This window comes from Populus euphratica, unplaced genomic scaffold, assembly GCF_000495115.2.
Source record: "Populus euphratica unplaced genomic scaffold, PopEup_1.0 scaffold46.1, whole genome shotgun sequence".
Taxonomy (NCBI): Eukaryota; Viridiplantae; Streptophyta; class Magnoliopsida; order Malpighiales; family Salicaceae; genus Populus; species Populus euphratica.
Window position 1 is genome coordinate 1,238,874 of NW_011499852.1, and position 72,089 is coordinate 1,310,962.

The 72,089-nt window shown below is 32.1% G+C and overlaps 5 protein-coding genes across 7 annotated transcripts; 2 read left to right on the forward strand and 3 right to left on the reverse strand.

Moving 5' to 3' along the window:
* The first annotated feature begins 5,517 nt into the window (after positions 1–5,517).
* Positions 5,518–7,353, forward strand: LOC105121793 (ankyrin repeat domain-containing protein 30A-like). Of its 2 annotated transcripts, none has more exons than XM_011020590.1 (4): positions 5,518–5,963; positions 6,427–6,537; positions 6,735–6,815; positions 6,938–7,353. In XM_011020590.1, the coding sequence occupies exons 1-4, from the start codon at positions 5,724–5,726 to the stop codon at positions 7,019–7,021; spliced, it is 516 nt and encodes a 171-aa protein (XP_011018892.1). In that variant the 5' UTR covers positions 5,518–5,723; the 3' UTR covers positions 7,022–7,353. The 2 variants fall into 2 exon arrangements, with proteins under 2 accessions (XP_011018892.1, XP_011018893.1); XM_011020591.1 differs by having other exon boundaries at positions 5,520–5,963; positions 6,947–7,349.
* Positions 7,354–13,083: 5,730 nt separating this feature from the next.
* On the reverse strand, positions 13,084–16,782 carry LOC105121794 (uncharacterized). The gene is made up of 3 exons (XM_011020592.1): positions 15,607–16,782; positions 14,844–15,045; positions 13,084–13,696 (listed from the first exon to the last, which is right to left on the reverse strand). Exons 1-3 carry the CDS (start codon positions 16,507–16,509, stop codon positions 13,170–13,172), a joined length of 1,632 nt encoding a protein of 543 aa, XP_011018894.1. The 5' UTR covers positions 16,510–16,782; the 3' UTR covers positions 13,084–13,169.
* Positions 16,783–37,011: 20,229 nt separating this feature from the next.
* Positions 37,012–39,232, forward strand: GRF3 (growth-regulating factor 3). 2 transcript variants are annotated; one of them, XM_011020594.1, is made up of 4 exons: positions 37,012–37,501; positions 37,672–37,863; positions 37,992–38,319; positions 38,591–39,232. In XM_011020594.1, the coding sequence occupies exons 1-4, from the start codon at positions 37,279–37,281 to the stop codon at positions 39,033–39,035; spliced, it is 1,188 nt and encodes a 395-aa protein (XP_011018896.1). In that variant the 5' UTR covers positions 37,012–37,278; the 3' UTR covers positions 39,036–39,232. The 2 variants fall into 2 exon arrangements, with proteins under 2 accessions (XP_011018896.1, XP_011018895.1); XM_011020593.1 differs by having other exon boundaries at positions 37,016–37,501; positions 37,980–38,319.
* Positions 39,233–39,810: 578 nt separating this feature from the next.
* Positions 39,811–57,356, reverse strand: LOC105121796 (1,4-alpha-glucan-branching enzyme 2-2, chloroplastic/amyloplastic). The gene is made up of 22 exons (XM_011020597.1): positions 57,061–57,356; positions 56,812–56,954; positions 55,159–55,367; positions 53,915–54,013; positions 52,991–53,033; positions 52,585–52,644; positions 51,822–51,902; positions 51,146–51,262; positions 46,936–47,019; positions 46,138–46,259; positions 45,869–45,988; positions 45,091–45,220; positions 44,872–44,982; positions 44,455–44,583; positions 44,253–44,356; positions 43,991–44,135; positions 42,379–42,526; positions 42,139–42,239; positions 41,835–41,912; positions 40,792–40,947; positions 40,430–40,504; positions 39,811–40,310 (listed from the first exon to the last, which is right to left on the reverse strand). Exons 1-22 carry the CDS (start codon positions 57,197–57,199, stop codon positions 40,182–40,184), a joined length of 2,523 nt encoding a protein of 840 aa, XP_011018899.1. The 5' UTR covers positions 57,200–57,356; the 3' UTR covers positions 39,811–40,181.
* A 2,436-nt stretch (positions 57,357–59,792) lies between these two features.
* LOC105121797 (pleiotropic drug resistance protein 2-like) lies at positions 59,793–68,771 on the reverse strand. Its single transcript, XM_011020598.1, has 20 exons — positions 67,771–68,771; positions 67,577–67,697; positions 67,162–67,250; positions 66,862–66,946; positions 66,452–66,742; positions 66,242–66,332; positions 65,054–65,954; positions 64,658–64,818; positions 64,401–64,504; positions 64,091–64,256; positions 63,921–64,004; positions 63,428–63,564; positions 62,643–62,975; positions 62,222–62,512; positions 62,021–62,104; positions 61,542–61,675; positions 61,229–61,456; positions 60,839–61,010; positions 60,447–60,701; positions 59,793–60,296 (listed from the first exon to the last, which is right to left on the reverse strand). The coding sequence occupies exons 1-20, from the start codon at positions 68,157–68,159 to the stop codon at positions 60,024–60,026; spliced, it is 4,389 nt and encodes a 1,462-aa protein (XP_011018900.1). The 5' UTR covers positions 68,160–68,771; the 3' UTR covers positions 59,793–60,023.
* Positions 68,772–72,089: the final 3,318 nt, after the last annotated feature.

The following is a 72,089-nucleotide window of genomic DNA, read 5'->3' on the forward strand; positions in this document are numbered from 1 at the left end:
GTGGGATGGTGACTACACATGGCGTAGGGTGTAATTCGCTTGAGTTATTTCTTGAACAAAATGCTCTCTCTTTTTCTTTCTTTATTTCTCTTTTTGGTTTTTTACGCACCATCATGTATTGCATAAATAATCCTCTTTTTCATGTAATTTGATTTTAAGGAACAACTATTTGGCTTCTTTAATGAATATGTCACTCTCATTTCTATAGTGTTGTATTTTCTAATGTTACACATGCAGTTTTTAAAATACTTCAAATTTAGTTTTTTTGTGTTTGATAATGCAATAGAAGATACTTTTGAAAAATTATTTTTAATGGAAAATATATTAAAATAATTTTTTATATTTTTTTAATATTAGCATATCAAAATTATCAAAAAACACTTAAAAACATCAATTTAATATTTTTCAGGCAAAAAAACTATTTAAAAACACTTTAAAAAGCATGTTAAACAAAAAAAACAAACATTAAATAACTAACAAAAACTAACTTTTGTAATATTTATTGTAACAAAAAATGACAGTTATCTATCAATTGTTGCTAGCATTGGTGTCTATAGTTCACCACAAGGCCAGGCTATGCTTTTTTTAACAAAATATAATATTTAAATGTTGGAACGAGATAAAGAAAGACAAAACAAAAATCGATCATAACAAATCTATAGCCACGATAATTAGGGTCGAGTTAACCCGAGATATCAAGCCAAACATGTAACTCAGGTTATGAAATTGAAATAACCCGATAAAAAATTAAAGAGAATTATAAAGCTTTTTTTTTTAAAAAAAATAATCTTCTTAACTTTTCAAACTTAAAAACCGGATCATTAAACCTGTAACATGTAATCTAGAAAAACTATAAAGTCCAATTCTCATTTAATCGAATATTGAAGGATAGAATTGAAGAAAGAATTTTAATTATAGATAAAGATTAAAAAAATAGTAATTAAAAGAATGAGGATCAAGATTAAAATTCAAAATAAATTTTATATTTGATTAAAGGGTGAAATTGAAAGAAAAATCAATTTAGTAAAAGGAAAAAAAATCAAGAGAATGAGGGTTAAAATTGATATAAAAATATAAATAATATTTTGATTGAAGAGTGAAATTGAAAAGAATAATAAATTTTACAAAACGACCAAGAAAAAATTATAAATCAAAAGAATAAGGATCGAATAGGAAAATATAATACCATCAATTTAAATTGAAAGATGAAATTGAAAACTAATAAAACTTTCACAAAAAGGACAAGGCAAAAAATTAGAAATTCAAAGAATGAGGATAAAAATTATAAATCAAAAGAATAAGGATCGAATAGGAAAATATAATACCATCAATTTAAATTGAAAGATGAAATTGAAAACTAATAAAACTTTCACAAAAAGGACAAGGCAAAAAATTAGAAATTCAAAGAATGAGGATCAAATTGAAGAATATAATATTTGATAAATATGGATTCAATGATGAAATTAAAAAAAAATAAAACTTATACAAAAGATCCAAAATAAAAAATGAGAAATTAAAAGAATAGAGACTAAAATTAAAATACTAATAACCAAGTGGGTTAACCTATAATTTTCAGTGAAGAGAGAAAAAAAGAAAAAGAAAAAGAAAAGAAAGGCTATAAAAAAATATACCGCACCAATAAAAAAATAATACAATGATGCTTCCAATAACAAGACAAAAGAGAACTTTTAGATGACAAGAGGTGCCCCATGCTTACTTGATGTACCACACAGGTGCATCTATTTTTTTAAATTTAGTTAAATGTCAAAGTATAATGAGAAAACTTTCTAATTAAAAAAAAACTATTGTGAAAAAACAGAAATATCCTTTGACCTCAAACTTAGTTTCTTTTAAGGTATTTTCATCATTTTATTATATATCTTAATTATTTATTATTTATCATATTTAGTCAAATATCAAATTGCCTCTAAATTTAAATTGTAATAACAAAAACATTATTATAAAAATACTCAATGTTAGGTTTAATTTTTTTTTTACTTCCAAGAATAGTTTAATTGTTTTACTTTATAATCAAGATGAGAAAAATTATTTGTCTCCAGTCAATTTGCAAATAGACCTTATAAAAATACATCAATACCTTGGAAACCAGTGTAAAGTTTTTTGAAAATATCATGAAACTATTCTAGTGAACAGTGCTTCTTCTCATGGATATAGAGTTGCAGTGTTTTTCAAAGAAGCTTTAAGTTGTTCTGATATAAAAAATATTGGTTATACGTGTAACATGATAATAAAAAATACTTTAACAAACAAAATAAAACTTTAGTTCTTTCTTTTGTCTTGAAAAAACTGGATGGGCTCAAAATCATCACTAATAATCATGCTTTTTTAGGTTATATCTAGTTTTATTATAATAATTGTTTTTTAAAATATTTTTAGTTTGAAAATATATTTAAATGATATATTTTTATTTTTTAAAATTTATTTTTTACTCCAACACATCAAATATCAAATGAACACACTAAAAAAATAATTTTAAAAAAATATTATTTTTTAAATATTTTTAAATTATAAAAACAAGGTTGTTCTTAATTTGATCACGTCAGCAGTTCAACGTATAAATGGCTCAAACTGACCCCGTCCGTTCCTTTCTCCATATGGATCGAAAACTCAATACAGACAAAAGCACAAGATACAAGTTTTAACATAAATGAGGAAAAAGGAAACACTTAAAATGACATTATTTTTGTCATAAATTTAAATGGTACGGATACTTGTCTTAATTATTGAGCTGGGATTCAATTGAGGATTTTTTTTTTGACTCACTCAAGTGATATTATATTCGATTTGTTTTTGTTTTTATATTTTAAAATTATATTTAAAAAAATAAGTTTTTAATTTTTTTAATTATTTTTAATTAATTTTTTATATTTTTATATTATTTTAATATGCTAATATCAAAAATAATTTTTTAAAAATAAAAATCATTTTAAAAGATATCTATAATTATTCATTACTATTCCACACATCCTCGAATAAAATATTTTTTTGACAAATGACAATGAATATTATAAAAAAAAGGTGATTTTTGTCATTTAGATGAGAGTGTTTTTTAAAAAAAAAATTGAAAAAATTTTATTTTTTAATTAATATATTTTTAATGTTTTTAAATTATTTTAATATACTAATTTCAAAAATAATTTTTTAAAAATAAAAAAATATTATTAATATATTTTTTTAAATAAAAAATATTTTAAAAAACAATTATAATCATACTTTCAAATACGTATTTCCAAACACGCAGTTAAACCCACAAAATTTTAAAACAATAAGTGCTAATAAATAGGCAAATTAGTGGTCTTGTCTCGTGTCAATAACGCTGGACCATGTGCATATATAGATTTGAGTTTTCCATCCACGAGCGCCCGTCTATACGGCAGCCCTCGGTGGATTCCATTTCGTATGGTAAAAACAAGACAGAAACCGGTGGACTGCGGTGATATTACATGACAGTGACAATAAAAACAATGAATTGTTAATTCACGCACAAAGCATTATGGACGGCATTCCATCCTACAGCTTTTTTATTTTAGTTATTTAACTTTATTTCTTCTCAGTCAAATCTTTCTAGGTTATGTTAATGTTTTTATTTTCAATTGCTTTTTTTTACTTTGCATCCTCTTCCGCGTTTGAAGGATCAAAAAATATTTTTGCATTGTATTAAAGATATATCTTGCGAATTATGATTTTCAATTGTAGTTAAAAAATAATTTAAAAATATAAGGACAAAAAACCAATGTTTAAAAGGATGTGTAAAGCTACCTTTTAATCCCTGAATTCTTAGTTTATGCAATAGTTGATCCTTTAAGTTTATGAACTTTTAAAATTTCAATACTAAACTTTTTTTTTTTACTTTTACTTTTCAATTTTTAAATGTTAAAAAATAAAATAAAAAATCATTGATAAAAAATAAATAAATAATGTTAGTCGGACACATTCTAGTCCAAAAAAAAAATCAATGTCAATTTATTCATCTTGGATATAGAATTTCTTGAAGATCAGCACTTAAGAAACATTTTATATTTATTTTAATTTTGGGTTTTTCAACTAATTGAAGGGAGTCTTTTTGGTTTAAAATGGGTTTAATGGAGCTCATGATATTTTTTTAAGTGTTTTATGTCAAAGAAAATTAAGTTTTTTGCATTCAAAATTTTAAACCATTGCAAATGAACAAAATCTAGGATAGAATATGACTCATTAAATGAATGACATATCATCTCTCTAATTAAAAACAAAAATAAGTAACAATACGCATTTAAAGGTTTTTTCAGGCTAGGGACGGGCCTTCACTGTAGGCACAAAGGTGCCTAGCCTATTTTTAAGTAGGTATTAATCTGTTTTTTTATGATAAATTTAATAAAATGATATTTAGATAACTATTCAATTATACAATGATTTTCAATAACGTTATAACTTTTTATTGTAATATAAACAATGAGTCTATGTTAAATATATATTAATCTAATATGCACAATTATTTTTAAAAATTTGCTCATTCTAATTGATATTTAATAAGAAAGGAATGTTAATTTTGTTATTTTTTTCATAGTTTTTCTTATATAATTCTCACATATTTTTTATTCATAGAGTTATTCAATAGGTGAATAGAAACGATCAATCTGTAATCTCACCATTAAAGCTTTCTTTGACAATTATAATAATATTTATTTGAAAAATAATATTATAATAAAAAACATGTTTTTATAAAAATAAAAATACCTGAATAAGGACAAGAAGTCTTTTTTTTAAAAAAAATCTTTAATTCAAGTTATTAGAATATTTATTTGAATTGTAATTAGTTTCTATGCTACGAATCATGTTGTTGGTAAGAAAATGACATGTCCTAATCAAAACAAAATAAATAAATAAATATAAATAAGATTGGACAATTTTTACCAAACGAATATATCTTTTTCTTAAATTTTAATCATTACCTTCCTTGCATATTTTTATTTTAATTTCATAAAAATAAATAAAAATAAGATTCGCGAAGTGCCGTGGAGCATCGCTTGCCTTTTCCTGTGTTTTGTACCATAGCTTATAAATTTTCTTTCTCGACATCACCAGCACCGTAGCGGAGCACGACATCAAGCCAGTTAGGTTAATCACAGATCTAGGTTTTTTTTACTCGATCTTTTTATTTATTTATTTATTTATTCATTTATGGTAACAAATAATTAATTCAAAATTTGAAATCTGGAAAGGGTTTCTTAGCTTGGCATGTGGGGTTCAGGTGCATAATTATGTGAGAATGAGACAGACAGCATTTCAAAATTTTCAGGGTCGCATTTGATTCAGTAAAGTTGAAATCCCTAACTTTATGATGCGGCTGTGGCAGTTTGGTCATTTCATCTACTTGCCCTTTTCTTGTAAAATTCTCAATTTTGGTTTATGAAAAACAAAATACAAAAACAGAGAGAATAAGCTGGCTTGCCGCTTTATTAACTTTTTCTAAAGCCAGCCAGCCAGCCAGCCATTTTATCTTTGTTTATATATAACCACTTGCAACAGAAAAAGAAAAGAAAAAAGAAAAGAAAAGAAAGAAAAAGGGCGCAGCTGTGCTAAGCCCATCATATCATAATACCCAAGAAAGCAAAAGCAAAGACACACGCAGAGAGAAAGAGAGAGAGAGAGAGAGAGAGAGAGAGAGGGATTCAAGAGAGAAGAAGGGTTTTTCTTTCTGGGAAGCTTGAATTAATTAGTTGATGCAGAAAATGGAGCAGCAGCCTCAGCAACAGAACCAGTTAACGGTGCAAAACTCAGGCAGCCTTAGCTTTAGCAGCCAAATGTCTAAAGAAGATGAAGAGATGTCAAGGTCTGCTCTCTCTACTTTTAGAGCCAAAGAAGAAGAGATCGAAAAGAAGAAGATGGAGGTCAGGGAGAAGGTTCAAGCTCAGTTGGGCCGTGTTGAGGAGGAGACCAAGCGCTTAGCCATGATTCGTGAGGTACTGCGCGCTTCAATTAATTTGTATATTGCTGCAATTCTCTTGATTTTATTTTTTTAATCTCAAGTTTTGTTGTGACTAATTAAATGATATTTCTCACTGATCTAAACCAGCCAAAAACATTGACATGAATTTCTTAGAAACACCTAGGGTTTTGATGCCAAAAGAACTTTTTTTAACTTCAAAAAGTACAGATGCAATTACTAATTTTGGTTTTTTTTTCCCCATAAATTTACTGCAAGGACTGATGAGATTAACTTTGCCTGATTAATGTTTTTCAAGTCAACGACATGAAGCAGACTGTGAGACTTAAAAGCTCAAAAACCTCTACTATTAGTGCTAATTTATTTTATGGATGTAATTGGGTTTTTGCTTTATAAACTGTCCGTCCTTGACATGAAAGATTTGAATGTTTATCTGGTAAAGCTTCCAGGCTTCAATTAATTTATAAATCTACCTGCAGGAGCTTGAAGCGCTTGCAGATCCCATGAGGAAGGAAGTTGCTGTTGTCCGCAAGAAGATTGATACAGTGAACAAAGAATTGAAGCCACTAGGACATACTGTGCAGAAGAAGGTAAAATTTCATATGTATAAAAATTAATTCAATCATCTGGATTTATTTATATGTGTGATATCACCCCGAATGGCACAGGACAATCCATATAACCTACCCTAACTAGTTAGTTTGCAATTGAGGCTTGGTTGTTCTTGTTGTGTGTGCTGCTCGCTCATGGAGAGGACCATTGAATTGGGATTTATGTTTTGCCGCAGGAGAAAGAATACAAGGATGCCCTTGAGGCCTTCAATGACAAGAACAAGGAGAAAGTACAACTCATAACCAAATTAATGGAGGTGAGTTTCATATTTGGTTCTATTTATACGAGTTCATGAAACTAAAGTAGAAATAATGGAAATTGAAAGCATGTATATGTTCTTCTTTTTTTCTAATTTAAATTCCTTGTTATGTCTTTGAGTTTGAACAGCTCGTGAGTGAAAGCGAGAGGTTGAGGCTGAAAAAGCTGGAGGAGCTGAGTAAGAACATTGACTCCATGCACTGATTATAGAGCAGCAGCCTTAGTGGTGATAACTGATTAGGTTTGTGTGATGTATTTAAGGTAACTTTTTATAATTATATATTGGTGTTCTTTCTGGCTTGGTGAATTCTACTTTGTTTGTTTTAATTAGAAAATATTTGATGAAGTATTAGCTGATTTAGGAGAGGAAATACCTTATAAGCAGGTTTGTAACTAAATGTATCTTGCCTCTGCATTTTGCTTTCTTCCTTTCTTTTTCCTTGTATGTTCAACCTTGTAATGCTGTGTCTTTTAGTTCTACTTTGAGTTTGTTCTGAAGATCAGATGCCAAGACCGTCGTTTTACTATTTTCTACCCCCATGATATGTTAAATAGAAGTTCAACAAGTGTTTTTTTCTTCTTTTTTTGCCCCCTCGTAAGAAATAAATGGAAGTAAACTTATGGTGATCATGAGGCCACTGGAATACGGTGAGAGGGTTTCACTTTTGAAGTTGTTCCGTGACATGGAGCCATAAACATTGCTGTTACTTGCTGAGGCCTGTCAAGAGCGCAAGCTACCTCTGTGGTTTGCCTCAGATGGTGCTAATGGCTGGCAGGATCGCAATTTAATCGAATTCTATTCGTCCCATATTCTCAATTAATTCCCGGAAAAATTGTGTTTGATCATTTGCTCAAATTCCGTTGGTCTCTAGCGTAGCTGGAACCATAGAGATTGGACTCTGCCTTCCTAAATAACAGTAAGCCAAGCAAATTTGATGGACAGATTGGTTGCCTTGAAAATCAGGACAGCTGTGTGTTTTATACATGACAATTATACGTCCAGGAATATATGCAAGCCAAGCAGATTCGTACAGTGCAGTGCTATGCTATTTTTTTCGTGGGAACTGCAAAGGAAAAATAGATGGTTCCCGAGAAAGGCGTCTTTTATAGTTTTATTATACACCGACTCCAAATATGGTAGAAAAGGTACACGAAAGTAAGAGTGTTGATACAAGGATGCTTTATTCAATATTTAGACTCTTATTATTAAAAGAAACTAAAAGAGATATACAACATTTATTGTAGCCGTTTTTGATGCAGCACAATATTCACATGCATTATGGATCTATAATTATTTTTTTTGTTGATTAAGATTTTTTTTTCAATGCGGTCCTTTTAATGCTTGGTCTAAGATCGAACCTTATGGTTTGTATTGGCTAGCTTTGCTTGAGATTCTCAAAATGAAGGCAAAAAAATTGGTGCTAAAAAAAAACAAATTTGATTTCATTGATTTTAGACAATTAAAACTTCAGGAATAAAATTAAAACTTTTTAATCTAGGAACTAATCTGAACAAAAAAAAAAAAAAAGATGTTGGGAAAAGTTGCTTCCACATGTGTAAGGTCTGCATACTTGTGTAATGTGTGTGGTGGCTTCAATGTTTAATTCCACTCGGCCAAGGTGGCTCGAATCGTCTTGTATGTGCGTGGTGGTTTTCAACGTTCAATTCCACTCATGGTGTCTTGAATCATCTTGTTGTGGCTTGCCTCCATGTGGCAATGTGTGTTGATGGTTGTTGTCTGATTCTGCTCTAGCAAATCATTCTTATTTTTTTTCTATCTTATCACCTCAAATTTCACGTCTATACTTTTTAAAAGATCAAAGTGAGCTGTTAATTTTTTAGTTTTTGTTAAATTTTTATTCATGTTAAATTTAATTATTATTATTTTAATTGTTATTTTTATTATTTTTTTTAATTTTATCTTTTAATACATGGCTTATTGATAATTAAGTATAACATTCTTATTTTTCTTAATTAAGTAATGCACAAATTCATTCCTAAATTTAAAAAATCATCATTTTTTTAAATAATAATAATTCATTATCAGTTAAAATGGTTGATCGGTTCACATTGACACAACCAATTAATTAATCGAATACTACTAAATTTCACCGGCATCTTTAACGGTAAAATAAACAGTCTTCTGGTTTGATTGATCAAATTAGATAGTAACCAATTTCATTATTTCTCCTATCAATTAGTTAGCCAGATCATTTAGTGATCTTAAGTGGTCAATTAATTTGTGTAATACTTCAAATATAAGTTTTTTTAAACTAATTATATCTTTACAACAAATATATATCAATCAACACAAAACTTATCCATTTATTTTGGACCAATACTCTAACTTAAATGAGACTTGACTCATTAATTCACTTATCCTTATATCATCTTTTATTTTTCATTGATTTCATGTTGATGACAAATGCAAGTAACATATACTAATAAATGATATACAATGAACTACCTAAAAAGTGTGTGTGTGTGTGTTTTATACCATTACTAAACATTTGAAACTTAGATATTTTAGTTACATAACATAGAATAATAATAAGAGTTTACAATACAAGAGCTTACCTATAAAAAATCAAGAACAATTCCCACCTATCAACTACAACAAAAGAATAATGACTAAATTCAGTCATGGCAATCCAATGAAAAACTTGAAATAAATATCAACATTTTATTATATAAATCTATATTATTACAAAATACTTTATAGCTCCTTATGAACTGCATGACTACAACCTTCCTTTAACTTTAATCTCATTTTTATTTATTAAATAAAAATCATATAAGACCTTAAATGGTTGATCACTCCGACATTCTTATTTGGAAGCCACTATATCAATTAATCCTTATTAGATATCAATAAATTAAGCTAACTCTTATGGTTGTTAATCATTCTGACAAAGCCATTCAACCCGGTAATCTTGAATAGATATCAATCAATCCAGCTAACTCTCATGGTTACCAATCAAGTTAGCATTCCTATTCGGAAGCCATTTAATTCAGTAATCTCAAATGGATACTTGATTAATTTGGTTAACCTTCACAATTGCCAATCATAGTACTTATTTCACTCTTTTCAACTATCTCATCAACTTTCACTATTTATGTCACGTCACGTACACCAACATGAATGAAGCAAAACTAAATGAGAACCTATTAAATTGAGTTGCCTACAAGGAACAAAATACCTAACCTGAAATTTGATTTTGTCAAATTGCTCCTCTTTATTGTCCCACTCCAAAGTTCTCTTCTATATTAACAGGGTATCCAATCAATTATTATCTTATCCATCCAAACATAATTCATTCATATCACATGTATCCATATAAAAATTCAATTCATTTATTCATCCTTACTATAATCATTCATTTCAAGTTTTTTATATTAATTCATTGTAAATACACAATTTAACCTTTAACCAAATATCTATTAAAGGAATTCAATTCATAAGTTAAATGGAAATTCAACATATTATGAAACAACAATTCAATTCATCTAAAACTTATATTCATATATAATTATACACGTACAATAGAATTTCTTGTATAACATAATTTCAAAACTCCCAATCCATCCCTATTATGACGGGCTCTTAGGGCGTCATTGGGTTGTCATAATTTCTTCATGGTTTTACTTCTCTTGTACCCTTTTATAGTCCTAATAAGTCAATTTCATGAGAGTTTATATTATCCCTAGGTTTTCCAATATAAACCCTAGCTTAAATATCACAATTCCCAACTAGAACTAATTGAATAGTAATTAACTTGTTTAAATGTAATTAGGGCACCATACCAAAAATTATTTAAGAATTGAATGCCAACCAAATGAATTTTCTTCCTTCTTTCCTTTCCCTCGAATCAATGTGACTCTTTCTTTAACATCACACACTCTCTTTCCAAAACTCTTTTATAAGTCTTTGGTTTTGTGTGTTTACCCTTCCAATCTCCTTTATCATTTTTAATCATAAAATCACATATTTTGTTATAAAGAAGTTTATAAGGAAATAAGAGAATAAAGAACATTTTTTTCATTTTTGGTTGTCAACCTCCCTTTACAAAGGGAAAGCCAAATTCTTTTCTTTTAATTCCCATTATACCCTTCTCTCATGCCTCTTAATTGATTCCAAATAATTCCTTTGGTTTTTCTGTAAAACAAAGTACAAACCCTAGTTAAAATTACCAATATTCGACCTCTTAGTGAGTGATTCTCTTCCAAATTATATTATTTATTTGATTATCTTGTTTTATTTTCTGTCATAATTTTTCACTTCTAAAAATCATTTCATTGATTTCATAACGTTGGATCCTTTATCTCACTGTCCTTCCAATATACATCTAAACATATTTATACTATGGTTTATATCATTTCCATGAATTCATTTCATTTTAGAATTTCATATAGTTTTGAATTACTCAGGGTTTGCAATGGGCTAGATAATATATTTTTTTATTTTTTTCTATGGTGTAATCACGTTATCATAATTGAATTTCTAGGTTTTTCGAGTTGATCCGAGTTTACTCAGGTTTTTTTTTAATATTTAATCTATTTCATTCTCCACTATTGAGTTGGTCGAGGATTGAGTTTCATAATTTTTTTTATTTTTTTTTATATGGTAATCATTATCTTATGACTTGGATCACGAATCTAGAAGGTTTGTCCTGGTTGACTTGGGTTTTTTTCAGCCTTTTTGTAAATTGATTTGTTTTCTCAATTCCATTATTTTACATTATGTTGATTAATAATTGAGATTTATAATTTCTTTTTATTCCCTTTATATGGAGTTATCTTACTCTCAAGACTCGAGTTACGAGTATAACAAATTAGCTTGGGTCATCTCAAGTATTTTTTTTAGTTTTGTCCTCTAACATTGAGTTGGTTAGTAATTAAGTTTCATGATTTCTTTCAATTTGCTTTCTGTAGGGGTTATCCTATTCTTTTGACTCGTGTAGCGGGTTTGGCCGATTTATCTGACTCGAGCCTTTTTTATTCTTTTTTTAGATTGATTTTTTTTTTAAATATCTTCCTTTAATATTGAGTTATTTTGGGAATTAGGCTTCACTATTATTATTATTATTTTTTATAGGTTTATCAGTGTATCATAACTCAAGTTACGGATTTTGCAAGTTCTTTATGGTTGATTCAAGTCAATCTGATTTGTCATCGTATCAATATTCATAAAAAAAAATGATATCATCCAATATATTACTATCTCATTATTTAAAAAAAATGTATTGTTCAATATATGTAAAATTTTGAATTCATAATTAAGTTGTTTTATTTACTTAAATTGTTTTTTTATATACTAAAAAGCAGGTTAACAACACATTATATATATAATTGATCTAACCGTGGCGTGGTATATACCACTGACCTAGTAAAGATGTACACACCCTAATGGAGAATTAAACACTATCATTAGAATTTACTTTTGTATTTGCACTTTTATTCTTAGTTTTTTTATTTGAACTTTTTTTCATTACACTAGTTATTTTTTTCAAGAATTTTAAGAAGCAAAAAAAAAATCTTAAGAAAGAAAAACAATTATATAAAATAAAATAAAATTTGCAAAAACCATAACACCAAAAATCAGAAGTTTCTTAAAAAAATAAAATGAAAAATTGTGCCTAAGAAAAATTGCCCTTCAATAACCATCAAATATGTTTTATTAACACATACGTCACCTTATTCATCATTAAATATTATTAGATAATTTTTAATTTACATGATCATTATATTATTAGCTAATCAATTGGTGATAATGATTTTTTTATTTTAGAAAAAATTATTAAATTTTAAAAAATAAGTAATGAAGTAGCTAGTATATAAATAAAAGAAAGAAATTAACCAGCGTAAATAAAGAAATTTTTTAAAAAAAAACCCTCAGAATACGTATAACTTACAAAAAGCATGGTGTTTATATATATATATATATATATATATATATATATATAATTTATTTTTTTATAAAATTGGGGCCCGAAAGTTTTTTACAAAAAAAAAAATAGAATACTGGTACCTAACACCTAAATATTAAGCATCAATTATTCAAATAAAAACTATAAAAACAGAGACTTTTAAGTGTCATGAGGCCCCGTGCCTAGCGTGCGTGTGTTAAGCAAAAAGAATACGTGCTCATACATGTACATGACACCAAACAAGCTAACGTCTCACCGCAGTTTTCTTGCGTTGGATCGGTGAGGCCGGGTATTTGCATCCCAGTTCATGTTGGGTGTTGGTTTATATATAATTGAAAATAAATCAAATTAAGTTAATCTAATATTAATTCATTTAAGGAACATCTCAGCTTGAAAATTAATGTTTCCATTAGATCCTGGTCAAATTAAGCAACTAATTCCTCAGACAGTTCCTCCACCAATAAGCCAACTATACCAAGTTCAATCTCCAGCGCTGTCTCTTCTACTTGCTCTCGATTTCCTTTCCACCCATCGAGCTCCCTTCTAAAATCTTGTCCTACCATCATATCAATGGTGTTGGACTCTACCTCTTTCCATGACTCTAACCTCTTACAGATCCTTTTTGCCATTGATTCTCTGTAGAAAAAGTTTCCTCCCCCTTCCTCGACAATGAGGTCCGAGATCAATCTCTTCATGTCTCTTTGTATTTTTCTTGGAAGATAAAAGCTTGATTTACTACGTATTTCTTCTAGGATAAAAGTTTCGATGTTCTTTTCCCTATCTGACGAAATTAACTCATCATCTTCACTGCGTTGCTCTTCTTCCTCAAGGTCACTCACTTCTTCTTCTTCCTCTTCTTCTTGCTCTGCCATTCTTCTCTCCAGTTCAACCGGATCCAAATCTGCCAGTTTCTCAAATCTACGCAGCTTCTGCAATAGCTGTTTCTTTGCTCCTTCAAATGTCAGAAAACAACAGAAATCAATACAGCATACATGTATAGATACAAGGAAAATGGGCATTAAATGCATATGCAAATGAATAGTTTTGCAACTTGGGAAGGAACCAAATATACATGTTCAGTGCTGAAACAAACTACCGAGTACTAATTAATATTATCATCTAACATTTTGGACAGAAACAAAGACTCCAATCTCATCAAATTCATTTATCCTGAATCATGTACGTATAGCAGAATTCAGCTCCCAGTTGAAAAGAAGTATAAAGACCAGAAGCCAAATTGAACAGTTTTGGATCTTTATTTTTCAGTCTTTTCAATCTACAATGGGTTGGGTTAATAGCTATGAAATGGTTGGTATTCGGTGGATGGAGGGTTCCACCACATTTAAGCTACTGTCAAGTGAAAAGATCGGAATATATATATATATATAACGAGAGACAGGCCCGGATCAGATAACAAACACCTGGAAAAGACAAAGGTTTCGCCACTAAAGAAAGGCCAACTTATTAATACAAATGTGATCATGAATCATGTCACCTTCCTTCACCAAGATGCAGGTCACTAGGAAATTTACTGTCAACTTTCTTCCACTGTCATTATTACTAATTATTTAGTGCTAGGCTGCTAGTCTCAATTCCAAGGAAATCCAACCTATCCTGCTCACTCAGATAGGTTTAAACATTTGCAAACAAAGCATGTCGCATCTTAAAACAGTAATACTAACAGATTAATGTGTTATCAGAATACGATCAATCGAGCTAATCATAACTAAAATGGGTTCCACCAGTTTTTAAAGGAGTTCCAGAATGATGCTTGTGGGCCACTTCTGACAACACTGGATTGGATGTAGGGGCTCGGTATCATATTCTTTACAATAAAAAAGATACGGGCACATTAATTGATGTGCACACAACACCTCAAACTGATTTCAATCAACAAAATACGTCTAAAAATGTGATTGGCAAGCAATCTATCCAATGGAACCCACCACAGATCATGATCATCGTCATTGCAACAGAAGCTGGTTAGCAGTACGTGCCTCATTAAAGTAGTTGTAATGGTAAAAGATCAAAAAATAAAATAAAATAAAATAAAATAAAAAAGGCAGTTCGTTAATAATAATTATTGAGGAACAACATACTCTGTACAATTGCGTAGCTGCATTCCAGATCAAAACCGTCGTCCTCGTTGTGATCGTCATTCCCATCGTCATCATCTTCAAAGGGCGGGTCCAAAACAGAAACAGGACTGCATTGTTCCTTATCTTCTTCTTCTTCTTTTTCCTCCTCATCTTGTTCTTTTAATTTCTTTAAGCTTTCTACATCCCCTTTACTGTCTTTGCCCTGATTAAATCACATCACATCACATTGATTAATACTTAGTTAATATAATTGTGACTTGATATACTCCATATGTTAGGTGTGTCGTGTGGGTGTGTGTGTGTGTGTGTGTTGTGTGTAATTGGTGGGTTTGTTTTGACTTTCCTTCTCAAATAAATACAGACAGCCAAATGTGCGTACAGAAATGGGGATCTAACACAGAAAACAAAATAGGGATTTGTCCTTTCTTGCAAAAATTATTTTCTAGGTAGGCAGGCAGAGTCCATTAAGAAAAAAATTATTTCTCGAGTCATGATGAAAGTAGTCCGGGTGCTTCATTTTGAATATTAAAAGGACATCGATACCCCTAGTCTCGGTATGATTCTTGCGAAGTAGTCCAGTAGAGTTGAAAGGCTACACTTGTCATTAACACATTCCGACCAGAATTTGCATAAAACAGACCTTATTGCCGACAATTCAAAACACGCTCAAACTCAGAGTCTCGGACAGATTCGCGAGTTGAATCGTCAGCCAGTGTAATTAATAATAAACCGAAAAAGAAAAATGAAACAAAATTACACAAACCTCAAATATGTGGCGACTAGGCGAAGTGACCGGAGACGAGAAGTCTGGGGTGCGGCAACCGGTGGAAGGGCTTCTTTGAAGCACAAAATGAAAAGGGCTGTCACAGAAACATTGCTTATCATTAGAAGCAAACTCACCATGATCTATGATGTCTTTGTTAACAAAATGATCGATGTTTTGATCCTCCTCGGACTGGCTAGTACTGCTTGAGGTATCAAAATCCAAATCCAAGGATTTCTCTGACCAAACCTCACTGCTAGGCCTACCGATATGACTGCTACAACAAGAATTAAAGCCCATCTCACAACCACATTTCTCATTTATACTAGTATCAACCATTATAATCTCCTGCCCCTGCTCCTGCTTGCGGTGATCTCTCTCATTGGATAAATTTCCCCGCCCAACTGAGGAATTCCACCTTAGAATCTCCTTCACTGAAACTTTGCCCCCATGATTACCAGTACGGATTTCATGATTTCTGGTTTTGTTACGATGAGTTAGTTTCTTTAATAAAGTCCCAAACAAACCAAACCCATTGTTTTGTGACTTGGTTTTGGGAGACGAAGATTGTTTTTGCACCCTAACGGCAGCTTCAAGAAGAAGCGCGGCCGTTCTTGCAGGGATGTGTAGGAAGATAGCATTAGGGCTTTTGCAAGGGCTTTTGGGAGGAGAGCACTGGAAGAGTGGGGATTTTCTCGGGTCTGGAGAGTTTTGAAAAGAGAAAAGGCAAACATTTTTGCAAAAATGTTTTTGAGAGATGGGTTTTCGCTTCTTGACTTGTACCAAGTTTGTTTTCGGGATACTGGGTCTTTTGAGCTGACAACGCCTGTCAGCAATGTAGTTCTTTAGCTGGAATGGCTCTTGATCATCTTGCAAGAGTTCGTGTAATTGCTTTTGAGCCATGAATATTAGGCCCCTTTCTTTTCTTTTCTTTTTTCTTTTCAGGTGGATATGAAATTCAGCACCATGAAAGACGAGCTGATGAGAATTCAACTTTTGAACTAGTGAAAATGAAATGAAATGCAAAAGAAGGAAAGATTGAAGGCGGATTTATTAGATAGCCATAAATATAGCAGAGAGAGAGAGAGAGAGAGAGGAGAGGATGAGGAGAGTTCCTGATTCAAATCTGGGGTTTTAGCATAACCGAGGCAAGGTGTACCGTAACAAATACTTAAAAATAAAAGGCACTAGCAAGGAATGGCTGCAGATTGGTGGTGGTATTTTTGTGTTTTATTTTTTACTTCACGTAAAATGAGGAGTAAATTATTTCTCAGTCCCTCGCTTTTGATTTTCATTACAACATAATCCTTGATGCTTGGAAATTTATTACCTAGGCCCTGTTTGGCATTACAATCCAGCAGCGCTTTTGAAAAAAAAAAAATTTAGCTTCAAGCTATTTTTTGATATTTTTGGATTTTTTTTATGTATTGATATCAAAAATAAATTTTAAAAAATTAAAAATATATATTATTTTGATACATTTTTAAATATAAAATAATTTAAAAAATAATTTTTACTATATTACCAAATAAGGTACTAGTACACGACTATTGACTTGTTAAAACTATTTAATTTTAATTTTTTAATTTTTTATTCTTTTAAATTCTAAATATATTATATTCTCTATCTAAATTATAGATAGAAACAAAATAGATAGCTGCCAATCAAAATAAAGTTAGAGAGTAATTGAAAGTATAATAACAGTTATTTTTTAAAGTGTTTTTTATTTGAAAATATATTAAAGTAATTTTTTTAATTTTTAAAAATTATTTTTAATATAAGTATATTAAAATAATCTAAAAAATTAAAAAATTAAGCAAAAAATAATTGAATTGCTAGGAAATGGGGTTTTAACTGCGTGCCTTACAGATCAAGTTGTAGATATTTTCAAACATGAGGAGTAGGTTATAATTATGTTAAAGACAGGAGGACTAAAGAATAGTATAGTCTTCAATGGACAACACTACAGTATCAGCACGGTGATGGTGGCATGTAAAAGAGTGTGCATATGTTGTCTTTTTGTTTGTTTCTTTAATAATTTACTGCCAATTGGGATGATGCTGACTCACAGGACATGATCGGTGAAACACTCTGCTTTTGGCTGTAACAACTACAGCACTTTTATCGTACCTTACATTATCTGCTATTTATTTATTATTTAAAAAAAACACACGAAAACCTTTCGCTCTTTGAGCTGCTCCCCTGTATAAATAAATGAACAGTACCCACCTTGCCACGTGTACAATATCGCTTGGTTGTTCGTCCTCCTCTTAAGGTGCTGTTGCTTTTCATCACCGCATTAGGCACAGGTGTCATGAAATAAAAAGACCCACTACGGTACACCTGTCTGGGAAGTGATGCATTGCCAGCTGTCCCAGGCAAAACGAGAGAATGTCATTTTAGTACCTATTTCTAACTGCGTCCCATGGTAAAATATTTTGTGTTTGGGTATCAACTGCTTGTTAATATTTTCCGTCTAATATGCGTGCTATAAAAGAATCAAATTGCGAAATATTTAAAGACAAATATGTTGATCCAATCTTACCTCCGTCTAATTTCATGGCTATGTTTTTAAACTAGTCATTGTGGCTCCATGGTATTTTTATTACAATGTTTAGGATATTGTAGAGATCTTCATAAAAATTAAAAATTTTAGTTTATTTTTGCATGCAACTTTATAAGCAACTTGAAATGTTGCATTGTGTTAATTTGATATTAAAATTATTACAAAGAAAATTACTAATTAATAGAATACCATTTTTTTCTATGAACTCTCACTTTTGAACAGATAAAAAAGGTTTAAGGAGATAATTCATCATCTCTAATTTTAGTTAAATATTAAGTTAAGGTGTATATAAATTTAATGAATCGTCAAATCCATAATCCCTGGACTAAACCAAGCATTGAGCTTAGACATATATGAGTCTGGCGAACAGTAAACCTATCATTTCTGGACTCAATTAAGCACTGAGTCTAGTTTTGTGTAGGTCTGACAGGTCGTGAGACACATCACCTTCAAGCTTAGTCAAGTGTCAAGCCTAGATTTATGTAGGCATGGTCAAAGATATTGCACTCTATTGAGTCAGTTATATTTTATCTTGTTAAGGCAAATATATTTGATTAATATGTAAAAAATTTTTCCTTTCAAGAAAGAGAGGATCTCAGGACCTACAAAATGAACCAATGTAACCTCCACTCACCAGGTTTGATTTTCTCTATTAGGAAAGCTCCACACACACACGTATGGTTTTTTTTTTTTAAAAAAAAATTGTTTTTTACATGATATAATATAGGTAATATAGATTTAATTATCAGAAAGTCTCTAAATTCAAATGAGAGGATTTTTTTCAGGTATTGAATACAATTCATCAGTCATTTTGCTAAAAAAAGATAAACCGAATTACTAGAACCATAAGATTCATAATTTTATTTCATGTCTCGCCTTGATCTTCAAGCCCATGTGATAAAATTAGATTTCATTACTAATGAATTTATAAAACTTTTAAAGACTAATAATTTTGAAACAAATAAATACATCATTTAAAAAAATAGATAGAAAACATATAAATCACTTTTCATAATTGTAAAAAAATATTGGTTAAGATCAAATATAATCATTAATTTCACAATTAAATGTACTAAGCTTGTAAATGATGAATTAATTTAGAAAAAATGACATGTTGGAATGTAAACTCAAAAGGCACGTACCAATATATGTTTAAAATTTTCTAAACAAATAGATAGCTCTAGTTTTTAAGTCTTTATGTTATGAAAGCCTGCTTGATTATTATCCTTAACATGTACAAATCTTGTTCAAACTTAAAAAAAATATTTAATTGATACTCACAAAAAATGAATAAAAGATGACTTATCTGGTACTAACAACATAAGACAATTTTATAGGCACAAAACATTATTGATAATGGGATATAAGTTTGGATTTTAAATTAAATTTTCCCTGAATATCAAATAAGAAAGCACTAGAAGACATCAATTAAAACAAAAACTTAAAAAGGTTAGTGTTTTATTGTGGAGATATTTATACTTTATTATAAATTTGTATAGTGAAATGACAGTTTTGTTACCCACGATAAAACCCATAGAACGTGTTTTCTAAATGCAAAATAATCTTTTTTACTAAATTTATCTGTCCTGAAGGGAGACAAATCATCTTTTAATGTTTCATTTGCATAGTGTAATAGCTAAAATACTTTTACAAGTATAATTTGATTCATTATTAACAAGTGATATTTTTTTATTTTAATCTTTAAAAGTATAATAAAATGATTAAATTATCATTAGAAGCAACAAAACTATGACCTCAATCAATGAGTTTTTTTATCTTTTCATCATAGGTTTTTGTTATTATCAAATATGATAAGGACAATTTGATCTTTTAAAAATAAAAAAAAAGAAAAAAATTATTGATGTATATAACACACAAACAAACGAGTGGCAGGATTTCGTGCCTTTTGGATGACACATTCAGGCTCCTTTAAATGCTAAACACCACCTTTCATGGTGGTTTCGTGCGTGAGGTACTGAGATCTACATGGTGAAGGGTCATTTATCAGCAATGGGTTAGCATTGTGGTTTCAATGGACTTTTTTTTTTCTCTATTCTCTTTTGTTAAAATACAAAAGTGTCTTTTCATTTGTTTTTTATATCCAATTTCCTTTTTATTCTTTTTATTACTATTTTTTCTTCAATTTAGTTCATCATCTTCTGGTTTCATTTAGTTTTTATATTAAATTTAGTCATTATTTTTTTAATTGCTATTTTTTTATTGCTTTCCTAATGAATTTTTTTTTCAATTTTATCCCTTAGTATTTGATTTTAATTTATTTTTATCTCAAATTTGATTTTTATTTTTTTCTATTTGTTTTGTTTTAAATTCTTCTTTGGTTTTCTTTTTTTAGATTTTATTCCTTAAAATTTTATGATTTAGAATTTTACTTCATTGTTCTTTAGGGTTTCCTTCTTTAGCGTTAGTCTTAGGCTCATGACAAGGTCATATATTTTAAATATTAACATGAGTTGATTTTGGTCATTTCTTTTTAAATTTGATTTTTTCTAATCTCATCTTTTAATACATGATTTATTGAGAATTATACTTCATATTTTTTTTTCTCACTTTCATGTTATGTACACGAGGTTATCTCAATACTATGTCCATGTTTGCAATGCCATCGAGTTAGTCCATATTGACCTTAATTTTTTTTCTTTGCTTTTTTTAATCATTATTTTTTAGATTATTTGGTAGTTAAGTTTCGCTATTTTATTCAATTTTGCCTTTCAATATTAGATTATTTGATAATTGAGTTTTACTATTTTATTCAATTTGCTTTTAACATAGTTATTTTAGTATCATAACTAAATTATAGATTTGACATGGAAGCTCAAATGAGATTGAATCATGTTATCTCAATACTAAGTTTTTTTTTTGTTTCTTTTTAATATTGGTGGGATTTTCAATCAGACTTTATCTAAAATGATAATATTTAATGCAAAAAAAAATTCAAATTACACTGAAAATTAATGCTCATATGCGGTCTAATGTGCAGAAACTTTATATGCGAGGGACGCAATCGAGAATGGTATATATAGATTTGGGACTGAAATGAGATAGGGACGTGGCAATCTGAGGGTGCACAGCGCTAGGGCCGAAACGGAGAGAAAACGCGCGTGCCAATTAAGAAACAGAAACCGGATCTTGAGTCAGGATCTTTTGGTGCTCCTTCTCAGCCTTTGATCTTGATTACTGTACAGAGGGCATGCACATACGCGTGCGTGTAAGAGTCTCGTACGTTCTTTTCCTTTACACCTGACCGGTCCATTTCGCATATCAACTTTATTTTAAAATTTTAAAATCAACAATCTCACCCCCGCGTCCCCTTTTATTGTTATTTATTTATTTATCTCAGGCGGTATAATATACAATCTTTTCTTTACGCAGAGATGTTCATTCCCACAAAAAAAAAAAAAGGTGTTCTTGAGAAATACGATGCCATGGCCTACTGGAATTAATAAGAAATGAAGCAAAATTGGACAGACGAGTAAAACAAAGACAAGAACATTAAATTCATTAATGTATTTGTTTTCTATTGTTGTGTTTTGTATGGATAATCATTGTCTTATTTAAATTCGTTTTTATTAATGAATTGTATTTTTAAAATTAAATAAGAAGGTGAACTGAAGATAGTTCATTTCTACCTTTGAGTCTGGTAAAAATCATCCGATGTTTTTTTTTTTTTTTTTGCCCCTTTTTAGCCATTTGGCTTGGTTTATTTTCAAGATTGAATTCTACCATTTCCACTGTATTTTTAAACATTTTATTGGTGATCGAATAAAATAAGACAGAGCTTCGATCTTGACAAATACAATGCAGTGGAGTTCCTGTAGTAGTGGTACTGGTCTAGGCAGGTGTACGGTAGCCTATCATGTACCCATGTAGCCATGTTTGCAAGGCAAAATAAAAATATTAAATTTAATTAAGAGATTTCTAAAACCCTATTCAACTTCTTCGTTTTTGGAAGGAGACAGGATATGAATGAAGAGTAGAAGACAGTGACCGACAAATGCACCGTCATTCGGTCTATTGACGTGATTTGAAATTACGTTCAAAACAGTATTTTATAAAAATTATTTTTTAATTTAAAATTATTTTTTAATTATTTTTTAATTATTTTAATATGCTAATTTTTAAAATAATTTTTTAAAATAAAAAATTTATACTATTTTAATATATTTTTAAAGAAAAAATATTTTTAAAATATAACATTTATTATACTTTTAAACACCTTTCTATACAGCCAATTCAATACTTGATTACCCATGAGTGTTTCAGGAATAATTACTTTTTGGACTATCAACCATATATAGGCTCAAAAATACAATATTCTGTATAGTTTTTTTTTTTAAATTAGCATAGTAAAAAATAAAAAGAAAAAAATAACACAACCTAAAAAATATTTTAAAAAAAATAACATAATTTAGTGAGTCATATGCAATATAGAAATTGTAAATCATGAGTTGCATGCTTTATGTGCTTTATCTGCAACTTGCTAAAAAAATATGATCAAAATAGTTTTTCGTAATATTTCAATATCATGAGATATTTTTTTAAAAAAATATAACAAAACCTAAGCCTAGTTTATTTACATTGTAGTGTATAATTTTCATGAAATTTTATTCAATGAAACTCTAAGGATAAACAATAATTTAAATTTATCAATTTTCTTTATAAATAGTAAAATTATCACCTTAATTTATGTATTTTATAACCAAATAACATATTTTATACCTAATTCGATAAAAATCTCTAAATTAACATAGAAAAACCTTATCCAATTTTGCATTTAACAAAAACCTAAAATCATCAATTTTCTTTACAAATAACAAAATCAACAACTCAAATTAATGTATTTTATGACTAATTAACATGATTTAAACTCAATTCATAAGAACCCTATTTTCCCCCTTAAAAAAAATTAATTCTAAACCTTAAAATAATCAGAATCAACAATTAGCACAAATTAACAAAAAATACCAAGGATTTAATTAAGAAAAAATGTGTAATATATGTACTTTTTTTTTTATTTATGTGGGGTGTCCGGGTCAGCTTGCGCGTACCACGACTAATCCCCACGGCCCACTGAATACTCTGCAAACCCAGCAGACAGGGAAGGCACTGCAGGGATGACAGACGTGCATACCAGGACTCGAACTCATGTGCAGTGAAAGGAGACAAGCCCCTTCCACCACCAAGCCAAACCGCTCGGTGCATAATATATGTACTTTTTTTTTTTGTTTGAGTTACGTGGGGTGTCTGGGCCAGCTTACGCGCACCACGACTAATCCCCACGCCCCACTGAACACCCTGCAAACCCAGCAGACAGGTAAGGCAGCGCGGGGCTGACAGGCATGCAACTCCAAGGCTCGAACCCGTGACAGCAGAAGGCGCAAGACGCCATTCCACCGCTGGGCCGTTGCCTTGGATGCATAATACATGTACTTTTAGTGTTGCATGTGGGTGGTAATATTAATGGGTTGTGATGACCAAAAACCCAAGAAAGACACATGGGTGAAGAGAAAGAGAAATTACCTGTAAGAGTGTCATGCATGCGACTCGTCAAACTATATACTTATATCAATAATTTATAAACTATGTTATTTTCTAAATCTTTTTGTTCCTATGCTAAATTTTAAAACAAAAAAATGTCTATTATGCAAGAAAAAAAAATGAAAAACAATATTTTCTGTGTCTTTATGTGACACTCTTTCCACCGGATACTTTTGGATTTTGGCTCAGCATAGGATGAACAAATCCTATTTTTTCCCTTTTTTTTATGTGCTCAGCATAGGATTCGGATGCCATGTATACCCTTGCATAAAAAAATAATGTTGAGACCAAGAATAAATATAGATTATTCGGGGAGGATGATACCCCTTTATAGTTTTATATTTCCTGTCATATAATTGGCATGCATATTGTTTAACTGTAAATTCAAATGTTTTAACTTGTTTATGCATGGACAAATCCAAATGTTTATTGAATTAAAATATTTTAAAATCTCAATTAAAAAAAACAAATTATAATTTATAGTTTTTTAAACTTATTTTTTAAATTACAACCATAAAAATTATTACAATGACAAACGTACACTAAAATTCTACTTGCTTTTGCGGTTTTATAAAATTATTGAATTTTTTTTGCTTTCAATTAAATTTTTTTAGTGTTTTTATATCGTATTGTTGCTGTGTTAGCATTAAAAATAAATTTTAAAAAATAAAAAATATATTATTTTAATATATTTTAAAATAACAAACAACCGATGCATAACTCCATACCACACCAACCACCTTTTTACAACGTGAAAAATTATTTCAATTTCAAACTATTGTGCCAACCACCTCCTCTTTACTATGTTGAAAAATTATTTCAATTTCAAACTATTGTGATATCCACATTTGCATTTTTATACTCATGTTTCGCTGTTCAGTGGAAAATAAAAAGACTTGAGTGAGTGTAGGTTCATTATTTAGTTGCGTAGGTTCATTGTACGAGTTAACTAGGTTGGTCTCGGAGGAGACATTCAAATCCTCATAGGGAGGAAAGGACACATGTCACGCACCTACATGTTTCCCCATGCATTCTCTTCATCTAGTCATGAGGTACTCCATGGGAACAGATATAATATTGTCATAATTCGAGATGGATTTTCTTTGAGTAGACATTTTGAGTTTAGATTCGGAAAACATATCTCTAAAGTAAAAAAAAATTACCCAAAGATCAAAATCATGAGATTTCTAAGAATATTACATCTTTAAATAAATAAGAAAGAGACACATCGCTTGAACACCAAGCTAATTCCCTCGAGTTATGATGAATAAAACAAAAAACTTTGTATTATATTTAGGTCAAATATAGTGCGAGATTGGTGACGGAGACAATAATTAGTTTTGTCGCTCAATGCCTCCTTGGATATATTCGGAATGTCCCCCCACACCGCATAAGATCATGCGAGAGGCGATGCATCTCTCCCACCGCAGCGAATTACACTAGCATAATTAATTTGATTAAATCTTGTAGATTAAAAAACTGCTTAGTTACAATCTCCACGTAGTCGTTTTATTTGGATCATTGAGCTAGAAAACAATTGATAAATTTGGAGCACTAGCCCGACAAGAAGCTAATTATTGCTGCTCATTTGAATTTTTTAAGCGTGCGAAAACTCGGCTTTATCATATATTTTATCCATGCGTTTGTCTCAATCATTCAAAACCATCCTTTTGTTGATAGTTTAATTGATTTAATTAAAGTAGAATAAAAACCTAATTTACATATAAGATAAATGATGTCTTGAGATTAGCCCATCATCAACCAGAAATAAATAAATAAATAAATAAACCCTCCAACCCTGGCATAAATTGGTCACGTTCTCAGCCAACTCCTGTCTACTTATTGGTTGGTACTCAGCCATCTTTATTCCACAATCTAAAATCTAATTTATTCTATGAAATGATGAGAAATTCTTTAAAATACCCATCAAACCACAATACGACTTCATTCCAAGATTTTAATTTTTATTATTATTATGGGTCTCTGAATCCTACAACTCAATCCATATGGTATTATTTATTTAATATGTGAGTCCAATTATCAATTTTCATCTTATAGTAAAAATTATTCATTTACGTCATCATCAATTAATGGAGCAATTGGAACATGACACAATTAACCTAATTTTATTGCTATACTCTTGCACCAACCAGCAACTAAATAGCAATAATAATTCATAATCCACACTCACGTGTAATTGTCTCGGACGCAACCATTTAATTTATTAAAATCACCTATGTATGCTCTTAAAGTAATTATTTTACTACAAAAGACTAGACCGATGCCGTGTTTCTTTAGATAGTTTATGTAAAGACTTACCACGTTGTTTATAATCAATTTTTTTATTATAATTTAATTTAATTATAGTATTTGATTTGAATTTAATTGATAAATAAATAGAATTTACATGATTGATTGAATGAGATAAAATTCAATTCATTTGTTTTTTATACTACCTTCGAATACTTTCATCTTATTCCTTCGAATTTTTTTTTTAAAAATAGATAAATGAGTGTTTAAAAAAATAGTTTTAATATTAGTTTTTTTTTCTTTTTGAAATTATAATTCAGAGGATTCACTTCTAATTTATTTTTATAATATTTTCAGAGATTGAATTCTATTTGAAATTCAATTCTTAACATTTAAAAGTATTTTAAAAATGAAATTTTATTGAAAACTTTTTAATTAAATTTAATTTAGAGAGTTCTAAACGTATCTTAAAATGGATTTTTTAAAAACTATTCCTAACTTACATGATATATTATTGGCATATTTTTAACTGTTAAAACTCAACTTTATGATATAAAATCAAAATTTGAAAATAATAAGATTTACATGAAAATCAAATGTACTAGTGATATTGGAAAAAAGAAGAAGATAAGCAATGAGATTGATACGACTGCGTTGTATGAAAAAAATATATGAAGAATATTGAATGGCAGGGTAGCTACTTATTTTTTAATGCTATGCCAAGACCGCATGCGAACTTTCATTTGTTTTAGTAATTATCCGGGAGTGCAATAAATATTAGATTTTAAAGTATTTTTTATTTATAAATATATTAAAATAATATATATTTTTTATTTTTAAAAATTTATTTTTAATATCAATACATTAAAATACTCCAAAAACCCAAAATAAAATTTAATTCAATATAAAAAAATTAATTTTTAAAAAACAAACCAGCCAAACTCCTAAACACATCCTTAGAACTTTATCCTTTGTAGGCAGTTCAAATATAACAGCTAGGGCATAGATATGGCCATTAACAAAAGTTGGGCTTCCTATTGCCGTAAGGTCACTCTTTGAATTGTTTTTGTTATATTTTGATTTTGGTCATCACCCTTGTATTTTTCTTTTTCAACAAAAAAAAAAAAACAATAAACCTTCTTCTATAAGGTCTCATGTTTTCTCAAAACAACATAGAAAACACCGCAATATCATAAAAGAAATCAATTGTTGATATATTTATAATATTTCAATTAATGTTAAAAAAACATAAACTTTTAATTCTCATGTAGGTGGAGATTTAAATTCTCGACGAAGATTCATTTAATCATGTTTATATGAACACATGCCCAATACAAAATGTTATTTCATGACAGAAAAAAAAGAAGACATAATCTAATAGAATTATAAAAGGATTAATTAAAACAATTTGAAGTTGGAAATTGAACTTAGAAAGAATTATTCATCTCTTCTTTCATTTTCTTAAAATGTAAAATGTCAATTTTTCTTTATAATTTCTTTTGAGATCTACACGTGGACAATTAAATCACCAAAATTGTTCTACTTCTTTGTCCCCTTCTTTTCTTTTTTCTCATTTTCAATCTTTTGCGAGCAACTGTTGTTACAAATTTTTTTTCCCTTTCTTTTTTGTTAGAATTCTTTTTAAAATCATTGATAATAAAAAAAAAAAAAATCAATGTACTTGAGGTAGGTCCAAACAAACTATCTTGTCTTTAGACCTAGTTATCGTATTATCCTATCTAGATTGCTTGTTCATTTAGGTGGCTTCAATGAACAAACCCTATCTAAAACACCTTGAGCATCATGAAACCCGCTATTTAGGTCTCTATCTAGTTCTACAAACATAACAAGCCATAATACAAATTATAAGCTCTAAGAAGTTAGTACAATATTGCACGCTACTTACTAGAGTTATGCATGCCAAATATTTAATACTTTATTTATGACGACTGCCCTCCTATACTTACACAAGAATTGTTAATAAGACACCTACTTTTCTCACCAATGACTACCTAACATCAACCTATTTCTTTAGTAGGCATCAACTCATCTTATCAACCACTCAAGAGCGTTAGAATTTTCACCAATGGTATAACAACCAACAAGTATATGAGTTCTTCATAATTATTCCACTCTCTAAGAGGTCATTACTCAACTCATCATCAGGTAGGCTAATGTAACTAAGATATATAAATATCTTAGGTCACCAAATAAACAGAACATCCCTTATAACAAAAGTTCATGTAAGAGATCACAGAACTCATGGCTATTTGAGGTTATTCATGGCCATTTATAGTCACTCAAGGCCACTTATAATCTCTTATGGTCACTTGTGGCCACTTCATTCCTCTTATGGTAATTCATGGCCAATTAAAGCAACTTAAGGCCATTAAAGATAACTCAAGTCCACTTAATATATAAGTTCATTCACAATATAGAACAAAACTTAACAAGAATAACTATATGCTCGCCATTCCTCTTATTTTTCTTGGAAACTAATTCTTCTCATACAATAACTAACTTAAGTATTGAAGAGTCTTCTATTTCAATAAAGAACTTGTTTTTGCAGGAGAGTGTAAAAGTAACCTCATCACATCATCATCTAGTGGCCAAATCTAGTCACTCCATTAGCCTAAGACACAGTTATGTAAAGCCCAATTCAATTTGTAAGGACCTAAATAAAAGCTAATACATTTATTTTTCATAACAGTAAAAGTTTTGTTCATGATTGATGATTTAAAAACTCTAAGACATAAAAAAATAACTGATATCCCCAATGTAAGCAATCTAACTCCTTCAAATATCTATCAAATCACCATTCAAGTGAATGTGTTTAAAGATTTATTCTATCTATATAACAACAGCTTTACACTTTTCTTTAACAAGTCATATAATACCTAGATCCATTACATACACCACTAAGTGCGTATATATAACTTTTGTTCCTAAAGAAATAGAGTAAAACAATGTGAAACAAGTAGGCATGAGAATATTCATACTTTAACCCTTTAAATAAGTCACTCTTATCATGAAAAACATCCCCATACTAGACTTACTAGGTGTGAACTCCAAACGAGATCTCTAAATAAAATCTTTATGATTCCAATAGAATCTTTATTCCTTTAATAGAAATTATATATTAATAATGAAATATTCATGTCTCCAACAAAAATTCTATGTCTCTAACCTTATCTACAATTAAAATTTTGAGTCTCCAAGTTTATAATGAATTTTTCATATCTCTATAATTAAATCTTCATGTTTCTAATAAAATCTCCATATCTCTTTATCTCAAATAATATCTCCACATATCCATATAGCATCTTCATATACAATATTTTACTATTATCATAAAAAGTTATCCATCTCGAGTGAAAATGTTCTTTTTTTAGGAGGAGAAACAAGCCACCTCCATACAAAACAAATGTGCCAATCTTTAATGCATGCATATTCAGGTTCACTAATTTGGTTTTTCATACACAAAAAAGGTTATTCTTTATAAGGGTAAAAATGATGCAAAGGTAATCATGCAAGCAAAACATTGTATGTAAACAAAGAGCAAAGGATTCATAAGTTACACAAGAGAAAAACAAATTCTCAATCATGGTCACTCATTAGTCCATCAGCCAACAACATATTGTAGCTCTTTTTGTTGTAAACCTTATATTAAACAATATAAATTAAGATAAAGAAAATATTAAGAGAACAAAATTTATGACCAAGGGTGAAATTTTCAATTATTAATGTAAAACTCAAATGAAATAAAAAATTTAATCAGTATGTGAAAAGTATTAATAAAAATAACATATGGATATTTGGTGATTAACATTTTTATAAATAAAAGCAAAACTTCCATTCCCTTTTTATATAAGGTTAACTACATCCAAGAGGAAAAAAACTTGGATTTTTCTTTTTCTTCCTTCATTTATTTCTTCAAATTCTCTTAATTTGTATGGAATAAAGATTGAGATTTAAGTGATTTCTACCAAATAAAACCAAATTAAACTAGAAAAAACTTAGAGAGAGAGAGAGAGAGAGAGATTAGGAGTTGAAAATTAAAGATAAAAGTTGTAAAATTAAAAGGAGGAAAGAGAAATTCTTTTAAAGCACTACAAGAGGCTCATTAAATTAGGTTAATTGGTATTGGTAGGTGTTCTTTTACAATTAAATACACTTTCATCATTGTTTTTGGTTAAGGGATTAAAAATCCTAAAATTAAGAAATTATAGTTGATGTGATATTGTACATGATAATGTGAAATTGTTTGATTATTGGTTAATTACGGTTTAGATAACATAATTAATGAGTTAATTGAATAAATTAAAAACTAGTTATAGAAATTAAAATATTTAAGTGGCCAACCGTGATTTGATATTTGAGGGGAACTTAGATATTTGATTAAATTATGTCGGATTTGTTATTTTAATGATACTGGGAGTGTTTAAAATTTATTTTGAATGATATAACATTCAAAAATTTAGAAAGATAAAAGTATGAGAATCAATCAATTTTATAATACTTTAGGGTTTTAAATGATATGGTGGTGTTAAAGATTGATTGAGATTTATAATTCGAATGGTTATACAAGTTGTGTCTTGAATGAAAATTTGATAAAATGGAAAAATAGAAAATATATATGTAGGATGTATGATATGTTGTGCTGGTATTAATTATGGAAAAAATTTATATGTAAGGCCCTATAAAAGGAAGACTATGCTGAATCCTCATTAACATTATATAAATCCTTTTATTTAAATGGAAAACCCTTCACATGTTTAATATGTATGCATCAAGTAAATCTCCTATCTAGTATATTGATTAGGAAGGTCTATGCATATATGAGACTTTCTCCTATATATATATATATATATATATATATAAAGGTATAAGGTGTTACAATTGGTATCATAGCTTATGGTCGTGATTCAATAGATTTTATAAATTAAAGGGTATTATCAATAAACAATATGTATTATAGGATGGTTTAAATGAGGAGAGAAACTTAGAAAGATCTATCTTCTAATCAGAAAAGAGATCAGTTCACTGATAAGAATGAGGAGGAAATGAAAGATCTTTTAGGGGACACAACACGCTGAAGTAATTAGACACGAGCTCTAAAAGCTAGAAAAGTCCTACATTTAGATTCTTGTGCCAAAAGATATATAAGTAAATTATATGATATAGTTACGTTTAAACTGTGCACACTTTTGGTGTATGATAATTTGGAAAATAAGAGCTATAAAGATACTATATTAGATTGATTTTTGAATATAATTTAAAATTAAATACTACTCTTGACAATATATGAAAAGTAATGAGTAAGAGTTCATTACTCTTAAGCAAAGAAATATGACAATACTAAAGTATAAGCGATATTTTCAGGATCTTTCTATTTTTACTTCTACTTTAATGCCTATAGAGCATCAGATAAAGAAAATGAGGGATGACTTTAGATAAGGGTTAGAAAGGGATTGATCACTTTTAAGCCAATAATAGTCTAAAAATTAGTAGAAGCTAAAAAGTCCTTAGAGGCAATTCTTAAAAAGAAATAATAAAAGGAGGTATTAAAACAATAACAACAGATATGACAATACTAAAGTATGAGTGACACATTCAAGATCTTTCTATTTTTACTTTTACTTTAATGCCTATAAAGCAACATCAGATAAATAAAATGAGGGATGACTTTAGATAAGGGATTAGAACATGATTGATCATTTTTAAGCCAATAATAGTCTAAAAATTAGTAGAAGCTACAAAGTTCTTAGCGGTAATTTTTAAAAAGAAGCAATAAGAAAAGGTATTGAAACAATACCATAGATGATGCAGAAGTAGAATAAGCTAGTATTATATTAGGGTAAATCACCTCTCCTAAAGAAGAGAGGCGGTGAACAAAAGTAGAGTAACTTATTCAAGAGAGAGGGAAACTTATCCTTATAGAGGGGCATTAAGTATAGAAGAGTCCTTGGATGGACGGTTTCATTTAGAGGTAAGTTAGGCAGGGAATTCAACTAGGCTTATATCCCGTGAAATGTCTCTATTCTCATAATATAATTTGCATAATTGGGTACATCTTGATTATTATAGAGTAATAACCGAGAGGTGCTTTATTTATAGGTAAAAAAGAGCACCATTAAAGTGATTATAAATATACAGAGTATAGGTGCTATGTGCGTGGAGAACATAGATATCTTCAAAGAGACTTTTCAAATCGAAGCCCAACACATAATTAACATCAATCTGCAAGTGTGGATAGATTATAAAGGGAGATAAAAAGACTCATTTAGTTTAGAGTGAGTACTAGTAGAGGTCAACCTCAAGTACAAGCTAAAAGGACTTAGTGGAGGGTCTGTATTATAAATCAGAAAGATATTACAATCTAACTAAATATAGTGACATGTATGATAACATTAAATTCTCAAAATATATATGCTTTACTTAATTTAAAAATCACATATTATTTTGTATCTCATAAATTTTCTAGTAAACTGAATGTACCAAAATACAAGTTGAATAAATGGCTAGCAATTATTATACCTTTATAAAAAAACAATACATATTGATGATGTGTATAAAAGGTGTGCTATAGTTTTAGGGGTCATAGTATAAAGGTGAACTTGATACCTTTAAAAATATATAATTTTGATAATATATTAGGAATTGATTGGTTTAGTAAACATCATGCTAGTAGGAATTTTTTTATAAAGACAATAACATTTAAGGTAGCAATATGAGAAAAAAGTTGATTTTATGGGTGGAAGATGAATAGTGCTAAATTGTATCATTTTAGTGATCATTGTAAGGAGATTGATGATAAAGGGACATGATGCCTACTTAACATATGTTGGAGATTCGAGAAAGACAACATTAAGTTGTCAGATGTGCTAGAGGTGAAAGAATTCTTTGATGTCTTCCCTGATGAGTTACTAAGACTATCCTTAAGATGAGAGATAAAAGTCTTAATAGAAGTGATTTCATGAACTATACCTATCTCTTAGTCCTATTATAGAATAACTCTAATAGATTTGAGGGAGTTAAAATTACAACTGTAAGAATTACTATACAAAATATTTATCTAACCTAGCAATTCAACTTAGGGTGCCTCAATAGTGTTTATAAAAAGAATGATAGGACTTTCCAACTCTATATTAATCACAAACAATTGAATAAAGTAATGTTTGAAAAAAATATATCTTCTTTCATGGATTAATGATTTGTTTGATTAACTAAGAAAGACACATGTATTTTCAAAGATTGATTTGAGATCGAGGAGTCACTAGATGAGGATAAAGGAGGAAGTTTTTTACAAGTCTACTTTCAAAACCCTTTATGGGCATTTTGAATTTCTAGTAATGCTTTTTAGGTTAACAAATACCCTATCAATGTTCGTGGATTTGATGAATCAGGTCTTTTGATCATTTATGGACAAATATATTATGACATTTATTTATGATATTATGGTTTATTCTAAAAGTCAAGCGAATCACAAACAACATTTAAAAACAGTGTTACAAATTTTAAAAGAAAATCATTTGTAAGTTAAGTTAAATAAGTATGAATTTTTGCCTGATAATGTCATGTTTTTGGGGTATAATATATATGTAAAAGGTATATATGTGGACCTGAAAAAGGTGGAAACGATTCTAAGATGGAAAAGGCCTAGGAATGTAACATAAATTCATAATTTTATACCAGATTCACTCCAATGATTTGATTAATAAAGAAATAAGAATAATTTAAACAATCAAGATAGTGTGAAAGTGGTTTTTGAGAATTGAAAAAAAAAAAAACTTTAACCATAGTATTGACCTTTTCTAAAAGATAAGAAGGTTTTATAGTGTACAATGATGCCTTTAATAAAGACCTTGGATGTGTGTTGATATAGGAAGATGGTAGTATATGCTTCAAGACAACTGAAAAAAGCATGAAATAAATTATCCAATATATAATTTAGAGTTAGCAATAATTATTTTTTGCACTAAGAATTTAGATGCTTTAAAAAAATTGAACAGAAAAGTTTAACCATAAGAATTAAACATGCATAAGAGAATATAAGTAGAGTTAATTATGAATTATAATTACATCACTAGTTACTATTTTGAAAAAGGTAAATATTAGAACAAATGCCTTAAGCTAAAAAGGCAAGTCTATAATGAGCAGTTTACAAATTCAAAATCAATTTTTAAAATTCTACAAAAAGTAAGTACAATTATGTCTAGGTTTCAAAGGATCTTTGTTAGCATGGATAATAATGAGATCAATGCCATGTGATAAGATTTTAAAGGCCCATCATAATGAAGCAGAAGTAAAAGAAGATTAAGTTTATAATGAAATTATAAGATGAAACACATTTTTGGATTATGGAAAATAATATCCTTTAAAAGGTGAATATATCTTCTAAATGATGATATGTTGAATGAATAAATATTAAGAGGGGCTCATGAATAACTATTTATAATCTATCAAAAGATTATTATTGGTCACCTAATATGAAGAAATAGATAACAAAATGGGTAGTGAAGTGCGTTATTTGTCAACAAGTAAAAACTAATTATCAAAAACTAGTTGGAAAATTACAGCTTCTTCTAGTGCCAAGATAAAAATGAGAGGACATCACCATGAATTTTGTGTTGGGTATTCTAAATAGTAATACAAGAAACACTACAATTTGAATAGTTTTTGATTGACTAAGTCTGCTTTGTTTTTACCTATAAAAATAATGGATATGATGGACAATTTGGTTGAGTTATATATCAATGAAATGGTTAGGTTATATATAGTTGTGGTGTCCATTGTATCTTTTTAGGATATTTAATTTGCATTTAGTTTGTGGTCGAGTATACAACTTGTTTTGGGGAAAAAAAGTTAAAAATAATTATAATGTTCCATCTTCAAACTAATAGATAGTTAGATATGACTATTCAAATACTAGAAGACCTAATAAGATCTTTTACTCTTGATTATAGAGAAACCTAGGAAAAACACTTATCATTAGTGAAATTTACTTATAATAACAATAAATATGAAACTAGTAGGGTTAGATCTGATACAAATAACTATAGATAAGATCCAATGATTAGAGGAGGAATGAAAAAAGCCAAAATAGATAAAAAAGTTAAGTTGAAAATTAGAGAAGACTTTTAGAATTTAAAATAGGGGATCAAGTATTCTTAAAGATTATGTCCTAGAAGAATGTAATTTGATTCGGGAAGAAAAAGAAGTTGGTACTAAGATATATCAATCCCTTTAAAATTATAGATAGTATTGGACCAATATATTTATCAGTTAACATTGTCGGTCTATTTATTAAAGATATATGATGTGTTTCATATATTTCTACTTTGGAATGTAGAAGTGAATCCTTCGTAAGTTTTACCACAAGTGTCAAAAGAAATATAAGATTTAACACTTGATGTTATGCCAATAAAGTTTATTGACCGAGGAAATTGTGAAATAAAGCGGTATCCTTTATGAAGGTAATGTGAGGAAACTCTAAGTAAAATAAAAGACTAATTTTGAGGAGAAATTAATGTAACTTGCAATAAAAATAATTAAATTAAGAGAATTTCTTCTTTTTCTTCCGGGCATGATATCGATGATTCATTTTTTTAATTGGTTATTGCTAATTTTTTTTTTATGGTTCATCTAAAAATTTTTAGATTGGCCTACAATGTAGTGCAGATTACTGATCTAGCATATATTTAGAACTTGGTTTTTTACTGTAGCAATAAACAGTTAAAAACGAAGTCCATTTTCATTTTAGTACTTATTTTGTATTTTTAAATTTCATCATTCATTGGGTTTACTAGGTATTGAACTTCATAATTTTTTTTTATGGAGTTATTTTGGTATTGTGACTTAGGTCGCGAGTTTTGTGGGTTAGATATGTTGACTCAAGTTATTTTTTTAATTACATTTTTTTCATAACTTTATTTTTCAATATTGAATTGATTAAAAATTAGATTTTATAATTATTTTCTTATTTGGTTTCTATGAGGTTATCATGATCTCATGACTCGGACAACGAGTTTTGTAAGTTAATCATGTTAGCTCTGGATATTTTTGTGTCTTTTTTGAATTAATTTTTTTCAACTTCATCCTTCAACATTGTGTTTATTAAGAATTATTCTTTCTATATTATCATGGTTTCATGACCACAATTAAGATTTTTTTGTGCTAGCCAGGTTGACTCGATTTTTTTAATGGTTTTTTAATTGATTTTTTAATAAAATTTATCCATCAAAACTGAATTAATTGGGAATTGAACTTTATATTTTATTTCTATCGAGTTATCCTGATTTCTTGACCTAGATTTGACAAATTAATCCGGGTTGATAATAGTCATATTTTTGTCATTTTTAGTTGATTTTTTTTTAATTTTATCCTTCAATATTGGGTTGATTGAAAATTAGACTTCATAATTTATTTTGATTTGTGTTTAATAAGATTATCTCTGTCTCATTATCTGAGTCACGAACTTAGTCGATTGACTCTGGTTTTTTTTTTTTAATTAAGTTTTTGTAATTTCATCATTTCATATTGAGTTGATTAATGATTAAGCTTTGATTTTTTATTTGCTTTTTATTTAATTATTTTGATCTTATAATTTATGTTTGACAAGTTAACCTGATTGATTTTATTTATTTTTTAGTTGAATTTTATTTTTACATATCATATTGATTAAAAATTAAATTTAATAATTTTATTAGTATATTTTTAATAAAATTATTAAGATTTTATGACTTGATAATAGATTTAACAGTTTAATATAAATTAATGAGTGTAAATTGTATTGTTTTTTTAACAATTTTTTTTTAATGTTTTTAAATAAAAATATATTTTTATGGCTTGTTGAAATTGTTTTTTAATCTAACAAATCAATGACATTTTATCGGACTCGGGCATTGATATAATAATACCCTCAACAAAAAGGGGTTTTCTGATACAGCAAAGTGATAGGATAACTCTGTACTCTGGTTTCTCTCTCAGAACTCTCATGTGCTGTTTCCAGAGAAAAGCTGAGAGAGGGACAGAAAGAGGACAGCAGCTCTGCAAGCTAATTCAATCTCCCTTACATGTTGAAGATTTGTTTATTATATTTTGGCTTTCTTTTTACTCTTACCTGTCTTGTCTGACTGTCATTTCTCAAGTGCCCCCGAAAGGTTGGTCCATCTTGTCAGAACTCACTCTGGCCTGCCATAATACCAAACAAAGAAGCCGATGTGAGAGCTTTTGCAAGCATTCTCAACACGCAAAGACCAAACAAAGCTATATTAAAAACCAAGTAAGTCTATCTCTCCATGGACTTCCATCTGAAGCAATGGAGAAACCAGCATGAGGAGTCAGGGCAACAACCCTCTGCAAAGATGCCAAAACTCCTCATGGATCCCCATCAACCACAACAACATCCACACTCATCTGGGTCTGTTGCCTTCCCTTTGTTTCTACCTGAGCCCAGCTGCAAAACCAGTAACCTGTCAGCATTTCCTGATTCAAGCACAGCTGCATACACCAGACTTCCTAGTAAGTTTACTCTTGACTTTTCTTGCACCCCCCTCTTCCTCACCTAATTAAAGAAAGTTTCATGGTTTGCTTCAAATGTAACGTGCTCAATTTACTCCCTTCATCAATTATAGTTGATGTGAGTTTCTTTTCCTTCTTCTTTTGTGAATGGTGCTTGTTCTACTTGTTAGAGATCATGGGGAATTACTTTAGCCTGGAACAGTGGCAAGAGCTAGAGCTGCAGGCTTTGATCTACAGATTTATGTTAGCCGGTGCAGCTATTCCTCCGGAGCTCCTCCAACCAATCAAGAAAACCCTTCTTCGTTCTCACTCTCCTCCATATTTCCTCCGTCATCCTCTTCAACTATATTATCAGCCATCTTGTAAGCGCTTATAACCAAAACCTCTCTAAAAAAATGCGGAGTTGTTGTGGTTATATAGTTAACTAATTACTGTTTGCCCATATATATCAACGTGGTTTAATATCGTCAGTACGTAGTATTGCAAACAGGGTATTGGGGAAGAGCAGCCATGGATCCGGAGCCAGGTCGGTGCCGGAGAACAGATGGGAAGAAATGGCGGTGCTCCAGAGACGTGGTGGCAGGGCACAAGTATTGCGAGCGCCACTTGCACCGTGGCCGCAACCGTTCAAGAAAGCCTGTGGAAAATCCCTCACCTACAATATCCACTAACATCACTTGCTTTGGTATTGGAGATGTGGGTGGTACCGCATCAGCTTCTGCTTTCAATTGCAGTACCACACCAACCATATCAGAGGTGGTCAATGGGACTCGTTTTTCGCATACACTAGAATCCCCTTCCATTCATCTCAATCATAGGTAATCTTGCTGCCAGGCTTTAATTTAATGATTTAATAACCTCATCAAAGATATTCTTGTGGACGATCCTCTGGATTTAAGAAACTAGTTTAAGCAGAATTTTCAACTAACTAGGAGGAAACATGATTATGGAATCTCTAATATTGTCCTTAATTGATGGGACCGGCCTGTTTAGAAATGCTAAATATGTCTCCAACTGAAAGAATTGGACTGCAAGCTACCTTTTCATTGTTTTGTTTTTGCTTTAACTTCTTGCTCACCCTTATTGCAGCTCCAAAACTGAAAGCAAGGGCGTAATTGGACTACCACCTCCAAATGAGGTTGGTAACAGGTCTGATGGTCATATTCTGTGGCATTTTTTTGACGACTGGCCACGATCCGTTGATGAATCCGACAATATTAATGCTGGAAGCTCAACGAACTCTTTAACCTGCCTCTCCGTTTCAATGCCTGGAAACTCACCAGCATCAGATGTGTCACTGAAATTGTCCACTGGGAATAATACTGCAGAGGAGGAGCCGGAGCCTGAGCCGGAGCCATCCCCGATCCCTAGAGACAATACAAGCAATTGGGCAGGTGCAGGATGGGGCACAAAAATTACAAACCAGGTGGTGACTTCAATGGGGGGCCCTCTTGCTGAGGCGCTGAGGTCCTCCACTACCAAACTCATCTCCCACGAATGTTCTGCACCAGTTGTCTCGCCCCACTGTTTCTGAAACTTTGATTTATTTTAGGTTAGTTTGTGGTGTAGTAACAGAGGCACGCACACACACCCACGCACCCACACATCCATCAATACGTGCATTAACTAATAATGCTGGGTTTTCTGGTTGCTACGGACATCCTAGTCAAAATCTTTCAGTGGACGGTGTTGTGTTTATTTGATTGAAACCATGCCATGATTTGTTAGTTATGTTTAATGTGGTAAGAGCCGAGGCTCCTTTTCATCTGACGGCGTAGACATGCATGAAGTTGAGGCAAAATCAGGTGCCCGGTCATTTCATCCGTATATAGGCTTGTAGCTGCAGCCTTCCAGGTTATCTATCTTAAATCAGCTCATGCCATCACCCCTTATGGTTTAAATCTCACCACTAAAAATTCAATGACCTGAATTAAATGAAAAATAATTTGTTGCCATTTATCATGTAATAAATCATTTTCATTCAGTCTAAATTATTTAAATTTAATAATTTAGATTTAAGGAGCAGAAAATGGTGGCCTGGAAACACATGCCTCGTTTCAAGCAACTACCTTTTCTGGCCATGGCTATGGTAACCAGAAGCGATGGCTGTTCAAAACTCCATGAAAGAAAAAACTGCTACTTCCCTAGTACATAAAAAAAGGTTAAAAAGGCCAAGCTTCTGCAAACATAGAAACAAAATGAGACTGGTCAGGCAACACGCATGAAAATCAAAATCAAAATCTCCAAATTGAATAGCCACCCGATGACTGCTACCTTCACGAGTGCCATTAATCAGCACAACACTCACATGAGAAAAACTAATCAGACAATAACATTTTATTATAAATGCACCATTATTTACAGGAGCATCACAATGTGCCTATACAAGAAGAGGCCTGCTTTGAACTTGGAAGGGCACGATGACTTGACCAGCAAATACTACACAGTTGTCAGACAAAATTCTCTACATGTTCAACATTGTTTGGTCTTCTTTTGATCCACTGATTAACAATTCGCATGATCTCTGCCTTAGCTCGTTTTTCTTGGTTGTGCTTGGATGACAAAATGCTGGCTGGCGACGGCACTAGGATTGACTTAAATCATGGTCCTCCATGTACTATGTCGATTGAAGATGCCTGATGCCCATCCTAAATCGAGAAAGGCTCTGTTGAGATCAGTATCAGCCCTCAGCAGGTTCATTTTCACTCTCAGCAGGTTCCAATTCATCCTCCACCAGAGCATAGACCACAGCCGTTCTACTTGGTGCATACACCAGGAAGGAACGAGGTCGGTCATCATACCACCCTTCCTGCACAATCACCACATAAATGCTGACAACTATTCTAATATTTACAAGGAAATGCCTGGTCGAAGATTGATGAGGATGAAACTTAAATTCAGGTAACAAACTTGAGAGAATTTTCTTACTGAGGTGAAGTACTCAGCATCCTGATCAAGCCTTTTGAAGCCTCCAAACAATGGATCATCAGAATCTAAAACAATCTGCAAGCAAAAATCAAAATGTGTTTTATAAATATAAGTTTAAAATTTGAGGCAAACTAGCACAGCATGAGGCGTCAACTAGATTTACAAGTTCTAAAATGCTGGGATTTACTGGATATCTATAAAAAGAACTGAACTGAATTGGAAGCTTACACATTCCTCAACATAGATTACTCAATACTGAGCATACAAAAGGAAAGGCACAATTAGCACTGTTGATTTTGTTTTTTTAATGTTCATAACCTTTATTACTTGTGCAAGCATATAGAAAAGGATACAGAGAATACCTTGTACTTCCCTGGCTTTAAGCAGCCTACTCGGTAATCTGAATAGCTGTTGGTCCAATGAAAATTAAAGACAAAAACCAAGTTCCCTCTTTCAAAGACAATAACTCGATCCCCTTCGTTTTTCCGTGATATATATTGGTGCTCAGATGTCATGAACTGCAAAAACAGTAACCATTTAAGCCTTACATTTTTAATTTATTTTTCACATTTATCTTAAATTTTGCAAGCACAGGGTAGCAAACACGTAGATTTGCTGGTTAGGTATTTCATGCCTATAATCGAAATGGAAATGAAGGTGAAAATGATCCTTTGTTGGGGATGGGGTTCAACAATCTAAATTAAGCACCAAAGATAAAGCAATTTGAATGACAGATATAGTCAGCTAATTTTCAGTTGTGTAAAACTCTAAATTCCAAGCCAAGAGAAGTGAACAGGAACAAAACAAATTGGGAAATGAAGTACATTTAAAAAGACTTTAATATGTGGAATACTTTTAAATGTGAGCAATCTGCTTAAACCGTAGCTGTTTCACAAGCAAGATGGATAATCTTTTTTCTAACCTGTGTTAGAGTTAAAATAGCTTGTCAATTCATTTTTAAAATAGGTAGTCAAGTGTAACAGTTAAAAAGAACAGTAACCAGTGTGTTTCAAGACCTAGAAACAAAAGTTGAATTTTCTTATGAAAAGAGAAAAATATTGGTCATTGTTTGAAAATATGTTACAATTGGAATGTGGTATGGTGGGGACATGATTTGAAATGATTTTAACTCTCTTACAGGTTACTGAGATATGCTTTGCTTTGCAGTATCTTGCAGAGATTTGAAACCATGTGATACAAGTAAATAATTGCAGGCTTCCAACATCTCAGCCCACATACATGAAATAGAAAAAACGAATCAAGCTAGAATATGGAGAAACTGGCTCCTTTACCTTGCTTAATATGAGATGCATTCAAGCAAATAAATAAATATAAGTTAATAATCCATACATGCAGCTCACCAGCAGCCAAAACTATGCTAAATGACAGTATGATAGGAACTTACACCATAGATTTCTTCAAGATGCTGCATTGCCTGATCAAATTCTTGCATTCCATGATATCTTAGATAATCTGCATCCCCCTGGGCATGCATGAAAAATCAACACATGTCAGATGTGCATAAATTCCAGAAACCATAGTGGAAGAGCTACTTTGATTCAACAATTCTTAAAATTCCTCATGGGTTCATCAGTTTGTTTTTCTAGCGCAAGTAATGGTTATTAAGACCAACACCTTTTCAAGCTTCAATTGAGCCAAGAATAAACTGCAATGGTCAGATTAGGTTTCAAAATCAGGCATAAACTTACTAGATCAAATCTGCGCCGGCATTTATCATAACTGTGATTATTGCCTGGAATAATTTCACCAGTAGGAAGGTGCTGATCGCCCCTTGGGAAATCAATCCACTCTGAGAAAAATAAAAGTAAAGTACACCGACATAATAAAAGCTACCAATTTAATAAAAATTCATTAAATGATGATAGAACCAATAAGAAACATTAAAGAATAGTAATAACCATGGTAATAAAATTCATAAATATTCTTACCAGGGTGTCCAAACTCATTTCCCATAAAATTCAAATATCCTTCTCCTCCTAAACCCATGGTAATAAGCCGGATCATTTTGTGCAATGCTATTCCACGATCTATAAGAGGAGTTGATGGTCTATCAAGAGCCATGAAGTCGTACATATCCTGAGACAAATGGAGAATTAGAAGACTGATTTTCAGCTTGATAAAACATAGGGTATTATGATGTGGAGTAGGAAGAAAAACAGCAAAATATAGTAGAAAATGGTAAATTTTTTAATAACTTGGGAGTTTGTAACTTTAGGGATCACTGCTCTATAGGAAAACGTTTATATATAAAGCAAAACGAAATGGTGTCTCATCCCAAGCATTTAACATTTTATGTTTTTTTCCTCATGCCAAGTGTTTAAGATGAAATAGAATGACATGTTTTCCTTTGATAAATACAAATAAAATGACACATTTTGGACTCCCTAAATAGTAACATCCTAATGGTTCAAGCAGTGTGCCTACAAAAAACAAATTGTATTATTGACATAACACTATAATTGAAAGGGATCAAGCCTACAATTACTCTACAACTTCAAAAACTCTATCAATTTAATGGTCATATAGAAGATAGATGTAGATCTATTCAAATTTTAAAGGTTTAATGGCGAGCCCTAAACTTTACTATCTTGTTCCAGCGTCAATATCCTTCTAGTTTTAGCCATAACACTGCTGAATTTTCTGTTTCTATTGTTTTCCTCTTGCCACCCTGCATCGAATGATTGGCACATGAGCTTTTGGAAGAATTTATATTTTCCTTGGTAATTTTAGTGTTGTTGTTTAGTTTAGGAATCCTCTAGTTATTTGGGTTTTTCAATTTTCATGCAACTTTGAAATGTGATTCACTCTATAAGGATCAGGATTTAGACTTGGAACTAATATAAATAAGGTTGCTTTGGCTAATTTACAGGCATCTTTTATTTCCTATAAATATACTGTAGAGGTTTCTCTACAAACCAGCAAATCAATGTTTATAAGTTTGAGCTTCAATTTTCTTATAGTTTTAGCCCATTATATCTGCAGTAAGTGCTGGTTTCCTCCTCACCCTACTTCAACTCTGAAGAAAGTACTCTGATAAAATAAGATGAATAAAGAAAGCTAATCCCTAGATATATACACCAGATGCAAAAAGTCTTCTTGCTAGAGTCAAGTTCTCCAAGGGGATTGCAAAGAAAAGTTTGTTTTCCTTACTGATTTTGGTGTTCTCTTTTAGTTTCACAAATCCTTATGCTATTTAGATCTAGTTATGTATATCTAACATTTGATGATAGTAGTCAACTAGGATTTGTGGCAATTTCTATTCCTACAATGGTTATAACTAGAATAAATAGGCTATTAGAGGTATTGTAGAAGACAAATCAGTTTAATTAATATTTACAATAGTTAGAATTTCTACAAACCCTGCACCTCATTCTCTTCTTCAAACTTTAAACTTGTTCAAATGTTAACCATTATTTTTCTGTTCTACCTACTGCATCATTTCTCCCACAGGTGTTGACAGTCAAGTGAAAAACAATATTCTCCAATAAACATGTGCATAAATTTTGATTATGGAATGATATGGGAAAGAACTCATATAACCTTGTCCATCAACCAGAATGCAATGGTCTTGTCACCAACAAGAGCTTGGTCATGACTTTCAGCATACGAAACGCACTTTTCCAGCCACCTTCTGTTAGTGAGAGTGTGTACAATGTCACCCATTCTCCACTCTTCATCCTTCTTCCTACACCCAGTACAAATAGAAAGTGACTGACAGAAAAGACCTTAAAATAGCATCAAACAAGAAGATGCCGATTCAAGGCAGTCGAAAAGAGGTTGCAGAGTTCCAGTGGCAACATACTGGAGAAGCTCAATCCATTTATCAGCAATGGCCATGTGGAGGCGATAATCAAATCCCACACCACCATCTTGGACAGGAATGCAGAATGTTGGCATTCCACTGACCTGTGAAGTAAAAAAGAAAATTATAAACATGAGCAAGCAGAGAGGTCTGGCATTGGATTAACTGGAGCTGTTGATTCCTCTAGGGGGCACAAACTTACATCTTCACCGATGCTAATAGCATCAGGGAAGAGACCATGAATCATATCATTAACAACCATCAGATATACCACAGCATCTATGTCAGTTGCATATCCAAAGTACTCGTTGTAGTTTCCAGTAAAAGTCATCTGCATCAAGTTGGAAAAAATAACCAAAGAAAATATCTGTCATTCAATCATAAGTCAAATAGAACACCAAACAATTAAGTTCCACCACCCATAGCCCTAATAGAGCTAAAAGGAAACATCAAAATAAGCATAATGAGCCTAGCCATGGTAGTCACATAAGGTTTAAGAATCAAGCATCTATAACTTTTATCCCTCTAATTGAGCACATCCTAGGCTTCATAGAACTCGAGAGATTGTTACCTGATCACACAAACAAAAATAATATACCCTAAAGAACCTAAATGATACCTGCAACCCATGGTGGGTGTACATCATCGAAGTCACACCATCAAATCTGAACCCATCAAACTTATATTCATCCAGCCACCATCTTGCATTTGAAAGAAGAAACCTCAGTACCTAAACCAATGAGCAAGTATTTAGTCCTCACCAACTATAAGAAAAAGACAAATGAAGACTAAAAATTCCAGACAAATACTGTAGCTGAAGATTCAAACAAGCACATACTTCCCAGCTGCCATAGTTGAAAAGGCGAGAGTCCCACATCCAATGATGTCCCCGTGAACCAGAGTGGAAGTAGTGATTATCAGTTCCATCGAACATATTCAAACCATCCAAAGTATTGTTCGATGCATGGCTGGATTCATTTGATATTAGTTGTCAACCAAACGAAAGATTATTACAAGGAGATCAAGTAATAATTGGTAATGAAAGTTCACTATGATTTATGGAATGAAAGATTGAATAAAAGCATTAAAAAAGTTATTTATCCAATCAAACAGAATAAGTGACACCCAAAATATTAGTAAGCGCACTTAGGAAAAGAGCTGCTATCATACCAAACTTGCTGAATGATAGCATGATGAGTTCACAAATGATAGGTTCTGTTCTTGCCCATTGTTGACTTAACTCAACGAATTGGTTTAGTGAAAATTAAATAAAAGCTACGGATTAATGAAGGTTATGATTCATGTATTCCTGCACATAACCCTAGATGAATGACTCTTCATCTCAAGATTCCAATTAATCTGCAGAACATATTCTTACTTTAAGATGGCTCAAACTTTTCTAATAAATACTAAAATACAAAGATGTAAATAGTGGTTATTCAAGAATAAACATTTGAAAGCCACTACACCCAAATAATAATTTCCATAATTCATGCATTTTTCAAGCTTGTTTCTCCCTCTTTTAACTTATAGATGTCAATTCGCCAAAATCATCAGAATTTAAAGTTTGAGTCGAAACCAGTCATTTATACATATTGTACTTAATGGAAAGTTACCTGTGAACAATATCCATGAGAACAAGCAGACCTAACTCGTGAGCTTTATCTATCAGAGACTTCAGATCATCAGGGGTTCCACACCGACTACAGGGTGCAAAAAAATTTGTGACATGGTACCTTCATATCATCGAAAGGAATTCGTGAGTTTACAGGGAAGCAAAAACTGCCCACTATGCTAATGAAGACCAAGCTTTGGGAAAATATACATGTAAAAGAAAAGAGGGGACTAATAGAAAGTGGAGCTTTATCCTAATTAAAGGAAATACCCGAAACTAGCATAATATGAATGCTCTTGAATAGCCATAATCTGAACAGCATTATAACCAAGTTTTTTGATCCGAGGAAGCACATCATCTCTAAAGTTGGCATATGTGTTGATTAATGGCTCCTGCATTTTAGAAGTGGCAAAATTAAAAGGGATAAAATGAAGAGGCAGCAAATTAAATAGGAATAAGAAAGGGAGAGATTAAAGAGTCCAAATAAAGGTCATGCCATAATGTATTAAGATCTATAACCTAACCATTCTCATCATGCACAGAGATTTCAACAAAATACATAAATTGTAAAAATAAGACGTGGTAATTGAAGGAAGGAAAAGAAGGAAATCAGAAGTATGTAGTAAAAATAATCACTATGACAGTATCCTGAACCATTGTTTTTGATTGATGTTTGTTCAATCATGCAAGGGCAAGAGAATATGGTTTCAGGCATATCGCATTGTCCAGGCTTTGAGGAGGACCAGAACCCTGAACAAGGTTGCTGGTACAGACCGCTGTTCTTTAAGAAAATGTCATCTTGCACTATTTGGCAGGATTACTGAAGCACGAGTATAGTGACTGATCATGGTCCATCATTATAGAGGCATTTGTAGATGCTTCTACCATGACAAGTCAAAGAAGCATTCTGCGTAAACTCCCAATTTCTTTTTAATAAATATTTGCCAAGATATAAAACAGCTCTAGCATGTTTGAACACCATCCAGTCATGAATGATTTTAATCACCGGTACAAAGACGCAGTGAATAAGAGCTTGTAACATGAGACATAATGGGAGAAGATGCACACCGTACTACTCATTCCGACATGAGCTTCATAAATCCTTAGTGACTTTGGTCTCTTTGGTTGAGGATGTTTGAATATATACTTTTCCTGCAAAGAAGCAAGCAATAGCATCAAGGTGCAAAGCCAGACCTCAAACAGAAATTATGAAGAAAATGGAATAGATTTTCAATCATTTAATACAATCTTGAGTGTTTTACAGCATAATGCTTGTTGGTTCTCAAATGAACACAGATTAAAGCCACAACTAATAACACAGATTATTTATGCATTTGGCTTCTACTCCAAAGTTTAAGTTTTTACATCTGATGCTTGTTCAATATGATGACTGATTTTATTGACCATTGGTGTTGTAGTGAGTAGCTTAAAGATTTCACTAAGATCACAAATGACAAGAGGCTCGTGACTTGTGAATTGCTGGACAAAGAAATAATCCAGGATGGCTTCTTCTGAGGATCATTCTTTTGTAGAATAATCTGAATCTTCAACTTGCTTCTTCTTCTTTTTCATAAATCAAGGAGTACTCTTTATTAGAAAGAAAGAAAAAGGAAACAAATATGGGTGATAAGGCAACACCAAGCCAGACAAAACTAAAGAGCACCACTACCACCATTATAACTCACATGGATGAAAATAAGACACGACAGCAAGCTACAACCTAGAGATAGCAAGGCCCAGCTAAGACAAACACACAGGGTAAAGAGCCTAAGATACTAAACAACCAACACAGCAAAAGTGCTGGGGGGCCCAAAGTTACAGCACAAGAAATTGGAAACATGCTTTCATACGACATAATGGTGCCCAGATCAGGAGAAACAAGGACCAACAGACCCAAGAAAGACTGCAATCAAAGGCAAGGAACTCTTCAATACCCTTCACAGCCAACCACACTTAATCATCATGAAGAATGCGTTGGGAATCTTTAAAAGGCCAATCTCTTCTCTTAACTACAATAACCAAGGTTTCATCTAAGTTCGAAGTCTCCAAGACTACATCAGTGGGCTCCGAGATTCTATCATCCATCACCATCTTTTCATCGTCTGCAACCATTCTTACTGCACTAAACATCAATTGATTTTAACTTTTTATACCTTCTAAGCAACATGGCTAATCTTTGAGAAAATAGCCTCGGGATACAAATATAGATGTTTCTTTTCTTTTTCCTGGCTTCAACCTTATTTCTTCTTCCCTTTCTCAACACAATTAAGGGAATATGAAAATCATCACTCAAAGAACTTTGGCTATAGTATGGTGCTGGAAACGAGACATGGGGCAAAGAAATTGGCAAGGGAGAAGTGTGAATCTTGTTATATTCTCATGGTTGAACAAATGAAGGACTGGAGAGCTGCTTGAGATAGGACTTAAGAAGTAAGCATAAAGAGTTGATCCAAACCAATCCAAAGGAGAAATAAAGCCTTCTATGCCATCTCCAAGACAAACTTCAGAAACACAAAGACCTTGACTGTGCATGCTGCCTAGGGGCCTCTGGCATTTCCCATGTACTTGAATTTCCCCTGTTTATCCATGGAAAGCCCATCTGCAGCATCAATGTACCCCTCTAATGGATTGTCTAGGTTGTTTGGAGCAACAACGTGTTACCATCTGCAATAGATTCTCCAACATGATATGAGAATCATTTGCATTGGAAGAATTGATGCTTATCAATGGTTGGCACATCTCATTGGGAGTGTAACACCTCCAGCAAAGGTGAAAAACAAGTGCTAATCTTCATATATTTGAACAACAAAACTACCACCATTGTTTATTACAGAAATGGTTTGATTGATGATTTTTCTATCCATGGCAATCATCAAAACTCAAGGCGAACAAAGGAGACTAAAGACCTGAAAACATCTGGGCAGTAAGCAGAAGAATCCCTATATTATCGATTTTATCTTGACGAGGTCCCTCATCTTTGAGATTTCTTAATTCAACCTTTGTACTATTGTTTTATCCATAATGTTATCACTAACGGTATTGTTTAACCAATAACTTTGAAATAGTTTTTGGAATATAATTATTTATATTAGAAAAATATCATATACAAAATAAGAAATAAATTATTTTAAAAAAATGTTATCAGCATAAAATGAAAATATGAGAACTATATAAATAAAAATGAGAAAACTATAACCAACTAATTTTATCATTCCTTGATTTATAATTACATTTTTACTAATTAAAAATTTTAAAACAAAAAAAAATTATGAAATTGAGTGAAAATAAAAAAAGAAACAAAAAGCTCAATTAAATAATAAAAATCCTTTCCATTACAACCTTTCATTATCACCCCCGTTTAAAAATTATAAGAAATTCAACTAAATCTCAAACAAACTTTTAGTTACTAGCATATCCCTCTATCATCAAACAACTATCTCTAAAAAAAGTTCATATAGTAAAAAAGTTGGAAAACACGTAACAAAATTGGATTTTTTAATGAAATACATAAGAATTGGACAAGTGGTTTGTAATAGATTGGTTTCCATGAAAAAAAATGGGAGAGAAAATCTAGATATGTCTTTTTTTCTAAAAACAATTTAGTTTAGATTTTGTTTTCATTTATTTTTTTAAAGTGAATTGATTATATTATTTTTTATTAGTTTAATTTTCTTTTTAATTTATAAAATGATTAATTATATGCATGGGCTAATAATCATTGTTAGGACTTTAATATTTATAATTTTAATGTTTGTAAGCTTTTAGAATTCATTATCTATTTCTTATTTTTTATGACTTTTTTCAAATATAAAAGAGCATATTCCAAAATTAACAGACAAAGAACACCATAAGTAACAGGTGGACCAATGGTATTGACGAATCAGTAGTACAGTGATTGGATTAAGAAATTTAAAAAAATGAGTGTCATTAAAACAATATTGATAATATAAGACTCTTGAGCTCATTCACCCCAAATATAACGATCTAAACCAATATCTTTGCTATCCATGGTCTAACCAATCATAAATAGAAACCTAACTAACCACTAACAGTTTAGAGCATTTGACCCGTATCGTCAGGGAAGTCAAATGTAAGCTGCAACGATACCTCCCATAGGTCTTATTTTGCAATGGAATGGACCAGAACTTACTATGGCAGTGTCACTTTAGGAGTATTTATTATAACAACACTTCTTTTGAGCCATTCCAAATCTTCTTTCTGCACATGCACCAGCCTGTTAGATCATTAATAACCGGGTCTGATGGCTCCAAGGATGTGTTACTAGATGCAACAGTACCAGCACCTAACAATTTCAGCAAAAGGCTACTCTTTGCTGAGTTATTTGGATATTTAAATTGACCGTTGAAAAATTGGCATTGATCAATAAGTTGTTTTGGAAAACCTTACTAGCCCTTGTAGTCTTAGCATGATACACATACTGATTCCTTTTTAATCTAAGAAAGGAGATTCCCCAACCACCCAAACAGATGCAGAAAGCCCATCTGGTCTTTGAAAGTGGATGGATCATGTGTATATGGAACTGTTAATTTAAATAATTGAATTTCCCAGGATTCAAGCACCTGACTATACGGTAATTATGATTCTAATACTAGACCAAGACACTGTCCGGCCTTGTATTTCAGCAAGTACTTTCTGTCCCTCCCTTTCTCTATCAATCTTCACCTCACAACCATGTAAAAAACCATACTGCCATCCACAAACCCTTCTCCCCTCGTACACTCCTCAAACTATCCATCCAAACATAGCCAATCTTCCTTGCACTCCTCATCCTTTATGCTGAAAAACTCCCCTAAATCTCAAGACCTTTGAAATGCTTTCTTACCCTTGAGGCGGTCTGAAAATACTAATAATGTTTGACTTGTATGGCTCTAACTAACAATTTTAAACTTTGAAACCCAGTCATTTTTCAATAGTAATATACAGTAAAATTAGAAAGCGAGGACATTATTTGGTGCAACATTTTGAAAACTTGGGGGGTTATTCCTTGATTTTCTAAATTCTCAGTCTCCCAAACCAAGTGCATAGTTAGTTGTTTGAGGGGTCACTTGCCTAAAAATCTGTGGCTTAGGATTAGGATCAGCACTGAGAATTCCTTTTCCTGAACTCTCAAAGGCTTGCTTAAATTATTGCTAACATTATTTTTTAGATTGACATTTTCTGTTGCCTTAACCTAAGTTCATGATAGTGTATGCAAAATAAAGGTCCAAATCATCACAATATATTCAGCAACCATGAGAAACCCAAGCAAGAAGTGTACCTCCTCAGGTGGATCATAGTAAATGCCATTGTATGGGATTTCTCCTGGAGCCTGTACTGAGAACTTAATCCAAGCAGGAATAGAATCTTTAATGCCAGAAGGAGTATCCATGCGTATCTACAAACACGCAATCAAAAACAGATTCACCATCTTTGATGTATTTAAATAGTGGAGCAAAGTTTTTAAAACTAAACAAGCTCAGGGCCTTGAATAATACTTATAATCATCTCCTTTTGCAGCTGACTGAAAATGAAAAGATCTAGCTTAAATTAAATGCAAGAAACTAATATGAAGCTGAAGCCAATACCATACATTCGGTTTGTTTTTCTTGTGTTATGAATACTGAATAGCAAAGTTAAGAAGACAGAATTACACTGCCAAAAGATCCTTTTCTTGTTGTGTAAAAGAGGCTTGATTTCACATGATATTCACTGGGTGCTGAGCAAGTGGCTGCTGGTATTATTTTAAAGTTCAAGAAAACAACCAGATGAGACAAAAAATCCTAGAAGCTCTCACTTTGCATGGAAATGCACATTTTTAGACTTCAAATGAAAGTCGCAAACTTATTTCTCTTGCTTGCCAAAAGTGACTCAGTCGTGAGCAATGAGTATCAAGTTTAATGCATAAACTCTAATTTACACAGTAGATTTCAGTATTCAATCTTGTGAAGTGTTACCTTTACTCGAGAACCATGGGGAATTGGTGGTGAACCATCTGCATTGTTTGGAAGGAACACTTCCCAGACACCAAATTCATTCTGTAAAATAATAAATCAGTTGCTGGGAATTTAAATAGTACAATAGATCTAACAAGGAAAAAAAAGGAGTTTAAACACAAGTATGAAGATATTACATCCTGCAAACACCCATCATTATGACATATTATTACTGGCTTCTTTTTCGACCCAGACTCTCAACAATATGTTAATTAAACATCCTAGTACTAGCATGCATTACTTGGACATATCCTTGAAGCTTTCAGATTCTACTACAGATTCAAACAACAGTAAAATGAATAGTTTTCCCAGTTTCCATTTCCACACAAAGACATGTCAAAGCAATATTTACATTTTCTTTTCTTTTCCATTGCTGAAGAAAGAATGATCAGAAAAGGAAAATGAGAAAGGCAGGAGTTGGAATAGACAGATAGAATCCATAGTAGAGCAATCCAATATAAAGATTTCCTTTTTTCTCCGTCAATAAAATGAGTAATGTATGTGTTTATGTAAACAGAATCAGAAAAAAATGAGCAGATAGTAGAAGACTGTTGCTGTGAAGTGTACAGGAGAAGAAAGGGAGACAAAGCTTCAATGCACTTTACCAATCATTTGAAAAGATAACAGACAATTCCAACAAGTATAAATAATACCATTGGAATTATGCAGAAAATATCCATCAATGGATCCAATGCTACATAAAGCAAAAGCATAGATAACATACCCGGGTCATGACATCTGCATTGGGATTCCAATTGTTAAAATCTCCAATCAATGCTGCCCACTGAAATAAATAGTAACTAGTCAATGTACAAACATATTTGTCAGGAACAAAAAACAATCATCTCATAGCCAATCAATTTGTTAGCTTGAATCAGTTCAGAGGGACATTGTCTCTGACTAAAATGCTGAACAAAAAAGCAGCCTCTCATGTAAATTTATAGAGGCTTATGCTATTAACAGCATATGCCCTTTGTTTGTGCCTGAATATACATCCAGTTGTTCAGTACTACAGGAACCATGACTAAACAGATCAGATTTGAGAATAGGCAGTCATGAGATAACTGCCTTCTCTGAGATTTACTATACAAACTAAAGACCACATGACAGAGAATCGAAACAGCACAGACCTTAGCTCCTGGTGCCCATTCCCTGTAGGTTATTCCTGTTTGACTGAGAAACCAGTAGAAATTACAATCTGTGAGAATGAGATGTGCCGAGGAAACTAAAATTGATTGGCTATAAAGAAAAAATAAACACTAGAATAGCAGACTAATGGTTTTTTTAAGATAAAGCATGATAAAAGGTAATGAAACAAATAGAGCATATATGAAAACAAACAAGTGATGAGCAAGTAAATTAAACAATTGCCATCACAATGAAGTGAGAGAACTCAGTTTATGCAATCAATACATGGGACTGGTACAACCTTATAATCTTTATAAGAGGCCTGGCTAGGACATGGGAATTTTTTTCCCATTGCTTTGTTCTTGAACCACAACATGCATACAGATCTGCCTAAATCTATCCAAATGCACTATTTCTACATTTGTGAAGCTTAACCCTTGGTACAAAATTTTAGTCAGTTTTTTTCCCAGTTCATTTGATGACCCATCTAGTCAGAGATTTTTTTTCCAAGTTCATTTGATGACCCATCCCTCATCTTTGCAGTTTGGGGGCTATGCTTATCCTTAGAACAAGAGTCACTGAACTAAAAGAAAAAACAAAAAAAGTGTCACAACACTAACAGAAAATTCTTGTGAGAACCTCTGATGTTGAAAACAATCAACTCAAGGGCCAAAGTGTCACCACACTAATAGAAACATTTGCAATGCAAAGCAAAATCGCGAGAATTTCTGTTGTGTTTTCCACTTTTGAGATCATCTTGTCACTAGTTTCATTTTTTGATATAGCTCATTTACTTTGCAAAAGAAAATACAAGTGAAAACACATTGCATTATGTAACAGCAACAATGGAATGGGCAATTGGTTGAGCCAAAAAAAACTAGAAAATGAATGGACTTCAACCTAAAGAAATAAAAAAGGTAGAATACCTGCGTATGAAACCAAGCTTTTCATAGCCACGAGAAAACACTTCCAAACCACCTTCATACTTGTCAATTTCTTCACGAATTCTTTTGTACTCTGAATATCTACGATCAGGAAAAGATTAAATTAGCTATAGAATGTTACAAAAACTTTACCAACATCTTCAAAATCATACCTTGAAAATACACACACACACACACATACGAACAAGCTAGTCTAAAGATAGCAAACGTCAAACAATTGTACTATAAAAGAGAGAATACATGGAGCACTTCTCTCCAGGCAGCAGTTCTCATGTTTCTAAACAAAGAAATAATCACACCTCAACCTTACAACAAGACTTGACAAACATATCATATATTAGGTCCTTTCAGGAAAAAATAGCACTTGGGTTCATTGGTATGACTCTGACAGCATTGAAAACAACAAACACCTTTTCATGCAATATCTTGCATGATTTTAGTGAAGAAAAAAATTAAGATGTGGGCTAGGACATAAGTTGATTACACTATCCATATACAGAGAAAATAATGAAAACAATAAATGGATATGGAAAGAAAATACAGTAAAAATTTCTAGGTGATGCAGAGGTATCCAAAGTGAATATCCGCAAATGCGGATCTGGGGCTTGCTCCACTTTTTACAGAAATATATGTCTAATGAGGTGTGGAACTCTGCTGACATGAACACTAGCATACCATGGCACAAAATGAATTAGTATCTAATATAAATTGAGAAAAGACAAATCCAAGACAGTCTTCAAAGAATTAAGTAAACACACTTAACAAATTAGTTGAAACTTCATATGATATTACTCTTTGTTTATAAGAATCATCAGGGCAAAAAATGTTGAGGACTGGGGAGGAAAAGATGTAGAGGGATATTCATTTGAAATCTTAGTCTGCTATTTCAAGCTATTGTTTAAATAGATACTTATATAGTCCTACTTTATCTAAAGGTTGAAATAGAAATATGTCTAAAAAAATGCAAGAAATATCTATTGGAGTTTGATCTTTAACATGAATGCAGACTGATGATATCATCAAATAAATGAAAACAGGCACCTTAAAAAATGTACTTCTAAAAAACAATATTAAGAAAGCTAATGATAAATGTTGATGCTGAGAATTATCACATGTGATCACCAAAACTTCAGTATATAACATGAAGCGCCTGCTCTTTTACTTCAAGCTCTCAACCCTTACTTCAACGTAAAATATCTTGCACGAGTAAAGATAGAGTATCTCACCGGTAATCAAGGTGTTGACGGAAACCTGTCAAACTTGGATCTATTTCATATATTCTCTGCCCAGAGCCAGGTGGGGGGATAGACCTAGATTTGGCTTCAGTTTTACCAATGATTCTTGACTCACTCAAAGGAGTAGATGTCTCCTGCTTTTCCTTGTCTTCAACAATCTGATTATCTTCCATTGTTAGACACTCTACATCATGAGGTACCTAACACGAGAATCAAACAGGTAAAAGGAGACGCTGATTTAAGTGGGAATTGAATATCAACAGACATTAAATCTATCAACACCGTTTTCTAGCAAAGGCATCAAGAAACTAAAGAATAAGCAAGATAGACCAATCAGCCAACCACAGTTTTTCACACACACTGTAAGAGCACATGACTTTAGTTGCACCAAGCATCTTTGTCAAAGCAGCTGTCATCATGAGGATGACAGTCAAGTAGGCCTATAACTTCAACGATATCTAGATTGATCCTGCAATGTGTTTCAAAACGTGCAAATGCAAATTCTCAAAATGAGAATCTATGACCCACACCTTCCAAAATCTCAGGCCTTTCTTATATTTATATTTTTCCAAGATCAATTCCAAGACTTTATAGTATTGGAAAGATCACAAGATCCTGATGAAGCAAGAACAATAGAAGAGCCTATATAATACCTTTAAATTGTCACAGTTTTTAACATCTGGCATGTAAATAACCATGCTTGAGGTTGAAGTTGAGACTAAGTTTAGGCTATCCAAGAGTTCCCAATTTTTTTCATCCTGTAACTTCCTTTTAAATGTTCAAATAGCAATTCTATCCTCTCTCATTCTCAAGTCACCAATGGTGCCTCACAGATCCTCGTGTTAGTAATGAATTGCATTGTGGTTACTTTGCACATTACATGTCCATATACAAGAAGCCACTTCTTGCCATCTGGCAGGGGATAAGAAATTAAAAAGAAAAAGAAGAAGAAGAAGAAGAAGAAGAAGAAGAAGAAGAAGAAGAAGAAGAAGAAGAAGAAGAAGAAGAAGAAGAAGAAGAAGAAGAAGAAGAAGAAGAAGAAGAAGGATACAGATAAAAGAAATTGTTGAACCAAAGAACAGCTTTTCATGTTAATGTAGCCTACGCTTTCTGAGGATGAGAATTTCCCAGAAGCATATAATAAGAATGAAGTAATCGAAATCTAAAGGGTTAAAAAAAAAAAGACTTGGGAATATGCACATAGAAACAAGTGGAAAATATCCATAGAAAATTCATCCGTGCCCTTCATTTTGATTAGAATATATAATAGCTCGTACAGCTCAATGGCTCGTGGAGAGATTACTCGTTCTAAATGAGGCAAGGGAGTAGGTCCACCATAAAGTAATGGTATTGGCTCCTACTGTAGGTGGTAGTAATAAAATAAGAAAAAAAATCTTCAGAAAATAAAAGGTGGGAGTCGACTCCAGTTCTCAATTTCCAGGAGTCTTGAACACAAGGGTTTTGCTCCACATCATTTTGCTTCTTCTTTTTTTTTTTTGTGCTTTTCCCTGTAAGGATCTCATTTTCTTTAAAAATCAAATGATAGAACATAATTTGTTTTCAAATGCAAAACACTCTAAACTGAGAATCAACAGCATGCGTCATATAAATAGTACGCAGCACGTGGACAATGAGAAGACAAACCAGAGGATCTTCTGAAGCGTTTCCATCGAGTGGGACAAGGACTTTCTCAGGTGTCGGTGTGGTTGTTGTTGTAGCAATAGAAGTAGTAACAGCTAAATTTGGGGAATCGGAATCGTAAGACGACTTTCCAGCAAGCATCTTCACTGCAAACAAGATCATTGATCAAGATTCAAAACCATTTAAATATATATATATATATCGAAAAATAAAAGGCAAAACCATTGGCAGAAAGATAGAAGAGAGAGATACGAGAAGATGGGTCTTTCTTCGAGAAAAAGGAGAGGCCCTTTCGACACAAAGGATCGCCATTGAAACTTGATTGAGACTTGGTGATGTACACTGAAGGAAGGCAAGGAAAACGTACGCCTGATACAGCGCAGGACACCATTTCTTTCCTTTCTCTTCTCTTTCTACGACTAGAGATCTAGCTATAGCTTAGTACTTAAAAGTGTGAGCACCGAATAATAATAGTTAAAAGAAAATAAAAAAGGTGAAGAAGATGAAAGCGGAAGCAAGAGTTGCGTGAAATCCGATATTAGAAAGATTTGTAGTGTTATTATTATTGTTATAGGAAACCATCCAGTGGCAGAGTGTCGTACATAATACGTGTGCAATGGAGAATGGGGATGGGGTTCTGTGGGTCCTATCACTGTATCAGAATCATTCTCCATCGTCCATCTCACTTCTATCTCTCTTTTTTTATTCAGCATCCACTCCATGTGGGCCCCTTTTGCTTTCATTTTATGCTACGTGTCACTGGCAAAAGATCAGAAATGAAAGGCCTTGGATGTACGTGTGGCTGTTAGTGGGCCATCTCTCCGTCCGGGGAAAGGAGGCCTTTTTGCCATGTTGATTGAGTCTCTGTTCTCCGATGGATCTTTTTGGTACATTCTTTTTCCTTCCTTTCTCTCGTTAACTTTTTCCGTCTATGAGGATTTTTTCCCTTTTTCGAAAAGTATCACTGTTTTTTTTTTTTAATTCGTAAAATAGCAAAATTAAATAAAAAAATGGTGAGATCAGACCTTTTAAACATGTTGCAATTTAAAAATAAGTAGTAGTCACGATTTAGAAACCTGATATTTTAAAAAATATATATAATAAGATATGTTGTAGTTTAAAAATGAGTAGTAATCAAGATTTAGAAACCTAATATTTAAAAAAATATAAAATAAGATGTATAAAAAATATAAAAAAATAGATTTTAAAAACAATTTAAAACTTCAATTGCAACCCTGATAATATTATTAAAAAAATCTTAATCACATAAATTCAATAATATTAAAAAAATTATAAATAACAATCAAATACTTGCTACCAAAGACAATTGAGCTAGTCACAGCTTTTGAACAAGAGTAACCCAATTATGTTATTTTTGGTGACTTCTCCTAGTATAGTTAAATTTATTTTGTTAAAAATTTTTTAATAATATTAAAAATATCATAATTGGAGTTTTGGTGCATCTTAAATGCCTTTTTCTCTCTCTCATCATTGTATTTTATACAATTCATTTTATAATTTCTTTTAAATATCATGTTTTTAATTAGTTTGAATATCTTATTTTTCAATTAGAATGTATATAAATTGTGTTGTTTTGCTGATCATTTTTCTAACTGTATTATATTATTACTTTACTATACATTCTCTCATGAATTTTTATTTACTGTTCCCTTAATTTTTTTAATCTTCAAGCTGCAAGATTTTTTCAATTTGGACTTGGAAGATAATTTTTTGTTGTCTTAGGTTTTTATGTTCTCTTTAGATTTCATTTTTACATATGCTCGAGATTATGGAAATTATTTTGACATTTCATGACTAGTTGATTTTGCATGAAAAAATTTAAAATTATTGTATATGACAAGATTAAATTAATTATTTTTATTTTTCAATATATAATTTATTAAAAATTAGTTTTTATATATTTTTTTATTAGGTTATTCTGATTTTATGTTTATGATCACAGAATTTATAAAGTTAATTCAAGTTTATTCATATTTTTTTCAGTTGCTTTTCAAATTATTTTTTTTTATTTTTTAATATTGAATTATTCGATAATTGAATTTCATGATTTCTTTTAATTTTCTTTTAAACACAATTATCTTGGTATTAGATTGGATCAAAGATTTTGTATTTTGATTTAGATGGGACCGAATCAAGTTTTTTTTTATCTTTTTTAGTTATATGTATTTTTTAATTTTTATCTTTCAATATTTTATTTTCTAGAGATTAAGCTTTATTTTATTTATTTTATTTTTTTATAAAATTATCAAATTCTCATTTGATTTATTAGAAATTAATTTTTGAATTTTTTTCCCATTTTTTTTTTTGAGATTATCCTAATTTTATACTCAGGATTGTAAAGCTTGTGAGTTAACCCGGTTAAATTGAGATTTTATTATTATTTTTTATTAATTTTATTCATTTTTCTTTTTAATATTAAATTATTGATGATCTGGGCCTGGATGAAGTTTTTTTTATCTTTCTTTAACTATTATTTTTTTTTCAATTTATTTATTATTGCTACGTTTTTCTAATCACCCTATTTAAAATACTAATTAAATCAATCACCCGTATCTCAAGTTTTTTTCCTCTCTTTTTTTTCGCTGAAAAAAATTTGGTGGGTCCGTGGACGTATCTAATATCAAATCTATTTTGAGCATAAAAGTCTAGATCCACAAAACAAGACTAGTACCTTTTGAAGATTTTCCAAGGTATCAATGAAAATGCCATTCGTGGGTGACCAAAGTACTAATTCTTCCAACAACGGAGAGGTTCGAATATAAAGCTTCTAGAAAGAAAGAGATTCTGATGGATGCATATTAGTGCTTGTTGTTCTCGGCCAAAAAACAAAAAGCCCAAGCTTTTTTTCAACGAAGAACTGAATCTAATGCATATCTCATGAAGGGAAAAATAGAAAAGTTGTTGTAAAAAGGAAAGGAAAAGAAAAGAAGGGACTGAACTAAACATTTGATTCAGCTTGTTGATTCTGCAGTAACACATCTGTTGACGTTTTATTAATAACTGACCTTGTGAGAGCCAGTTCAAAAGAATGCTATAGTAATACACACGAGATCGAGAGGGTAAAAAGAAAAAAAAATAAAAAAACAAGGCCAAAAACAGGGGTGACGTTTAGCTTCCCCATCAATGAATAATTACACCTTTGATTTTCTGTATTATTGAACTGTTCTAGGACTATAGTAGTGAAGCTGTAGGTTTTATCTCTTCTGGAAGTTGAGGAACTTGATACCATAGGAAAACAGAAAGAAGAAGAGGACAACCCATCCAAGATGGGCGGCAGCCACGGCAGGAAGAAAGTCATATTCAAATCCCAAGTATCCTTTGAGGAATTGCTTGATTGGCACATCTTCAGACTCGCCAGGTACGCTGATTTCATTGGTTTTTTCACCCACTTGAGATGTCACGAGGCCGTATAATGTCCAAGCTACTGGAGAACACCAGTAGTACCACCTCCACCAAATAGGTATTTGCTGTCATGAATGAGCAAAATTATTAGTTTTTATTTACACAAGGAAACGAGGGTTTAGGGTGGAAAGCGTGCATCATCATTCATCAATTATAAATAACAACATTGCGAATGATTTATTAAATATAATGCAGCTGAGTTTAAGATTACTTACAGGCCTAGGAAGAAGGAAACCAGAGAACAAGTTCCAGAAGGACGTGAAGAAGGACATGCAAATGGCAGCAATTTGTGGGGCAGGGGTCAATGCAACAACCATCATCCCAAACAATGTGAAGTAAACAAAGCACATGAATATGAAGTAGTAGAACCACAAGAACTTTGCAGCCGTCCACTCGAAGCCCATCATGGAGAAAAGGATAATGCTATAAACAATAGTTTGTACTGCTACATAAATTGCTTCTATAGCCACCTGCAAGAAATTATCCCGTCAGGATGAAAGCATGTATAACGACATTAGAGTCCTACCGATGGTGAATTAAGAAAAGGATGGAGGATGGTGGTAGAAATTGTCCCGTAAATTAAAAGAGGCTTCCCGCATATTTTTACCTGCGCAAAAGCGTAAGGCATTGGGGAGTACATTCCAGCTGCTCTTTCGCGATAGAAAACTGTTCTCTCAATAGCAATTATAGACTGCACCCCCGCAGCATTGGTTGCACCAAGGAAAAGCACCGCCGCGTACATGGCTCCGAAAACATTCAATAGATCTTGCTGGCTAAATCTGTTAACAAATCAAATATACCCGTCAGTATGAGTGCAGAATTGAAAGCAAGAAGATAACACATGGCACTCAAAAAATGTGCAAGTTCTCAAAATCAGGAACGTTTCCCTCTCTTTTGAACAAAATACAGGCTACTCCTGCTGTATACTGGTAATAAAGTAAGCAATAAATAGTATGGGTACAACAATTATTTTTCAAGACAGAATTCAAAGCCTTACGTCTTCTGTCCTTTGTCCCAAAAGATGAGACCGAATATTATTCCAATGGCTAATGTCATGAACAGACGAATGGCATTATAACGAGGGTTCCTCCAGTAAGACCAATGCTGTTTCCAGAAACAAGCTTTGCATTGAGTAAGAAAAGTTTGGGAGTATTGAGTTTGGAAGTAGAGATCCTTGGATCCTGGTGCTGGTGTGCTTAGCTCTTTGATAATTTCCTGATTCCTCCTGAAAGCATTTCAACATAGGAAATAAGAAGAAAGCTACAAAAACTCCAGGCAATGCATGGCTATCATGATATATCCAGGCTTACTGATAGAGAGAGGAGTTGGCATATTGTTCTGCGAAGTCTACATCCAGTTGTGCCTCCATTGAAGGAGCACTAATTTCGAGCATCCATGTTGCAGGGTTATATGCATCTTTTATCTTGGGAACACCTGGGATAGCCTGTATTTAAATAAAAATATTAGTTAATATCATAATTTCTGTCGATATGGATGCTTTTGATAATGGTTGTGCGGAATGGCTCAAAATGATCCTTGGAGCCAACCTCATCTAGTTTGGGATTGAGGCTTGGTTGTTAGATCACAATTTATTTCGCTAGAACTTGAAATAACATTCTACAGTATTAGACTACTTGATTTCAATGCCTCGGAAGTGGGAATGATCAGGAGACATGCATGGACATAAGGCACGATTAGTAACCCTACTATTTATTCCCCAGAAGAAAGGAAAAATTCTCTCTGATGCTAAAGGAATCATAGATGGAAACAGGACAGGAGAAATTGTCACCTCAAAATATTCTATGAGCTTGTGAGAACGGTGACCAAGAGATCCGGCATAAATGACTTGACCTCCTCTTTTCATCAACAACAGCTGGAACAAGAAAAATATCAAGTTGCATTCAAATTTGACACGCATAAAAAAAAAAAGCGGGGGAAACCAAAATCAAAATCAAAATCAAAAGGCAACATTCAAAAATTTGAAATTTACCTCATCAAAAGCTTCAAAAATGTCTATGCTAGGCTGATGAATGGTGCACACAACAGTTCTACCTGTGTCCACAGTGTTTCTGACAGTACGCATCACAATAGCAGCAGCTCTAGCATCAAGACCAGAAGTTGGCTCGTCCATGAATATGATAGAGGGATTAGCTACCAATTCCACTGCTATGGTCAATCTTTTCCTTTGTTCTGTTGACAGGCCGTCTAAACCTGGAAGTCCAACTAAGGCATCTCTTAGGGGATTTAGCTCAACCAATTCCATAACTTCTTCAACAAACATCTGTGGACCATATAGTGAAGATCATAAGAATAATAAATCGTACAACGAAATTAAGGGAGGGTAAGATCCCTGAAGAAAAAAGACTTTTAAAAAATCCAGGAATAACTGATTACTGAGAAACATTACATACCTTTCGGGTTTTTGTATCTATATCTTTAGAAAGACGGAGCCAGGCTGAGTACAGAAGAGACTCATAAACAGTAACACGAGGTGAATGAATGTCATTCTGTTCACAATAACCGCTCACACGAGCAAATGTCTCTTGATTCTTCGGATAGCCTGAGATGTTAATACTTCCTTCAATGTAACCACCGGTCTTCCTTCCAGCTAACACATCCATCAAGGTGGTCTTCCCAGCACCACTTACGCCCACAAGTGCAGTCAATATCCCTGGTCTAAAAGCACCACTAACATCTCTGAGCAGTTGAAGACGCTCTTCATCAATTCCCTGACTCTTCATTTCCTGGCATGGAAAAAACAACCTTTGATCTCAATGTCCAACAATAAAAACTAAGTTTTTTTCTCTAGGGGAACATAAGCTGCCTGCAATTCATCTTTAACATGGGAATAAGTTTTTATTTTATTCTATTGTAAGTTGAAAATCAGTTTAACTCTTCAATGCATTGAAACAGATCAAGAATCTTCATGTGTTCCAGAGTTGAAACTTTTGGCCAGTAGCAGTGAACTTTCAATGTTACCTAAGGGTGAGGAATTTACATATGAAAATGTTATCTATGAGGCTAATATGTTTTCTAATCAAGAACAATGTACACATGTTTCCTGACATGAAACCTTCAGGCGATCCACAACATCCCTAGGTATACAGATCGAGTGTATCTCGCACAGAAAAAGTTTCAAGAATGAAAAACTTCGGTGTAAATGCCCCAGAAATTGAAAAACTTGATGATGACTTACAGGAGGCATATCCACATAGTAGCTCACATGGTTGAATGCAAGTGAAAGGGGCTGGAATGGCAGAACCATTCCTCTTTTTGTTGAATTATCCACTGCGCCACCAATTTCTGTGGAATTTCTCGTTGCCATAGCAATACCTGTAATTGATCACAGAATAAAATATAATATCCTAGAAGCTCGATTCCACAAAATAAGCATGTTTACAATAGCAAGATGTAAATGTCACGACTGTGAATTTTTCCATTTTCCAGACACTTATCCCTTCCAGTATGAGGGCAGTTGAGGCAGTTGGGGATTTTCTGAAGATTGGACTGGGATATGTTAATATCATCACAATGTCAATCTTTTCAACTAAAACTCATGTTCAGGCATATTGTATGCTACCTTCTTGAATTAAGTTAGAGCCATAACTGACTTGGTTAAACGTGCTATATCTGCAAAAAGTGAAGGGAAGGGAACAACAGAAAAGGAAAAGGTTTTGAAAGTGTCAGACCTTCTGCTCTCTGTTGTCCAGATAATGATTTCTTATTGTTCTTCGCATTGTCATCCACAACAACAGCTTTTGAGTCACCCAAAGCTGAAAAAGAATTTCCACACATTTGTCATATTGAAATTTCATCCCCATCCAATAACCCAGAATGAGCATCAGGCTGAGTGACTTACGGTTCAAGAAAGTCAATGCTCCAATAAATAAAACGTTGAATAAAAGTGAAAACCCAAAGAGTGCTCCAATACAAATCCAAAACCAATAATCATCAGTAAAGAAGCCTCTAGCCTTCAGAAGCACTTTCCCAACAGTTGGTTCAGCAAAACTTCTGTCTGTATTATTCTGCAATGAAAAAACGTTATAGAACTTTGATGATGATTTATTTTTGGTGCAAAAAGCTTGCAGGCTCCATAACACCCATTTAAATTTGAAATTAAAAGAATAGTGTATCTATAATAAATGAAAATCTAAATTAAGACATCTTACCACACTCCATCTTTCGTCAAGGAATTCATTCATGACAATGGCATTCTGTCCATACATCATAGGAGAGGAATAGTAGCCCCAGATCATCCATGGCTCAATGTCGTCTGTAGCCAAAGGGTGAAAAGAATGCTTAACTAAATCATTTCCTTAGAGAGAATCTAAAGGATTCACAAGTTTTGTTGAAAGGAATAACAAGTTGATTAGATGGTGTTTGGCCTTAAATACTAGATGCATTAGTAGAAGGGCTGTCTGCTTACCTTTGGCAACAATGAATCCTCCGAGCACGAAAACCAAAAGCAAGGTGAAGGTCCCTAGTGTGTTTGCAACCACTTGTGTTCTTCCAACAGCAGCAATGAAACGAAAGAGGGCCAGAGCCATCTGATGTATGCCAAAAAATGCAAGGAACTGTCTGAAGAACCTGAAGAAAAAAAAGGAGATGTTTGTTGGTTAAAGTTATTGAAGCGATTGTAAATTCACTCAATATATTTATCCTAAGAATTAGTAAATGAAAAAATATAATGAAAATCTAGCATCTAACTAAGAGGCCATCCGCAACTTGATAAAGGAGAGAGGAAAAAAAAAGTTCCCAGCAAGTGCAAATGGAGTTCAAATGAAAAGGAGTTGGCAATTGCAAAACTTCAAACCCTTCTTACCTGCTAGCAGAAGGAGCGAAACCAATTGTGTAATATGTTAGGATAATCCATATTCCTGATTCCATTAACGATAATGGAATCCTGAGCACCCATATTGGTAAGCCGAAAGCCCATGCAGGAAAGAACAAGAAATCCCTCTGTTTATAGAAGACAGGGAGCCTGAAAACTGTCATTGCAAGTTCTGCCATCCCATTAAACATCACATTGACTAGACTGAAAAACAATGCTCCAAAATATTTTTGTCCACCTAGTACAGTCCCCACTTTCATTTCTGTCCGAAAAAACACTGTGAAGGCAATTATTGACATGATTGTTATCTGGGTTGTTTTGAATATATACAAAAAAGAGTTCCGCTTCATCAGCAGCCACTCTCTTGAGAAACATGCCCTGAACAGCTCCCAATTTGAGATGCCATACTTCTCTGTGACCAATGCAGCCGGATGGGCCCTTGACTTATCATAAGGAGTCCTAAGATCTGAAGCAAGTTGTTGGCCGACATGAAAAGAGTTGAAACCTCGCACAAACTCAGGAACTGAAATAAATCTGTAAGGTATATTCTTTTTGAACCAATATTGTTCCTGGTCCTTCTTGGAAGTTACTTCTTGCAAAAAGTCGGCAGCTCCTTTCCTATCAGGGCATCTGAAACCCATGTGTTCAAAGAATTCAAGGACATGCTCGCGTGGACCTTGATAGACAACCTGACCTTCTGAAAGCAGGATAATGTCATCAAAAAGCTCAAATGTCTCTGGTGCTGGCTGCAGGAGAGAAACTATCATAGTTACATCCATGGTATGGACCATTTGCCTCATGAACTTGCAAATCTGGAAAGTAGTGGCACTGTCCAACCCAGTAGATATTTCATCCATTAAAAGAACCTTTGCTGGTCCCACCAACATCTCTCCTGCATTCAGTTTACACGATGCGTCTTAGCAAGCAACATTGTCAAAAGGAAAAATTTATTGAAGATGAGCAAATGGAGAAAAATGAGTTTTCAGGAGCATAGACATTATAGGTTTCCAAAAGCAGAGTTTACTGAAAAGATAACCGGTACAGCTGGTGTTTGAACAAATTTTGAAAGAACTGACAGCAAGCATTATTGATACTAGTAAGTGACAATTGGGATCGCAAGAGAATGGATTTTTCTATGTTCAACAGTTAGTTAAATCTACTGAGGAGAGGGGGCGTTACCGGTAGTCACACGCTTCTTCTGCCCTCCAGAAATACCCCTTTTCATGTCATTCCCAACCAAAATATCAGCACAAATATCCAATCCGAGTATCTGCAGTTAAAGATTCTTATGGAGTCAATCTTGCAACTTGAGTTGTTCAATAAAGTAGCAAAAAAAAGGTAAGAACAGGATAAAAATGGACCAACTTTAAATGCAGAAAGTAACCAAACCTTGAGAGTATAATCTGTGACCAAACTATGTTCCTGTCCTGACATTGCTGTGGCTTTCATGAACGCGTCAATTTCTGGATCTGGCTTAATTCCTGCTTCTTTCTCACGCCTAGAGAGTTCCGCCAGCAGTTCATACCTCGTGCCCACACCTAAGCAGCGTCCAGAAAAATCCAATGTCTCTCTGACTGTCATTTCTCCATAATGAAGATCATGCTGACTAATGTAAGCACAACTCCTCTGAGGAACAAACTCTTTCAATTCATGCCCACAATAGGTGATTTTGCCGGATGACTGTTCACAAAGAGAAGATTAAAAAAGTTCATGCTGAGATTAAATAACTTATCATACAGCCAGTTAGGCAAAGGCTAATAAACCGGAAATGATTAAGCTTCAAGATTCATGAAGCATACTCTTAGCTCCCGGTGGAGTTTGCCTGCAAGTGCCATTAGCATTGTTGTTTTCCCCGAGCTTGGAGGACCCAGAAGTAGGGCCATCCTGAAAATGACCATGTGAGCAATAATAAACATGAGGACTAAAAAAACAAGAATTGATTTTTCCATCTGATAAACACAAGATGAAAGAAGATGAAGAACAGATATTCAGCATACAAGCATCCACCCCCCACCACACACACACACCCCTTTTGCAATCATTCTGTTCCTACTCAAAGAGGAATCAGAATATATCAATCCGTAGTTTCAGAAAAATACCGTGATGGTTTGACAATTCCACTGATATCTTGAAGAATCTGAACTGTTCTCTTCTTTGATGGAGCAAGCCCAACCAATCCAAGAATACTCTAATATACAAGAAAAATTAGAACAGGAACACGGAATGAGTGATCATCCATGTTTCACTTGATCAAAATGGCACACACAAAACAACTATATAGCTCATGTCAACAATCATTAACAAATTTAATCATAATCAATTCAAAATGAGAACAAAGCTTCAAGAAAAAATAAATTCACCACCCTCTTTTTATAATCAGTTAAAAAGAAGAAGAGGAAGAAGAAGAAGAAGAAGAAGAAGAAGAAGAAGAAGAAGAAGAAGAAGAAGAAGAAGAAGAAGAAGAAGAAGAAGAAGAAGAAGAAGAAGAAGAAGAAGAAGAAGAAGAAGAAGCACCTCTACTGCATTCAGCGTGGCATTAAGTAAGGTAGGAAGTGCTCTGCTCCCAACAAAAACTTCACCCTCCACGGATAAGTGCTCAAATCGAACTTCAATCTTTGGAATCTCAATCCCCACCCTATACATGGAGAAATTAATTAAACCTCTCAATCAAACAGAAAAAAGGAAAAGGAAAAGGGAAAACTATATACCTATCAGTCCTGTCTCTAACTCTCCTCAGAAACTTTTCATTGTCTTCTTCAACAACTCTAAGTATGTTCTCCATCAACTGCTTCTTATCTTGCATTCCAAGCCTTGTTATATCAACCTCACTTTGAACTATTCTTCCATTATCAAGTACCTGCCCTAGCACCCCTTTCCTCATCCGATCATAAGTCGGCAATCTCTCGATAGCTGCCCATCGCAGCTCCTCGTCGTCGTCCATCTGCTGCTGCCTCCTCCCGCTATTCTGGCTGAAAACGTCCACCGGCGCAGTCCATGCTTCTCTTATGCTAGCAGACGCCCAGCTCCTGTAACTAAAGCTCCTCCTGCTGCTGCTCATTGATCTTGCCAGATCATCTCCGGCTAAAACTGCCGCCATCTTTGCACGTAGTTATAAAAACAAAACCAGTAGTACTTGTCTGCAATTCTGCCCCGTTGTCTTTATAACTAAGCTTTACTTAATGATTTTAACAGCTAAAAGTAGTAAATAAAATTCGATCTGACTAATTCTACAGGTATTTCACCATTCATGGTTGGGGAAAGAAACCTGAAGCTCCGCCAAGAGGACCCGTGACTCTCTGTCTCTTAACATTGAAAGAAAGCTCGGGATTTGGCAAATGTGGATGTTAAGAATTAGAGGAAAGACTATTTAAAAGAGGAGAATGGGAAATAACCACCAAGTCAAATGGAGGGCTGGCAGGGTAGTCTCCAGTCAAGTTGCCGGCTTCTCTAATTTAAGTTTGAATAGCACGACTCTCCCCCTCCCCATCAAAGTTTGTTATCTTCTCCGTAGTACTGTGAAAATTCGAAGGGATAGCGTCGATGCTCGCCGTCTCCGTGTTTTTTTAGTTCGTTGGCGTTTGATTCTTTACGTTGTCACGCCTTGTTCTAGTAGCCGGTACCTTTTCCATTCAACCGTCCATTTCTTCTCTCATCCGCCATCAACGAGTCAGTCAACAAAGAAATTTCGCCTTCAAAAAACACCAGCATCATTCCTTTATTATTAATTAATATTATTGGAATAAAGAAAACCAATTTATATAATATTTTTATCAGGCGGCAGAATTGATCTGCCGAGGTGGATGGAGGCCCACATGCTACTTGCACGTGATATTTAACAATCATAATGTTGAGCAGCCTCCAGCCTCCAGCCTCTCCCACCGTTAGTGGTCGTTCCGTTAATTGCCTCGCCTTCTAGAAAGTCAAAGGGATGTGGATGAGTTCGGCAGACAAGCGCTCCATACCATGCACGGATATCCACGAATCATTTATTAAAATATGTATTATCTATTATTTATTAACTAATAAACAATAAATATCATTTATATATTTATGTTTTATGTCCATGTGTATCATGTGGCTTTCCCCATGCCACGTATTTTTTTTATTTTTTAAATTATTTTTTTATTTTTTATTTTTATATTTTTTTAAAAATTATTTTTGTTAATTTTTAATATTAAACTAATTAAAATTTTAGTTTTATAGTTTTTTTTATTTAAAATATTATAAAGGACTATAATGTTTTTCTACGTAGCTTTTTTATTTTTTTTTCAAAATAATTTTTACTTATTTTATTTTTTTCAAATTAAACTGGTAAAAAATTTTACTTTGTAGTTTTTTTTAAAATATTGTAAATTATTATAATATTTTCCTACATAGTTTTTGTTTTACTACAATATTTTTTTATAATTATCTTTGTCAATTTTTTTAATATTAAACTAGTTGAGAATTCAGCTTTAACTTTCCCCACGTGTTTTTTCTATTTTTTAAAAAATTATTTTTTATAATCTTATTTTTTTAATAAAGAGTTGTTTGAGAATTTAGCTTTGTATTTTAAAAAAATACTGTGAATTGTTATAGTGTTTTCACATATAATTTTTTATGTTTTTTTCTAAAATTATCTTTATCAATTTTTCTTTTTTATATTGAACTTGTTAAAAATTTATTAAAATACTGTAGATTGCAACAGTGTTACCCACATGGTTTTTTTTTATGATATTTTTTTAAAAAAATTATTTATTTTATTTTTTAAATATTAAGCTAAATGATAATTTAATTTTATAATTTTTTTTTAAAAAAATGTGAATTACAAAAGTTTTTTTCATATAATTTTATTTTTTTTATTATAAACCCATAGCAATATATAAACATTGCTATAAATCCGTGACAACGCACGTGCATAATATAAATGATTAGAATCGGTATATTTTAAGTTGAATTTAATAATATTTATTCAAATCCAAAAAAACATTACTCGCTTGTAATCCACCCCTGCTTACCGCTGCCGGCCACCATGCGAAAAGAAAAGTAGAGCCATGATGTTCGAGTGCCTTTGAATCCCCCCCGTGTAATGTGAATTTCCACTGTAAATGCACATTCACCAGCTCAGCGCATTCAAGGAAAGGTCGATTCTAGAATGCCTCGTCACCTTACGAGGACACTCGATGCGAGAAACGATAAAATAGACAACAGTGATGGCGGAAGCAGGGGTGGTATCGTCGTGTTGCGTGGTGGCGGTTGCTCATCGAGTTTTCGGTCCGGTTAAGCAGAAAGAAGATGACAAATTATCATCACACTAAATTAATAAAGATACACTAAATTAATAAAGATAGCGACCAGCACACAAAATAACACTGACAAGATAATTATGCTGTGTTTAACTTAGATCATGTAAGGATCTGAAGCAAGTATGCAATAAAATACAATAATTTTCCGCTGGTTATTTGTTGCAAAGAATTAATGAAGCTGTGATAAATTGAATAGATCATATGTACCTTTAATTAACTTAGTAAAATACTATACACTAAAATTTAAAAAAATTACGTCACATCCTGTATTATGTGTAACAAATCATGTCACTTTTATAAAAATAAAAGCATATATCACTAAAAGTAACAAATCAAGTTCAGTGAAACGTTGCTACCAATAAATAAATAATTAGATATAAAATCAATGAAATTGTCCACCAAAGTGAATTAATTTAGTGACTGAACAAACACATCATGTAATGATGATAACAAAATTATTTCTTAGATATATTTTTAAATCGTTAATTACCCGACATTTTTTATAGTTATAGTCTCTTCAATTACTGTTTTTTATTACAAAAGAGAAGAAAAGCCTCGGATCTTGGACTTTCTCGAGAACATGTATTCAGTAATAACAAGAAGAAGACAATCTTGAGAGAAAAAAAAGTAAAATCCAAAAAAAATATGAGAAAAAAAACAAATAAAAAGACAAAAAACAAAAGAAATAAAAATATATATTTTTTAGAATTTTAATTAATAACAGTATTAGTGTTGTTATATTATTTTATTAATAGTATTTTAATAATATTTGGTAGAGAAATAAGACACAGTGTAGACAAAAAAATAATAAGAGATGCAACAAATTTGTATTTTTTAAGGTGGATAAAATATAAATTTTTATTTTTTATCTCTTTTTTGTGGTATGAGATGACCACGCACGGAACAAAATACAAAGAATGTCTTATTTACTTTTATAATGTATTTATTGTGCGTGCATTTTACGTCTGATATGTAGTTTAGACAATTTTTTACATACTTTTTAATATATATATTTTCTCTACTCGATAAAAAATATGTTAGTTTGAAGTAAAAATATATACATTAATTTTTCAATTGTTCTTGTATCTAATTCTTGAAATATTAGATGAAAATACCTTTATATTTTACTATATTATGAATTATTACATTCATAATTCTTAGAAAATAAATTATAACGGTTTGACAGAAAAAACTGTCATATGGTGATTTTTATAGACATAAAATCACATAAAAATATTTTATTATATGTATGAAAGTAGTAAAAATAAATTTGATAAATTCAAGATTAGGAAAATTAAAGAGAGAGAGAGAGGAAAACAAAATATCGTAGGGATGGAGGCCTATGCATGCTATCCTCGCGGAAAATTCAAGATATCATAGCATATTTTATTATATGTATAAAAGTAATAAAAACAACTAGTTGATAAATTCAAAATTAGGAAAAACAGAAAAGAATAAAGAATAAACGTGGAAAAGCAACGTAGGAAGCTTCTATTCTTTTCCGACTTTTTTAGTCAATGTACTACTCTTGAACCTGTTTTCCAGGAAACACTCCTCAATTTTCTAAGTAACTATTAACGCGGATATGTTGTGCTATGCGTAGTTATAAGAATTGATTTAACTTAGGTTACGGATGATCCATATCAATTCAATCTTTAATTTCTTTATTTTATTTTACAAATATAAAAAATTAAATTTTTTTTATTGTTCAGATTAACGAGTTGATCCACCCAGATGAATCT

Bases quoted from the DNA above. Each gene is read 5' to 3' on its own strand.
- LOC105121796 (XM_011020597.1), bottom strand. From the start codon at position 57,199: ATGGTGTCCTGCGCTGTATCAGGCGTACGTTTTCCTTGCCTTCCTTCA. The intron at 46,260-46,935 runs GTGTGCATCTTC...TCTAAAATGCAG, and splicing joins ATGTCGGAATGAGTAGTACG to GAGCCATTAATCAACACATA. The intron at 45,989-46,137 runs GTATTTCCTTTA...GATGATATGAAG, and splicing joins TCATATTATGCTAGTTTCGG to GTACCATGTCACAAATTTTT.
- LOC105121797 (XM_011020598.1), bottom strand. From the start codon at position 68,159: ATGGCGGCAGTTTTAGCCGGAGATGATCTGGCAAGATCAATGAGCAGC. The intron at 67,698-67,770 runs GTATATAGTTTT...CTCCATGTATAG, and splicing joins GTTAGAGACAGGACTGATAG to GGTGGGGATTGAGATTCCAA. The intron at 61,457-61,541 runs GTAAGCCTGGAT...AAATGCTTTCAG, and splicing joins GCCAACTCCTCTCTCTATCA to GAGGAATCAGGAAATTATCA.
- GRF3 (XM_011020593.1), top strand. From the start codon at position 37,279: ATGGACTTCCATCTGAAGCAATGGAGAAACCAGCATGAGGAGTCAGGG. The intron at 37,502-37,671 runs GTAAGTTTACTC...TCTACTTGTTAG, and splicing joins TGCATACACCAGACTTCCTA to AGATCATGGGGAATTACTTT. The intron at 38,320-38,590 runs GTAATCTTGCTG...CCCTTATTGCAG, and splicing joins TCCATTCATCTCAATCATAG to CTCCAAAACTGAAAGCAAGG.
- LOC105121794 (XM_011020592.1), bottom strand. From the start codon at position 16,509: ATGGCTCAAAAGCAATTACACGAACTCTTGCAAGATGATCAAGAGCCA. The intron at 15,046-15,606 runs GTTTGTGTAATT...TGATTTAATCAG, and splicing joins CTAGTCGCCACATATTTGAG to GGCAAAGACAGTAAAGGGGA. The intron at 13,697-14,843 runs GTATGTTGTTCC...TGACATTTGAAG, and splicing joins CAGCTACGCAATTGTACAGA to GAGCAAAGAAACAGCTATTG.
- LOC105121793 (XM_011020590.1), top strand. From the start codon at position 5,724: ATGCAGAAAATGGAGCAGCAGCCTCAGCAACAGAACCAGTTAACGGTG. The intron at 6,538-6,734 runs GTAAAATTTCAT...GTTTTGCCGCAG, and splicing joins GACATACTGTGCAGAAGAAG to GAGAAAGAATACAAGGATGC. The intron at 6,816-6,937 runs GTGAGTTTCATA...TATGTCTTTGAG, and splicing joins TCATAACCAAATTAATGGAG to TTTGAACAGCTCGTGAGTGA.